Genomic DNA, 72,089 nt, shown 5'->3' on the forward strand with positions numbered 1-72,089 from the left:
CAACGAGGTGCGGCAAATCATAAAAGATTAAAATATGTTAAGCTACTTCTTATAAACTTTCCCATGGTAAAAGCATAGCAAATTGTAATAAAGCACAGTGAAAGCATGGTAAAGAATATGCAAAGGTAAACCAATTAAAATTAAGGTAAATTATTTATTTGTTTTACCTTTGATGAGGGAAATTAATGTGACTAACAAAGCAAATAAAATTCGCTGTACAAATAGCGTACCAGATTTTATGAGGACCAAAGACAAGTGCCTGATGTTCAAGTCAAACAAAGCCACAGAGCCACATAAGCATTTGTTCTTTATTACATCGCTTCATATGTTAACCATTGTACAGCTCTGGAATTGTACAGATGTTTTGTTTGTTTTTTTGGCCAGAAAATGTGTTATTGTGGTTAACATTTTTTATTCTGCTTAGTTAGTTGTGAAGTACAGAAATAATATTAAGAAAATGAAAGTTATTTTTTTTTTTTATCAAAAGGGTTAGGAAATACCCCTCTTTCAGCAATGCTTTGACCTTTCCGTTATATGCATCTCACTTGGATTAGCCTACCCATCAACAACAGGAGGGTGCCTTTGTGTGAAGGTGCTTTACACACACACGCACACACACACTGACACACACACACACACACACACACACACACACACACACACACACCCACACACACACACACACACACCACACACACACACACACACACACACACACACACACCACACACACACACACACACACACACACACACACACACACACACCCACACACACACACACACACACACACACACACACACACACACCACACACACACACACAACACGACTGGCGCACAGCAACAGAGAGTGAACCACACACCAGAAGGCCGGACACCCCAGAACACATACACACCCCGACACCCACACCACACACACACGTGGTGTCCCCAACACACACAACACACACACACCCACACACACACACACACACACCCCCACACACACACACACACACACACACACCCCTCCACACACACACACACACACACACACACACACACACACACACACACACACACACACACACACACACACACACACCCACACACACACACACACTCACACACACACACACACACACACACACACACACACACACACACACACACACACACACACACACACACACACACACACACACACACACACCCACACACACACACACACACACACACACCTCCACACACACACACACACACACACCCACACACACACACACACACACACACACCCTCCACACACACACACCCACACACACACACACACACACACACACACACACACACACACACACACACACACACACACACACACACACACACACACACACACTCAGGAGAAATGTTTCTGGATAAAATACAAACAAAGGATGAATTCATGTGACCGCACCCAAGCCTTTGTGTCTGAATTTCAATAATACCTGCGATTATTCACACAAACGCCCTTCAATATAGCATTATTACAGTTTTATAAAAACTGGTGTTTTGAAGATTGAAGTAATAGTCACTTTTTTGCAAGGTTACAATTTAGGACAGTTGTCTAAAGGTTTGGTGCCAGTGTATGGTGTGATCTATTGCAACTTTCTGACCGGTTATTTACTTGTGGGTGATATTTCCAAAAGGAGTCTTAATTCGCACCTATTTGTTTTTTTTTTAATGAGTAAAAATCATGTTAAACGAACACATTTAGACTGCTTAAAAGAATGCGAATTATATTACTTTATTATTAATAATAATAATAATAATAATAATAATAATAATAATAATAATAATAATAATAATAAGCCGCTTTACCTCTTAGAAAAAAATAGCTTAAAGACTGGAGTAAACACTTTTAAAATATGACCCCGTTGTCTTTTCTGTAGATGAAAGCCGTGATTGTTAAATTAATTTTAAGTCATTTCTTTTTTAAACTAACGAATCCATAAATGCAACTAATATTATCAAAGTATGCATCACTGTTATCACAGTCTTACAGGTCATTTACAAGATGGTATTTAATAAAAAGTACCATTGCCCAATTCGAATGAGTCGTTATAAATAATCGAAAAGCTATACCAAAAAAAATAAATAAATAAATAAAATTAAAAAAAAAACTGAAATAGTTTTGGCTTTCGTTTTGTAATTCGATCGTATTATATTCCAGCAGGAAAGAGGGCTGGCCAAAAACAAACAACACTGCCATTTATATTTCCCGTGCGGGAAATAGCAACCTGTTTTTAAAAGCTTATTGCTGCCTAGTTATATCTGTACAATAAATTAGGTCAGATTAGATCAATCAACGCTGCCCTAAACCAAATGATCTTCAGTGGGTGCATGCTACCATTGTGGGAAAGTTTTGATATTTTGACAGTGTAGTCTCACAGACAGCCAGTGTGCTGCAACCTGCTCAAATGTCAGTTTCAAATCCATTGTGTGGTCATTGCTTGTAACACTGTTGTCTGCTAAAAGTTTTGCGTCACCCTACAGAATTAACTAATGTATTTGCAGGCTTCTGCGTACTTTGGACGAATTGAATGTTATGGCGAAATATCAAAACGATAGATGAATAACAAAATAATTGACTGAGTTTACATACATATATACATATATATATATATATATATATATATATAGATAGATAGATAGATAGATAGTGTGTGTGTGTGTGTGTGTGTGTGTGTGTGTGTGTGTGTTTCAAACCTAATCTTCTAGGTGATGCTAAACTTTTGGCCACAGCAGTTGTTGACCGAGGGCGGAGATGTGTGGAGAGCCGACTTCACGCCAGAGGGTTCCTGTCAAAATGTAAACTAAAAGTTAAGTTAATAGGGTGATCTTGCTTTTGAAAAGTTGCCAAGTGTGTTCGTGTTATGCGCGTTTTCTATGCACGGGGTGACACCTGTACACCGGATACCACGGGCGGGACTTGTTGCAAATGCTTCGCTGTGATTGGTTGATTTCTGATACATTATTTTTAGAAAATGAAAACAAACAGGTCAAAAAGTACTAAAGAGCTTGAAATATATACCACGGATGCTGGGTTCTAGTTTTGAAAATAAAATAACATTAATCATTTAAAAAAAAAGATACACTAATAAGCATTTTACCGCTTTCATAAAATAGGAGTTAATTAAAAACTGGAGAAAAATGCTTTACATTATACATTTTAATTATATTATACCATATAAACAACTCAGGTTTATTTAAAACGTCCATTATATAATTCTGAGAAGAGACCAAGCATAAAAAAGCAGAATTAAAAAACCTTTGAGTTATTTAATCTCTCTTTATTTTTTTTATTTTATTTTTATAATCGATTCACTATAGATTTGTTCAGTCAACGGATGCGTCCTGTATTGCTGATCAAAATCAGCAGAGCATGTACTGCCTAAATTGACCACAAGATGGCAGTAAAAACAGCATCTTCAATTCATATTCTACCAAGTCCTCTTTAAATCTCAGTTTTGCACAATGAATCTTAAATGACTTGATGTGGTAAACTGTTTAGAAATGCATACTCACCACGCTGGTCGGGTCGACGTGAAGGGAATGTAGGAGGAGTTTTTGGACACCAGATCCCTCCCACTTGTATTTTAAACCAATTGCCTCTTTCACATCCTGGAGTCCCTCCCACAGACTGGAGGCTGGCCTGTTAAAATGAATCGGGTTCCAATTAGTTCAAAACACAATCTTTTAAAATCCAATTTTCTCAGCACTGATTGCAGTCGCTCCTTATATCTCTACAAGCATGCTGTCCGATTGCAGTTAGCGGGTGACTTTTGAACTAAAACCAATCCTGCTCCCCTAATAAGAGGCACAGCAATGGATTGTAAAACCTGCACCCTAATAGCATACCAAAAAAAAAAAAAAAAGGTTGCAGTTCGTTTGGTTTTCACACAGTCGTGGACTCTGGAACTAGGGGTGCACCCCCCTGGCTTTGCAGTTTTGTTCAATGACTTTCAGCACCCCCCACTTTAAAAATTGTTCCTGCGCCACTGCACACGGTTCTGTATTGACTTACCTTTGCATCTGTTCTCTCAGAGGTGGGACCTTGTCTGTCTCCCAGCGTGATGATGTCACAGAAGGAAAGCAGCCTTGAAAGACCTTGGACTGTGCAGGACAAAGTAGACAGCCATCAGGTTTCACTACACACTGTCGCAATGAATCATCCACGACTCCAGAGAACCCCACATCTTCTGCCTACATCTAGTGCCACTTTCAGTCTGCCTGTACTAAACTTGTAATCTGTGTTTAAACGTTACTGTTTACCAATCTGTTTTGACTCTACTTGCTTCTAGTTGGATGATAGCCTTTGCATCCCTTTCATACCCACTAAACAGCTAGAGCAGAACCGGTCTTATCCGATTGGCTTGGTTCCTGGGCTCCGCTGGATATGCAAACATGTCATATTAACACGAGACGGAAGCGTCAACAAGAAAGCGTGCGCACAAAACACAAACTGGCTTCGGAGGTCTGCGTGAAAAATCTCGTTTCGACTTTGTAACGGTACAGCAATTCAATGAATCCCTTTCTTTCATTTAGGAGGCTGTGTGGTCCAGTGGTTAAAGAAACATGCATAGGTCCCCGGTTCAAATCCCAGCTCAGCCTCTCTCAGGTGAGGTGTTGTTGTATGTTACTCTGCAGCTGATGCATAGTTCACACACTTTGTGATGGTGGTCCACTATGAAAGGCGCTATATAAAAACAAAGATTATTATTTAACATGGTTAAACTGGTTTCCATCAGTGCCGTTCAGTAAAAGACACACGGCAGAAGCCCCATCGGTGAATAGAGGGGATCGGATATGACAAGTTCTACTGTATTTTTTAAAAGCCTTTTGGAGTGCATACACCTGGTCAAAGATGCTTTGTGTATCAGCTGTGGAACTAATGATGTCATCGCGATCAATACTATAGGCGGAGGGTTTATGGAAACTGTAAAATGACAGCCGTTAAACTTCTATAAAAGATAGTTGTGCACCTACTAGGTCCAGAGGGGTTGGCTGTGCAGTTCTGGTCTCCTCCACGGCACTGTCCAGCCACCACAGTTCACCACTGTTTCTGTCCTGCTCTCCCAGTCCAAATCCACTGGTGTCCTCCTCCGAGAAGGCAGTCCAGCCATCCAAGGAGGTAGAGTTGGGACTGACAGCAACATCTGAGGACACACAGACAGACTTTGAGGTGCTGTTGAAGCATACAGTGTAAGAAATAACATGCAATGTGGCTGGTTTTAGAATGGCACATTTGTTATAACTGGATGAGATGTAAATATAAAATTATAAGCGTACCATACAGACAGATGGACAGCCAGCTGTTGATATTCAAGATATTTAAGACCCCACCCCCCACCCCCGTTATTATATGTGCTATAAATTTTACTTTTTTTTATAAAAAATATTAACTACGTAAGATGTATTTCTTAGAGTGCCAGTTATATAATCCATCATTGCCCTTGCTTTAGAAAAAATAGAAATAAAAAGGCTTTTATTCCCAATCTTGTTAGCTTTGTTTTTCTTGGTGGCTTGGCTAGTGTTTGGGTTACCCTTGCCGTCAAATTGGGAATGAAAAACGAAGCACCACTTGCCAGCACTGCCCTTGTTCCAGCAGTCCCAGTGGACGCGATCCCCTGCCTTCTCAAAAAGGCCAAATTCCTCATCGTCTCCTGCCTGTTCAGAACCGCGGCTCTCCCTGTCATTAGCCACTGCACTGTCATGATTACCAATCTCCCTGGTCGTGCTGCAAGAGAGAGAATGACCTCTGACCTCTGCTGAGCTCTCCTGCACCGCGAGCGTTGCCTTGGTTACAGAGACTGACAGATCAGGCCTAGATTCTGCAGCAGGATTACCAAACCACAGCTGCAGTGGGTTATCTGAAATGGGGGCTATGTTTGAATCGCTGACTGTCTGTCCTGCCTGGCTGCTGTGAAACCCCGATAATAAAGTTCCCTGCTCCGTGCAGCCTGCTTTTTTATTCAGGCCCTGCCTCTGTGCCTCACTGTCGATTTCGGCTTTGCTTTGTGCAGGGTTGCCAGCTGCATTACGAGTACAGATACAGTCTATTGGCATGGGTGTGCATTCAGTCTTTCCTGTCAAAGAGTCCAGAGCCTTTTCACAGGCATTGACACATTCTGAAAAGTGTTTGCCACATGAACCAGCTCCCAGTTTTTCTTCTTGGGTCAACTGCTGCACTGAAGCTTCAAACTGACTTTTACCCAAAACAGAAACAAAGTCTGTGGCCAAACTGTCATAGGAGTCTGCCCTGTAGGACGCACAGACATTATCCGCTTCTCCATGGCATACTCCATGAAGCTTTCTTTGCCTTAGAGAAGCAATATCACAACATTCACAGCCCTGTGGGTTGCAGCAATAGTTTTCCACAAGATTCTCACTTTTCTGATGCCCTGATGGGTTCTCCAGAGTCATTTCCGCAGAGCAGCAGCAATGGTTGTGAAGCTGAGATGCCGCAGACACAACCTGGTTCCTCATGGTCTCCTTCATCAGATCTCCAGCTAGTTGTTTGTTGCCTGCCTTGTTTGTCTCCGAATGGACCTTTTGACCCTCGCACCCAGGATCTGCCGATTCCCTCTGAACATCACCACTCTGCGTACAGCTATTGAACCCACTCCTCATGCGGTCTTCAGCGCTGCACACGTTTTTGGCATCACGTCTTCCCAGCACACAAGAATCAGTGCTTGATTCTTTCACATCGTCTTCTTCTGCCCCTTGCTTGTCCACATCAACCGGTGTAAAAACCCAGCTCTCCTTCCGCTCCACTGCACTGCTGCAGGTCTCATGCGCTGAATCAGTCCAAAGCCCTTCCCCAGCTATTATGACATCTCTTCCCAAAGCCTGTGCGTTTGTCTCCATTGCTTTCCATTCTCCGTTACAGGACTGGACAACAGCCTTATCCTCCTTCCCAGGAAAAGCTGCTCCCCCAGTCATATTCCTGTCTTCCCTTCCCTGGAGGTTTAGAAAAAAGTCATGTCTGCCAACAGCCTGTGGTTGAGAAGCAAGACTCCTGGTAGCCCTTATGTAAATTCTCCCAGTTCTGCAGTATCGGTCTCTTGCTTTGATACTCAGGAATGAGCCCTCTTTTGTTGTTGGGTTCACTTCAGAAGCTTTTAATGTTGCCACGGCTACCGGTGATCCCAGGTTGCTGATTCTGCTTAGGCTTAAGGTGCTTACATCTGCAAGAACAGCACGATAGCTTCTCTCCGCACGACTGGAATAGCACTTGCTTGCATTCAAGCAGGACAGGGTACTGTTAACCAGTGGTTCTGACACCAGCCTCACCTGACAGGCTGTAATTCCACCCGGACCTTGGGAATGAGCTTGACGTCCTGGCTGTTTAAGACCCGCTTTCTTCCTGTTTTTGGCGCAGGCGCCCGGGTGAGCCGTCAAGTTCCTAAGGATTCCGGATTTAAAACCCCCTGCGTTGGGTGTGTCCAGTCCCCCCATCCCCCCCCCCCCCCCCCCCCCCCCACCACACTCGCCGCTGTTTTTCTACACAAATCTACAATTATTTTTGTACTGTGACACCCCCGTTCCAAGCACAAATAATTGTTGTTATTGTTTTGCTGGAGCATCTCCAAGGGGCAAAACGAATCACACATAAGGGAAACCAGGGAGGGGGGGGGGGGTGTTCTGTGTTAAGATGCAAATTGCCCTTGCCGGTTTAAAAATAGTAGACAAAAAAAATAAGTGTTGTCCTTGGCTTTTGTGAAGATGACCTTATCTTAAGCACGGTGTTTCCTTGCAGATCTAGCTGTGCTGCGGTGAAATGTTTTGCTTTGTATTTTTCTCATTGAGAGTTGAGATCTACTGTGGCGCATTCATAGCCTACAAATTAAAAGAAAGAAAGGGGTTACCAACACACACCCACACAAAGAACAAAGCGTTCCTTTTTAACAAAACTGTAAGAAACGGCAGGCATGTTTTTAAAGCAGTTACTCAATTCTATAATTTTTTTTTTTTTTTTTTAACAGGGAACGAACAAGTAGGGAGCGCTTAAGAGATCTCTTCATCTTGTTTAACAGTGGAAGTTAATTTCCTTTTTATTTACAAAATAGAAATCAAGAAGTCATGTTTTCAGCCAATTCATCTATAAATGAAGACACTGGCAAAATGCCTTACTTGACTTTAATTAACAGTTAACAGTTTCTAAAAGGAAAAAAAAAACACAATTTGAAAGGATCTGTGTGAGAATGTATAAAACGCCTTTTCAGACTTTTAAGTAGACCCAAATTAACATTGTGCTTCACTGGTAAGCATTTTAAAAAATATATGCTTTGGCATTCAGAGATTTTGAGGATTTGAAACGTGACTCAGATAGAAAAGGTCTGGGTTTAGGTTTTGTTTTGTATATCTTCCAAAGCAAACCTTGTTACAGTGTTACAAACTAGCACTGAAAATGTTATACATAAGAGACTCTTTGAAATATTTTATATTTCACATATTATCAAGCATTTCTGACTTACATATATATATATATATATATATATATATATAATATATATATATATATATATATATATATATGTGTGTGTGTGTGTGTGTGTGTGTGTGTACTCTCTCTCTCTCTCTCTCTCTCTCTCTCTCTCTCTCTCTCTCTCTCTCTATATATATATATATATATATATATATATATATATATATATATATATATATATATATATATATATATATATATATATATATAGATATATATATATATAGATAGATATAGATATATACAAGAATTCAAGTATTTTATTAAACACAACTATACATTTATATCATTTATAAAAACTGCTGAAATTGCGATATTAAACAAAATGTAAGAAAACATAATACAAACTAAATGGTCAGGACGCGTACTATCAGAATATGCCTCCCTGTCAGAAAAGGTTCGCAATTTCTAACAATATTAGATGTTCGCCACCTTGCCAGAAAAGGCCACCCTTGTACGATAAAGCAGGGAGTAAATTCTGACCCGTCGTACTAGGGTGTCAGAAAATGCAACCCTTGCATATTCTATAAGAATTCTTGTAAGGGCGTTCTAAATAGAATCTTGGTTTTGTTCCGGGATTGCTCCAATCACTGGCTGACTAACATTGCTGCAATACACATGCCTAAATTTCATTAGCCTGAAATTTAGAAGAAAAATCATGTCAAGTGTAGGGTTTGTGTATTGATCCCACATAGCTATTAATCATGCAGTACTGTAATAACCTCAGCAGGGTGATGCTTTAATAGGGTACCCGATCACCGTGTCGTCGTGCATTAAACACTGTGCAGCTCTAGCGGGCAGTTCATGGGAGCCTTGATCGATATTCTTACAATGTTCTGTAAGGGTAAACACGTGTAAACCGAAATAAGACGAGCACAGAAACATACAGGGGAGTGCCAACCGTATTGAAATATAATACAATAAAAATAAAAATCAGAGCGTCCCTATTTAAATAATTACAGCATTTAAAAGTGATCTAAACATTTTGGTATATATTTTGGTGGCATCCAATAATACAGATACGGTAGGGTGAGCGTGAGGGATATATACATATATATAAATATGGTATTTTGTCAGATAATAAACAAGCAAGGTAAGCAGGTATAATAAGCGTCTCACCTCAGATGCGATAGATACACACATAACAACAAATGTAAACATGCATTTATCATAAACCAAATCTGCACACTTTTATTCAGTTCCTTCTCACCTTGATAAGAAACCCCCCTCGAGTGCAGATGAACAGCAGTAGTAAAGTGTGCGTGCAAGACGTCGTGGGTCGCTTCATGCTGCGGGCTGCTGAGTTCATCCCTTCGATCCCTGGACCAAAATTGCACCACAGAGTCCCTTTTTGTATCAGAACGCGTTAAATTGTGTTTGCATCCGCTGTTCATTTCCCAGCACAGGACGGACGGCGGTACGGCGCAAGCCGCTTCAGAATGCTGCCTGTTGGGGGCGCTCGTTTAGGTAGCCCTCTGGAAAGCTTATATAATTACACATTCTTCAGAGTACCTTAATTCTAAATAATGCTAGACCCATAATTATAATGAAAGTCGGACTCGGCTTGGTGCTCTCTCCCTTGATGTATTGAATGGTAATTACAATTCAAAAACACCGAGAAGACTGCGTAATCTAATCGGACCATAAGGCGTGCTGGGAAGCTTTCCACTTCTTGTGCTCATGCAAAAATAAAAATTTCAGTGCGGGTTTCTGATTAAATACTGCCCAGTTTAAGACGCTTCGTGTTTTATTTTGGTCCAATCCAATTCTGAAGCTCAGTCTGTGTGTTTTATTTTAAATTGGCAGGGTGTGTTCAACGCTGCGTGCACTGGTTACTATAGGAACCGCTTTCAAAATCCCGAATACAGCGTTATCTGATGCTTAAACTGTCCTGCTGTTATTGATCTCTGCATTGGCCTGCCCACACACTGTACTCTTGCAAGCCTGTAATGAGTAGATGCATGCAATAGGCACATCTTATTCCAGGTTTGTGACTTGTGAAACGAGAATGCTTTCAACATTTGCAATTACCTTGGGTGTGCCACTCAAAAGTGTGTGCTACATAGTCCGGGTTTCAATTATTTATTTATTTATTTATTTCTTTGGCTAGCCCCTGCAATTATCTTGCATCGGCTACTAGCCCCGCCCACATGCCCAATTTATTTACGACAGCTAGCTTCTCCGTCTTTTCGTGTCCAGGCAAACGGGAACGGTTCGGTTTGCGGTTGTGCCAGTAGTAACGATGGCGGTAGGTGTGCATGTCATGTCGGTGGCTCATTCACTATAATTGCCTTTTGCATTGTTTTGCTGCATTGAGATATATGTAGAGGGTACGTTTGGTTAAGTATGTGTTTTTTTTTTGTTTGTTGCATTGGCGTTTCAGTACACCTTGAAGTATTATATGTTTGTGGGGTTGTTGGAAATTGCCTAAAAATGGGCACGGCGTTTTGTGGATGCAGTGATTGACTTTATTGCTTTGCAATTAAGCCCACACGTTATGGACTTTACTATAGAGACATTAACATACATTTCCTACTGCGCAAGAACATTATGAAATAAATATTAATACGATATTTTAAATCATTTGTTTGTAATCTGTGATCTTCGTTGAAGTGATTTATTTTTTATTTTCTTTCCGGCTGGGAAAAAAAAGTGTATTTTTATTTGTCTGCTTTTTGTTTTTCAGTCTGTTTACAAAATATCACTCCGTATTTGAAACTGAGTTTCCATTTCTTGGTGAAACGTTGCAAGTTATTTTGAAGTGCGCGCAATGTTGCAAAGGTGGATCGGTCTGACCTATTTTTGGAATAAGGCTAGGTTAGTAGTCGTGTGTGTGTGTGTGTCGACCAGGGCTGCAATGTAACCTTGAACTGTCGTCTTCTCAAACTGCAGCTACACATGTTACTCGATATTCTGGACTACTGTTTTGAGACTCTAGTAGGCGAGATTAAATGAAATATAAATAAACCGCTCACCACAGTAAACAACTTTCGTTTGCCACAAACGATGCCCTCTGTAGCACTGTTAATATTTTGAAGACTTGTATGGATTTGCCTCTCTTGGTTAAAGATACAGAACCATAAAGGGAAGCCTTTCTCGCGAGGAGAGCGAGTTCGGTTCTGCAATTAACAAGCTCAATTAACTTGCTGGTTTGTTGGGTGGTATTTGGGAATTGCTTTGTATTTGTACACGGGTTTTGTTGCATACTATTGTGGAGGGCGGTTAAAGTGTTAGACAAGTGTAGGCTACAATGTGGCTTTTTTTGTTTTTTTGTATTGGCGTTTCAGGTTGAATTCGAGAAATCTTAAATCGCGATAACTTACCAACGTTTCGGTGTGTTTTAACATGCCTTTGTCAAGGGAAAGTGTGCTTGAAAACAAAGTGGAGGTATTTGCTGCCATGGTAACTACGTTAACTTATTTCTATGTATGTGTTTGTGCTTTCATTTACAATATAGTAAATTATTTAACGATCTACTTATTCATTTTGTACTTAAACCTGTGGGCATCGTGGTATTAAGTATGTTTTCATGCATATTTATTATATTGTGTATTTTATCTAATTTTATTTTTCTAAACTGCAGATTGTAGGTCATTCGTGTTATATTGTTTTGTGAAGTGGTGAACAGTTGCTTCATTCACTTTGATTCAGAGGTTATATTATATGGAAACCGTTTTATGAATGCCTGGATGAGACCCGAGTAATGCATACCATGTTTGCATGAAGAGTATAGGATTGCGCAAACGCGGCACGTGACCGACAGCTGTTTGGAGAGACGGTGCTTTCAGTCCGCTTCGACTCATGCAACGCAGTCTTGCCTTGGTATCTTCAAACCAAAGATGGCATTTTGAAACCGATACGTTGTTGAATTTGATACCCCGACGCTGGGGAATAAGGCTGTTCAGAAATACGAGTCGCCCCACCCGTTTCACAGCCAGCCCCACTCACTCGCCCCTCGGTGCCAATAAAAAGGCAGCTGATGTTCTCCTCAGTGGTTTAAGACGTCGAACAGTTTGGTGTGGGACTACAAACCCTCGGTTAGTCTGGAGGCTTTTTTAGACAATGCAATCTGCGTTACAGCTACTGTAGTTAATGTTTTAAAAAAAAAAAAAAAAAAAAACAGGAATTCGTAGGACGTTACCGATATTGGCCAAGCCAAACCATTTTTAGTTATCCATCTCTAGAGATCAATTTTGCATCTAAATCATGACATTTAATCAAAATTGGCATATGAAACAACTGTCTACTGTCATTTTTTGCAGACTCTGTACACCTACCCAGACTTCTGGAGGTCCTACCCAGTGTTGATAGCTGCCCAGTATAGTGGACTGCAGCTGAAGGTAATCTCTGGACCTCCTGAATTTGAACCCCAGTCCGGCTGCAGGACCGATCATTTCTTAGCCAAATTCCCTTTTGGAAAGGTATGTATTTTTTTTCTGTTTGTTTTTACTGTGTTTATATTGAGCTTTGTTTCAGGAATGGAGATGTTTTGATCTGAGGTTTTACTGTGGTTTAATAAGACGTACATGAACGTTTTGTAAATCCAGAATTGGTTAAACTGTTCTATAAAATGAGCCTTTTTTTTTTTTAAATGCAGGGATGAAAAAAACTGTTAGTTTATAAAAACCAAAAATCCCTTGACGCTAACAAGTGTGGATTGATGCATTATGCTCTTTGGGTTCCTAATGTCATTTCCTTTTTCCCCTGCCCTCACTTTTCAGGTCCCAGCTTTTGAAGGAGAGAACGGTTTTCATATTTGTGAGAGTAATGCCATTGCCCACTATGGTAGGTTTGACACGATTAACATCCCTGTGTTTGAAGACCTTGAAATATCTTCATGTACCAGACTGCAAACAACCAGACTTTTCAGTATTGCCAGAAGTTTGTACAGTGCAACAAAACCATTGCGCCGTATTTGATTAAAGCAGTTATACGGAGATAGAAAACGACTCCTGTTGCATAGCAGTTTCATCCATTGCAAGATTTAATACAAGCTTGGTTAGCCGTAGTTATTGGTAACACGGTCGGGTGTAAAACCAGGATGGCCCGAACTACGATGCAATGAGAGCCCGTTTTCTCTTGAACATAGACTGAGCGAACTGATACAACAACTTGCAATGTGCAAGACTGACCACAAGGGGGTGACATTGGTTCACTAATTCAAAGTAGTTCAACCAAGTGTAGCTGCTATTGCTTTGAGCCTTACAAGGTTTGGCTGGGGAATGAATGCTGCAGAGGGTAATCTTTCCCTTTGGTGCTGTACGCTGTTACTGGTGTGGGCTGGATCAGTGATGATTTCAATTTCAAGCTGAGCCTGATGCTGAATGCAGTTGAAGCAGGATTACTCTGAGATTCAGCCTGCCACACCAGAGGTGTGAGCAAAGGACAACTTGAGGTTTTAGCATCAACAAAAAAAAATTACATTTGATTAAAAGGCTAACGTCTATTGAAAGAATAATTTAAATGTGAAAGTTAACATTATTTGACAGCATGTGTTGACATGCATCATTTAAGGTAAGAAAGGAGACAGCTGCACTGTGATCTGTGCTGCTTTCATGTCTGCATGAGGTCTCAACGTGTCCGCTACAGCCATTTTAGTCAAAACCAGAAAGAAACTGTCAATTTAGCTTGTATTAGTCACTGCGTCAGTGTTGGAAATTCGCCTCTGGAGTACGTGCTGGTCCTGTCCCCTTACAGGAAGCCTTTCTGTGATCAGGATATCCTGTGTTTACAATGGAGCCACGCTACCCCTTTACCAGTGGAGAGCCTTCTCCCAGCCCTGGTCTCCAAGAAATATTTAAACCAAACCCTACGCTTTACCACAGCTAGCAACTAAGTTGAAAAGGAAGAAGACAGACTATTAGATTTTCAGTTTAAATTTTTGCAAAAAAAAAAAAAAACTGCTTGAATATGTAGCTGGACTCTTGAGGAGTCTGATTGACCCACCAACCTGAAAGTAACCTAGACTGGTCTAGTAGTTGCACCTTGCAGTCTACCCCAGATTGAAGAGGGGAGTGGCGGTATTAAATCTGTCCTCTCAGTATAACTCTTCCTAGTTGTGATCCTCTTGTAGAGCAGAATATTTAAGATCTTTTTAAAGAACTGAATGAACCAGCCTTGCGAATGTGTGCCCCAGTACCGGTTTACAAGTTATGGGGAGGTTCCCACAAAGGTATCAACAGAAGTATATTGTATCGGATGACCTGACCATAGGTGACTGGTGCTGGAGAACATCAAGGAAGAAATCAAACCGAATCAACCAGTCTGTCATCACCATCAACCCATTGAAGGGATTATTATTTAGTTTAGAACAATGTGATCATCTCAAATATTTGGTTGGCTTAGTTGCTTATGGTACGTTAACCAGAGTTTGTTAATGAGATTTGTGTTCTATGAAACCTGACTGTCCCTTGTTTCTCTACAGTGGGTACTGATGCACTGCGAGGCATTGGCCCTAAAGACTCTGCCCTGGTCCAGCAATGGGTGAGCTACGCAGATGGGGCGATCATTCCCGCCGTTGCCAATTGGGTCTACCCAACCCTTGGAGCCAGCGCCTATAACAAGCAGGTACAGTCTGGTGACACTGAAATGAGGTGCTTTCCATAGAATTCGCTGAGCGGAGCCTGAGTGTCTCTGTCACTTGTGCTTCACCTGCTGGGAAGTTTCTTGGAGGTTGAGACTGAAATTGGTCTTAATCTACCCTTCACAAGGTAAAATAAGCTAGTCCAAGTTGATCGGAGTCTGTAAAACCAGTCATTTATCTATACTGAGCATCAAAAGAAACTTCTCACTTATATTTGGATAAAATTCACTAGATTTGATCGAAAAATGACAAACTGTAGGAGCAGTGACTTTATTGTGCTGTTTAACAATTGACGACATCATGAAGATGCTGCAGAATGATCTGTCGATCTCAGGCAGGTGTTGTGACTCTTGGTCTCCAAGTTCGTGGCCTGTCACTGACAGTGTGTGGTTATGCAGTCTCGCCAGGTTTGAAATTGCTGGCTGTTGGCACCCAAGATGGGAAGCCACAGTACGCAGTAATAGCCTCCAACATGCCAACTGCGTGAAGGCGCTGCTCTCTTGACAGACGTGGCATTGTTTTTTTTTCTGTGATTTTCTTTATTGCCTTTATTCGAGCTTGTAATTCAGCAGCTGAAATCCCTCCATATCCAGTGGCCAATGATTAAATGCATGTGCTTCAGTCAGTCGCTCAAGCGTGTGATGGTCAATGATCAAGTGATTAAAAAGAAACCAAAAACATTTTGTCTGTATTTAGATACCTTATTTTGTTCTGATTGTTTCTTTCACCCACAGGCCAGTGAGAAAGCCCAGGCAGACCTGCAGGGGGCGCTGTCCTTCCTGAATGAGCACCTCCAGACCCGCACGTTCCTGGTAGGGGAGAGGGTGTCGTTGGCTGACATCACCTTGGTGTGCGCTCTGCTGCTGCTTTACAAACAGGCGAGTCTCCCGTGACCTGTCCAGCCATTCTCTGCAATGCAGAGCCTTGTTTTCTTAAGATGCCCTGTTTCGGCATCACGTCTTTGACAATTGATTCCTGACTCCTTTTTTTTTTTCTTGCATTTTTGTGTAACTTTTTCTGTGCGTTTTCTCAGCTGGTTTCAGAATCTGCAAAAGCCATCTGAATGCATTCAACTTGGTCTGAAAATACAAATTAAACAATAGCTATGGTGTAGGATTACTGAATTTTGAAACCATTGCAGTTGCAAGATAAGTGTGTGCAAGTTTTTTTTTTTTTTTTTTTTTTTTTTGCAGTGTTTTTGAACTGCTCCAATTAATGCTGAATTGTGATTCCTCAGCATTACATCAACAGCAGGCTGCAGTTTAGCATTGAAATTGAAGTGGGCCAATACTTCTGTGCCTCTCTGTCTGTAACCCAGCACCTTGCACGCTCTCTCTTCCTCATCAGGTGCTAGACCCCTCCCTGCGTGAGCCCTTCTCGAATGTAACCCGCTGGTTCTGCTCGTGTGTGCATCAGCCCCAGTTCAGTGCTGTACTGGGTAAGGTGAAGCTGTGCGAGAAAGCTGCCCAATACAAAGGTAACTCTGTCCACGAATTGCTGCAAATTACACCAGCGTGCATGCACAACTGATTATTTATTTTTCTAGAATGACTAACGATAATTGGTGGTGTTTCTGGGGTAATGTTAATGTGTGTGTTCATGAATATTTTAGTATGAGGACATGCTCTAGAGCAAACGTTTCCAAACCTGGTCCTGGAGAGATGCAGGGTTTTCTGATTTTTGTTTCAACAGAGCTCAGTTACTTTAATTGCATCAGTTATTGGCTTAGTCAAGATTAACAGGTGTTCTAGATCTGTAGCCATTGAGACACTTGTAAAACCTGAGGATCTGGGGCTCTCCAGGACCAGGGTTGGTGGCCCCTGCTCTAGAGTGTATTGTAGTTATGGATTAACCTGATTTTAGCAGAGTGCTTTTAATTTTTGAAGTTAAAGACGTAGAAGCACCAAAGAAAAAGGAGCAGAAGACCGAAGAAGAGGAGGAAGCAGATACCACTGAAGAGGCGATGGCAGCAGAACCAAAAACTGAAGACCCCTTCGCTGCTCTGCCTAACAGGTCTGCAAATGCCTTGATCTTAAATCCTAAAATGTAACTTCTTTTTACAGGGATGCAAATAAGACTCCTGTTGCACAGCAGCTTGATCCATTCCTAGTTGAACTGGGTATTTAAGACACCTGAGCTTCTTGCCTACACACTGGGGCTAATCAGGCTTGTAGTAAAACCTGGAATGGGTGAAACTGCTATGCAACAGGAGTCTGTTTTTTTTTTTTTTTTTTCCCCAATCCCTGCTTTTAAATCTGTTTCAAAGTAAATGATTCCTATTCCATTTTTGGGGATGAACAGTGAAATTTCATGAGGCAGTTCTGGCTTTTACTGTTCCTGCCCCTGTGTTTTGTGTAGCGTCCTCCTCGAACACTAATTCACTCAATGAAACGAAATGAAACCTGCTGAATAACATGTTGAATTGCATACCGCTTTTCCATGTACGTAATGAAAAATGTGACCTTTCGAAATCGGATGAGATACTGTACTGTTATAGCTTCCAGTAGAGTCTTGCGATTTTATCATTTGTGTTCTTTTTATTTCTCAATCCTAAAGTGATGCAAAACTTTTGGCCTTAGCTGTACAACCCATCTGGGTTCAATGTTTTCCAACCTCGGTGACTATCCTGTTTGCCTGCCAGCCTCCCTCCTCCTCCTCCTCGTCCTTGTTCCCAGTCCATGCCTCTCTGTTGCAGCCCCTTCGTTCTGGATGAGTTCAAGCGGCAGTACTCCAACGAGGACCCCCAGACCGTAGCCCTGCCCCACTTCTGGGAACACTTTGACAGGGACGGCTGGTCTCTGTGGTACGCAGAGTATAAATACCCCGGTGAGCTGGGAGAGGTCTTACTCAGCAGCAACCTCATCGCAGGTGTGTACAGAGCAACACTGCAGCCCGGCACCTGCCTGATGGTGAATGTGCTTTTTGTTAGCAGATTTTTAGTTGACTCGATCATACTTAATATTATTAAACGGCATTAAAGTTTGTAAAATACTGCAAGTTACTTCAATATTGTGTTCGTATGTTGCAGGGATGGAAGTAAGACTCTCTATGATCCATTCCTGGTTTACTATGAGTTTAAGATGTGCTTGTTACCTGTACACTGTAGCTAATCAAGCTTGTAGTAAAACCTGGAATGTGTAAAACTGCTATGCAGTAGGAGTCTTCTTTCCATTCCTCAGTCAGGAGGGTAATGCCAAGCCATTGCTTCAGGTGCTAGTGATCTGTGTCTGATTTTTGCATGCACTTTAATTACCAGCCTGGAGTGGAAGTCTTCAGGCTTGGTGACGAGGGTGCATACACTAAAGAGGTCCTTCTCAGCCAGCCAGTTACCCCATACTGGAAAAGGCAAGATCAAGGGCCACAACAGTGTCCAAGTTGGGATTGCATTACATGCAGGATCTAATACTGTGGAACTCTTCACATGCATTATTTCTGTGTTTTTTCCAAGTGCATAGAGGCAGGATGTCTTCTGAAGAACTAGTAATTAAGAAAAAAGGTTATGTGTAATAAGGAAGGGGTGGGGCAGATCAGACCAGTCAATTCTGCTGAATTGTTTTCTGAACAGTTTTGTAGGAACATAGCTTGGAGGAGTGGCCAAGCCTGGTCCTGGAGAGCTGCAATCCTGCAAGGTTTTCTGTGTATCTTTAAATCATCAATGACCACCCCTGGTTCAGATAGTAGGTCATTGTAGAACTAACCTAGTCGGGTTGAAAAATATCTTCAATTCTAATCCGATCAACATTTTTCCCTGTAGTCTGTAGATCTTTCAGGTTTGACTGGAAAAGATCCAGCTAACCCTGCAGAGGGTAAAAAAAAAAAGAAAAAAAAAAAAAAAAAACACAAAGCTTAAACATAGACCTGGTTGCTCATATTGCGGTGGTGTGCGTCAAACCTGGTCTCGTAACCCTAGCTCCTCCAGTTACAAGTGATCGTTCCTTTTCAAATTGGCCAATTTCAGCTGACGAGAGCCAGTCTAGAATTAAGCAGAGCAACATGACAGAATGTGTGTGTCATTGTGGGACATGGCCAAGCCTCTTGGTGTGGTGAATCCAGGATCTCCCCTAACCTTTTCTCTCAGGCATGTTCCAACGTCTGGAGGGGCTTCGCAAGAATAGTTTTGCCAGCATGGCTGTCTTTGGGAAGGACGGCGACGGCTCCATATCTGGGGTCTGGCTCTTCAGAGGACAGCAGCTGGCATTCGAGGTGGGCAACACTTTGTCACTGTGGCTTGGAACTTGGTTTCAAGCCACTGCACGGCACGGCAGAGCAAGACTTTGGGGGGGGGGGGGGGGGTTTGATACAGTAGAGTTGCCTCAAACTAGGTCTACTGGAACCAGGTTTCAAGCCACTGCTCCTGGAAAAGTGGCTGCATTCCTTCAGCTTTACAGCGCTGGACAAATGACCTGGTTTGGGCAGCATGAGTTATCGTCTTGAGTGAACTAACCACAGCCTAATTCTCCTTTTTATAACAAGTACGATATATAAGTGTGTTTTTAAAGCTAAATTTTAAACATCAATATGCACAGAATATGACCATTACTAGGAATGGAAATAACTCTCATTGCGTAGCAGTCTGGTCCATTCCTGGTTTCACAGAGTTTGTTCCCTGTACATTATGGCTGATCAAGCTCATAGTAAAACCCAGAGTGGGTGAAACTGCTACGCAATAGGAGTCTTGTTTCTATCCCAGGATTGATGTTTCCTTGTGTGTTTCTCAGCTCTGCGATGACTGGAAGGTGGATTATGGCTCCTATTCCTGGAGGAAGCTGGACCCTGACAGCGAGGAGTCAAAGACCCTGATAAAGGAATACCTGTGCTGGGAGGGAGAGTTTAAACACGTGGGCAAGCCCTTCAACCAGGGCAAGATCTTCAAATAAACTCCCATGGCTCGGCCCACAGCACAATGATGGTTTACAGTAAAACTAAACTTGATACACTGAAAAGGTCTTGGCGTGGAGAAAAGGGTGATCGTAGGCAAGCAGTTTCTACAGCGCACTGTTCTTGTTTTGTATGCCTAAAATTCCATCTGTTGTTGGTGAAACAGAACTGTGAAAATATGCCACTGTGCAGGGTTTGAACATGTATCTAGGTGAGACATTGTACTGTTAAATGTTAACTTTGAAAGGGTCATAATCGGGAACTAGCAGTGCCAGCAAGGATCCATGTAGATTGTGAGCCCTTTGTTTAAAAACCAAATGCATTGATGTGATATTCTGATCTTCATTCCCTGCACTGGGAATGCTTGCAAGATTGTTTTCAGACTTGCTCAATGCAGAACGAGACCAAAAGGCCTGTACTACTTGCTAATCAAACATTCCTCCAACATTTAAAGAGAACAATGTATTTGCACTAATGTAGAATAGCTTATTTGCCTATTGGAGCACTGCATGGCTGTCTACCTTAAAACATAAGCACTTTCCCTATGTTTCTTGCACCTTATTATAATGAAGATGTAATATGTACAGCAGATGAATAAATAGATCTATAAGATGTCTATCTGTGTCTATTCCTCTGAATGCAACTGTGTGAGTGACAATGGGATTTGCTCATTGCATTTATTCTTGAATACACTGATTGGTATGGTGTCTTCAGGTCAGTCTGGTAGTCCCAACATCCTCGTAATTCCTGCACTGTATATTGCTATGGGCTGCTTTCAAATAACCCCTTGCGTTTTCTGTACAGCATGCCATAGCACTGCTAGTTAGCTTAATGTATGTATATACTTGCTTTCTTGTGGCTTTTTTCAATCGCTTGCAGTGCTTCCTGGATTGAGTTATCAGGATTGTCACATGATTTTAATACGTAAATGAAACAAGCAAATCTTTTCAGTCCAGACACTTCAAAATTCTCAAGACCAGGTAAAAGCAGATTTAAAGCAAGATGATGATTCAGTATTGGAGCCAATCAAAATAAATCTGATGAAATACTGAGGGGGCGGGCGGGCGGATGTGAAAAATAAAATGACGCTGAGGCTACTTGAAACTTAAATTCAGTAAGAGTAACTGGGAATGTAATCGCACACACCTCCAAACACTGAACCCAATCAATTGACAGCAGTAGAATTAGCAGAGAGGGTTCGAAAGTGTTTGAAATGTTTCCATCAGAACCAGCGAAGCAGCAGGAACGGTGATGACGCTGAAGCAACCGAAAGGTAAGCAACTTCTCAAGACAAGGAAAGGGGGTGGGGGGTGGAATGAGTGTCGTTCATGGGTCAGAAGTTTCACCTGTTGGACGTGCAGCCACACATACTGTGTAGCGACTTCTTTGTCCTACCTGCATTAAGAATCGGGAATATGTTCTAAATGATCCAGTCTCTTGCTGAGGAAAGTGTGTCAACTTTTTTATTTTTTTATTTTCATTGATAAAAGATCATAGTTTTCTTTAGATTTGGGCTGGAGGGAGCACCCTTTCTCTAAGGGGGTGAGGTAAGGAGCGGTGCGGTCTCCATGCCTCCTGCCCTTGACTGGAGGGATCACTTTCTCCTTGGGGCTGAAAGAGCATTTCAGCTTCCGTGCCTCGAGCGTCGACTGGAGTACTACCAGTTTTCTTGGAATCGATAGTAGTTCTGCCTTTAGGCCCAATCAATCCTTGTTCATTAAAGACTAATGCCTTCCTGCCTTCTGCCACATTGGTGGTGACATATGAATATGAAATAAAAGGCCATGCATTTGATTTTTTTTCGCGTTTCAAATCGCATCTTTTCTGCACAACACACTAAGCCTCAAACAAGCCACGCTCGCCCCTTTTAAATCCATCCTGTGTGAGACAATAGGGAATGGGTTTAGCTAGGGGGGCTGAACTGCTGACTGCGAGGTTTGCTGATTCAGTCCATTCTCTTCACCCTCTCTGTCTTTTCTCTCATGACCCGGTTCAAACAGGCTCAGCGACAGCAGCAGGCGATTTCTTTCTTCATGGTCTCGCTCGTTGGTTACCAGAATAATTTTTTACCAGCTTCTTAATTAATCTGGTTTGGGTGTCTTGTGTTTGTCTGAAAGATGTGTGACTGTCTCAAAGGGTTCTTCAGAGTGACCTGGTCACCCGCGTCCGAAGCTGGTGAGTGGAGTACATGTTGTAGTCTCTATCGATTGAGTCTCGATTGATTGATCGTTGAGTCTGCTTGGATTACCATTAGCCATGCTTACCATTTATTCCAACAAAAATTTGCTTTGGAGGAGAGGAAACATATTTGGGTTGCGCAGGTTTCAGCACACAGCTTCAGTGCAACACTAATATGCTTCCCCACCTCATCTATATTAGAGGGGAAATAGGGGAATAACCACAGATAGGTAGCTGATGTAGGGTTGTCATATGACTCCATGTACATTAGGACAGTTTTGCAATGTGTTCTGGTACGTTTGACCTGTCTCAAGTACCTTTCACAGCAGGACTACACTTACCAGAATGCATTGTGATATGAGTTGAAGAGCCTGAACTGTTATCTGCTACAGAGCACTTCCTGTGCTTTTTACAGAAGTTTCTATTCTTGTCAAGGAGCTACTAATAAGCCCTCAAGACAAGCGTCGCGTTATGTTAATATTTTTTTAAGCTATTTTTCTTTGATACTAAAAAAGTTAGTCTGGAAATACTGGAAACATTTCCAGCTTTCACAGAATGGAAACATCTAACGCTGTGTATATTACAGCTAGAGAGGCTCTCCCAGACAGATACAGGAACATTAAACATCCTTATAATGTGGGGTCTCTTACAAAAACGATGTAGAAAAATAGATCTATGATACATATTACTGTCGGCTTACTACAGCGACTTTAAAAAATGCTGTGCCATTTTTATCACGCTATTCCTACTGTGCAATAGTTATCACCAAAGGTGTGGGTTTAGATTTTATACTATAATCTGAAACTATTTTCCTGTCCCAAGCCATGCCGAATTGGACAAGTTTTTACTTGGAAATACTTTTATCTGGTGCCTTTTTTTTTATGTGTCAGCTCCAGCTGAAAGATGCTATTTCAGTCTAAATTGGTGTTTGTTGTTTTTTTTTTTTTTTTATGTATTTTAAACAACACCATGGCAGTAACTCCTGATCTCCTTGTCTCATTCTGATCCCCCCCCTCTCTCTCTGCCAAACCTACTACACAGTGCCTAAGCTCCCCCTACCCGAGCTAAATCTAAGCTTTTGTATTCTGATAAAACAGCAGCATGAGCTAATTAAAAAGTCCACTGTGAACCTGTTGATAGGTGCGAAAGTTTATTGTTAATTCATGTTGATTTAATTACCTGTATTCATCCCATATTGGTTAGTGACAAGTGATGTTGATCCCATGTATGTGGCATGTGTTCATACTCGCTTACTGGCCCACCAGGGGATTGTGAAAAGTTTAATTAGAAACAAATATGTCTCTTAAAGACATGTGTAACACCTCAAAGGGAGTTAAGAAAAAAATGCTGCCTAAGGCTACATCAGTAGCAGGTAGAGTGCAGTTAAATCACACACAAACTCTCAGACTCCCCTGCTGTCAGAGTGGGCAGTGACCAATAGGATGCAGATCCCTCCCCTTGCCCTGCTCTGAAGTCTCTAGGCTTCTCCTAGTGTCCTTTCCAGCACTCGTTAGATTTGGGAGTCTGAAGAAGAGAGAGCAGCAGGTTTCACTGGGCTAGGGACATAAGGAGGCTGAGCTTTTATAAAACAGACAGGACTCTGCACGGGCAAAACACAACACTGGAATTTGGGTAAGAGCTCCACTGATCTTGTGTAGAAACTTCTTAGGAGTTCTCAGAACTTGGGATTTGGTTTGTCAAAGTTGACCACACAGTGGTGCATTGATTCCATCATTTTACATGGGTCTCTTTAAAGGCTGCTATTGCCAGTACTGCTGTGATAAGTGTGTGTGCATAAAATAATATTTGTGACTCGTCAGCTGATTAATTTTTCTACACAGTGCACATTCCTCAGTTCTATTATCTCATATCACTATATATATATATATATATATATATATATAGAATTAAAATGTCTTGCAGTTTAATATTTGGAGTGTTATTCTAAACGTAGTTGTTCCTTTTCAAAGCTTAATAATATTAGGATCTAATAAGGTTTGAACCATGGTCTCAGTATATTGATACTCTTATGAATAATTTCAATGGGAAATAGCATGTTATATATAACATGACATACAGGAAACTATAATGTATTTGTAATGTCTTCAATTTGTGTTCTATAATGGCACAACAAGCAAAAGGCACTTTTGATTATCATTATTATTATTATTATTAATATTATTATTATTATTATTAAAAGTCATATCAGCTTATTGATAAGTGTTAGTTCATGTAAGTTGAAATAATGCATGTGAAATTCATAATGAGTTATTAGTTATCAAATAAGAAATATTTCCATTTACTTCAGCTTGAATCCTGCATTAGCAAAGCACCCCCTAATTAGCAAATGCAATGGGGCTGTGGGTTCTTATATAGTCTTGCTTGTCTTCGTAGTCTTTGGACCCTTTTAAAACTATGTGAACAGCTGCTGTGTAAGTCATGTGACCCTCAATTGCTTTTAATGTAACTTGCTGCAGTGGTTGAAATGCCAAGCCAGGGCTATGTTTACAAGGCTATGCTGTCCACAGTGTACATGGGCAACAATAGGGCTTGTGTGTTTCTCTGCCTGCTGCTGGCTCTCTGTGCAAGTGAATGGGGATCTATGGAGGCAGGCTGGAATAGTTCAGCATGTTTCCATCAGATAAATAACATCTCTTTTCACAACGTTTCAAGTGCAAATGATCACACTGAACTTCTACAACCCTCACAGCTGATCTTCATGAAGCGGAAGCTAAGTTAACATACAGCGTAATGCTGTATATTATATTTGACTGCATTCGCTTTGGCACTGGTTTTATATAAGCAGATATGCTGTGGTGTGGAGTTTGTAAGTTTCTTGTGTGCTGTGAAGCCTCAGCCTATAGACACATAAGAAATCCTTTTGCTTTCATAATGCATTATTTCTGCATTCCTTCTGAATCATTTGGGTTTTTTTTTAGTTTTTTTTTTTAGAATCAAAATGACATTACCAAAATACGTAGATTCTTTTTCCATTCTTTGCCAGAAACTCTGTCCTTTGTACTGTACTATAAATGCATTAACTTGCGACTTTTATCAAAAGAATCCCTTTGGCATTCAGTTGGAATCCTGTTTGAATAGTAAAATGCTTTGTGAATGCTTTTTGAATGTTGGTGTAATGGTAGCTCAAGAGCAGCTACGATGGGACGAGGCTGCGGGTGATTGAATGGTCCACAGTAGGTGCCGTTGCTTTCAATGCTGTTATCTGATAATATTCATTTTTGTTTGGGGAATCACGCAGGAATCATGGAGGCATTCCAATGGTGTTTTTAAAAACCTAGCGCTTTAAAGGGGTTTGATATAATGTTTGCGATTTCAATGAGCCTTGCCTTTGTTAATGAACTATTTTATCCGTTATGCTGGGAAATTGATTCTGACAGATGTAGCATTCTGAAAATGTTATTGGGTCCCGTCTACTTTTTGCAAACTCAAATTAGATTATTTACTTTTTTTTGCTGTTTGTTTATTACAGTTCATGAAAATGCAACTAGAAAAAAGTGGGATCATTTGTCTGATTCCTAGTTTTATGCATTTCCCAAACTTTGCAAAGTGCAGTCTGTCTGTCTGGCTAAAATGTTGTTTACTCTATTGAGAATACAGGAATGTACCTTAGAGAGTGCCAGATTGGGGAATGCAGAGTCTTGAGGCATGCAGACCTCTCTGTGCTTTACAATGCTTCTCTATGCTTTACCAGACCTCTCTGTGCTTTACAATGCTTCCCTATGCTTTACCAGACCTCTCTGTGCTTTACAAAACTTCCCTATGCTTTACCAGACCTCTCTGTGCTTTACAATGCTTCCCTATGCTTTACCAGACCTCTCTGTGCTTTACAATGCGTACCTATGCTTTACCAGACCTCTCTGTGCTTTACAATGCTTCCCTATGCTTTACCAGACCTCTCTGTGCTTTACAATGCGTACCTATGCTTTACTGCACCTCTCTGTGCTCTGCAGTTCTTGCCTCTGCTTTACCAGACTTCTGTGGGCTTTGCAATGCGTACCTATGCTTTACCATGATTTCACTGTGCTTTATCAGACTTTGCTGTGCTTTTCCTATAGGAAACTTTTATAAGGGTTAGTTTGTCATAGTTTTTTTTTTGTTGTTGTTTTTTTTTTTGTTTTGCTTTCACTGTGTTTTATTATGCTTTTACGATGGTATGATAGCAAGTGTGTGTGTGTGTGTGTCTGTGTGCGTTCTTGTGTTGTCAGGGAAATATTTTAATAAGTTGGCAAGAGAGTGGATAGAGGAGGGTCCTAATCTCTAAAATAGGAACTTGCTGAACACGATAAACAAAGAATGCAAAAGCCTGTTGACAAGCTATAGATAGAAGTGATCACACTGTATAACACCCACCTCAGGCCTCTCCTGTCATGAATGCTCGCTTTCTAGCCTGCAGATAGGTGATGGAGAGCCAAATACCCACTATTTTAACAGTCCGCTCAGCCAATCAGATGTCTGAAGCTCATGGTGGTGACCAATCAGAATGCAGTGATTCCAGTGTCTTTTGAGCTGCAATCCCATCCAAACTGTAGTATTACAGTGTGCTGTCACTGCCTGCCATTAAGTATAAGATAACTCTTGACGGTTTGCAAATCAAAAGAGTAGAATTCTGTATTAATGCTGTACAAATTAGTGGATATGGTATGGCTATAAGTTCAACCGCAACTTCAAAAAACTCAACAAAAAGGTAAACTTTTAGGAAACTAAGTCAAGTAGACATGTCAATATCCAACCCTTTAGAATATTTTTAAGTTATAGATGTAACCATCCTCGCGAGAGTTATCTTTTCATTGTTACAGCATTGTCTTGAATTTGAATACGTTTTTCCTGCTTCCTCACAAAATCTATATTATTTGAAATCTGGTGTGTTCTGGGGTGAAGCTATAATAATAATAATAATAATAATAATAATAATAATAATAATAATAATAATAAGACAGTGTTTAGGCAGGAATTTGAAAGGAATTGGAACTTATATTTTAGAGGCATTAATAATTGCTGTGCTTGTTCAACTGCTTTCATTTGAAGCCAATTTGATTGACTACACAAGCAGTGACTTCAATTGAAGTACTTTGTTGCTGCTGTGAGCAGCTCATTTTGACAGAATATTGCTTGATCGAAGACGTGTTGGAATCGATTAAAAGGCACTGGAAACCAAATTGGAATTGAAAACCGGGAGCTGACCCAAGCCCTGCTTGCAACTGTTTGAACGGCAAGCGTTCAGTAGTGAGTTGTAGGGGTGCAGCTGTTCTTTAAACCACAGAATCGTGGGCTGAGGGGATTCTCTTAGTCTGCCTGCCTGCAGCTGCTGCACATTTTGGACGATGCCTCTCCCGTTCAACAGAAGGGGAAAGAGTCTCTGTTTATTATTATTATTACTCAACTGAACCCTGTCTGTAATGCAGCTTCACAGTCTCCAATACAACTCTTAACTGCTGGATCGAGAAACCCTCAAACGAAAGACAGTTCTCCTTGAGATGGTGTACACTCTGATTCTGCCATCTGCCTGCGATTTTTAGTGCAGTGGTAGCTTTACAATGGTTCAAGGCTATGGGGCAACAACAGGCACAGTGACAGGAGGCTGGTAGAGTGCTACAGCATGGTAACATTTTCTTTTCTTGACACAGCAATGGTACCATTGAAGCACCATGCATTGGCACCCTATCAATGTCGTGCTGCAGCATCAGGACCATTGATAAACCATTGCTGGTGCTGCTGGGGCTGTATTCTGTGGTTGGCTAATGATTGTGCTAGGGTAATACTCTAGGGCAGTGTTCTTTACCTGTGGCTCTTTCAATCCATTCCAATTCATTCCAATCCAGGATTTTGGTCCAGCCACCTACTGCAAAAATGGAGGGTCAATTAAACAGTTAGAACTGGTTGGAAAAAAAGGCTCTGGGCTGCCCTGTTAAGGACATGGTTTTAAATTAATCATGGACTGGAACGGATCGAATGAGCCCTAAGTGAGATAGGCTACTCTAGGGCGTTTGTAGAAGCTGGATTTGGAATGGGATTTTTGAACACTTTTCTGCGGGGGGGGGTATGGAGGCATTAGCCAACTGTAAGGCATTAGTTGAAACTCGTGTCTACTACAGAATTTGCAGGCTCTACTTAAAATCTCTGCAGTTTTTTGCATATTGTCCTGCATATTTGGACTGCCTCTACTTATAACTGAGTGTCTGGCGTTACATATGCATCGACTTGCTGTTGGCAGAGTGACCTCATGCCATCACACACTCTCTGTAGCTGTTTGAGACCTGTGGGAATGGCAGGAAGGAAGACAGTCGTGCGTGACTGAGAGAGGGGACCCTCCCTTGACTGGGGGCCATTCTGTATGGGGGGGGGGGGGGGGGGGGGGGGGGGGGGGGGGGGGGGGGGGGGATCTATTTGAGTCTGTGAATCTAGAGTGGGACCAGTATTAACTGGGTGTGGTGCACTGTATACTTATCTTTTTAATTTACTAGGACCGTACAACTACGTAATAAACAGCAAGTCTCTCAAGCTGGATAGTGGTTCTTGTAATGAATATGGCACTCAGTTCAAGACTATTTGTTTTTTGCATGCCTGTTTGGAGTACTGGTAACATTTCGTTTATAGAGTATATTTAGAATCCATATATAGAGTTGTGCTGTGCTAAGAAATAAACCCATAGTTCATGCTGGTACTGTAAAAATCTGGATGCATGTTTTAGGTGTGGCTTTTTATTTTTTGTTCAGGGCGATTAAAAGACGTAAGACACGAAGCTGTTCAGCCCATCAAGTCTTGTCTCTTAGTAGCAAAGAATCAAATTGCTTTTAATGTTCAGACACCTGCTGGGGCTATTCCATACGTTTCTAACTCCCTGTGTAAAAAAAGTGCTTCCCACCTTCTGCTCTAAACTTTTACTCAGCTTATGCTTTCTTGTTCTGGTAAATTTGAAGCAGTGCCTTGGGTAGACCATTTATGATTTTAAAGACTTCAGTGATGTCCACTCTTCCCCCTTTTTTTTATAGGCTGAAGAGATTTAATTATTTAACCTGTCCTCAGAGGTCATGTCCTCACAATCTTTGCTCCTCAACCCTGCCCCCTACTTGCATATTTTCTGTGGCCAATATGCCATGCTCCACAGCTGTATTTGCCACAGGTCTACCTGGTTACTGAGACTCCCTGGTTAACAGATAAAACTCAAACAGATAAGATCTGGAAGGGAGAGGGTTAACAGGAGGTGTCCCAGAGTTCTGAAGAAATCGTAAGGAAACAGACTCCACACAGACACAAACAGATGCTTCTGACTGTGACTTCAAAACACTCAGACAAACAAGGAGAAGTACAGAGGCACTGTTTCCTTTTATTTTATTTTAAAATATTTTTTATTATGTTTTTTAAACTTTTTCCACGTGCGTAATTCCCAGAATTAGAACGCTCAAATCAGCAGTTTCTCCCACAGTCAGACATTTCTAAGTAGTGTCTACTCTGCAAAGCACAAGTGAATTAAATAAATACAGAAGATGTATTTATTTATTTTATAAATCTCAGTTTCTACATACTTATAGTTGCTTCTGCCAAACAATAACCCACTGCCCTGCTCACCAAAAACTGCAAAAATGTTCCAACCATAATTTACCCCATTGTAACATTCTCAAACATTGGCAAAAATAAGAAATAACACTAAAAACAGAAGTACAATCCGAGACCGCGTTCCCACGCCGCGGCGTTACAAAGAAGCCCACATTTGCGGCTTGCTAAATGTCAGCGGCCGGTGTTCTCAATTCCCTCCTTGATAGAAAGACAATGACCCACGAGGTCCTCTCCCGCATTGCAATCATTCCTAGAAAGGTCTTCGTTACCCTATTCCGTAGGCTGCGCTGAACTGTAATGTATCTAGGGGCTGAAGGAAGATTAACCCGTCTGCCCTGCTTGTTTTTACTATGGGACAATATACTTTATAAGTTAACTTCCTGTACAGCAGGTATAAGAACCCTACCTGACCCCAGCGAGAGCAAAAGGTGAGTATGAGGGAAAGCGCCTGGGGTCCAAATTCCTGTTACACAGGAAACAGAACTAACATTGTTGTGGATTTTATAGGGGAAAGTTAAAATTGGTAAAAAAAAAAAAAACCTAAATATTCTACAGCAAAATTATAGTTTTTTTTTGTGCTCATAATATTTTATTATTTTTTTTTTGAGCTCATAAGCATGCAGATGTGTGTAGGGCCCGTGGCAGGACTTTGGTTCAGCTATATTAAGAAACAGTCTCAACAATTCAGACAATCCTATCCCATCCCTGGGCTGGATTGCAGGGGTGCGACAGGCAGCTGCTCCCCTCACTCCTTCAGAACCAGGACTGTGAACCAGAACAGAGAGGGATCGGGGCAGAGGGAGAGAGACAAAAGAAAAATACCTTTTTATACACTTTCTGCATTCTCTGGTTATAGCGATTATGTGATCACTTCCATAATCAATTCCAGCACATTATTGATCAAAATTGATTTGAAGTGTTCTGTTAAAATGAGTTTCTCACAGTGGCAACACGTTACTTAAATTGAAGACTCTGTTTGTTAGTCAATTAAATTGGCTTCAAATGGAAGCAGCTGAACAATCATCAAAATTATTATGTCTCTAAAATGTCAGTTCCAATTCCAGTTGCTTCGAAGGGATTGGAATTTGAAATTGGACTGTAGAATGGATTTTAAAAGGAATTGGAATTTGGAATTGGAATGGGGAATGGATTTTACAAAGCAGTGCGTTTCTTTAGGGTAATAAAATAGTGATGCCCTAATAAGGTTTATCAGTGTGACATTGTTCAGGCAGATGTTGTGTTATCAGATCTCACAGCTGTTGAAGATGATCTTCTGGTAACTTTAATGATGATGATGTCACAGATATCAGATAACTGCTTCTATGGCATCTCATAAGCGACATCTTTTGGCAGGCTCTCTTTGTATAAAAGGACATGCTTTCCTAATGTGGGCAGATCTTAAAGGGTTGGTAGTTCTGGCACAAGCTGTTGAGCTGATTAACTCCCCACCCCTGCACTGACACACACACACACACACACACACACACGTATACTATGTCTTTTTTATTACATTTACAGTTAAGCAATACACAGGGTCAAATTAGTATCTGGATACAACTAAACATACTTAGCATTTATTAATAATTCCTACATAATTAGCTGATATCTCTGTTACTGTCAGCGTGGAAATCATATGCATAACAACATGCATTTCCACAAGCTACATAACTGCCTGCTGGAGGTCTCAAATGTACACATGTTACAGCAAACATGTGTTTTAATTTTAGGAAAGTATTTTAAGGTTTGGAAGATTTCCAAGCCTCCAATCTGTTCCGTTTGCTCTGCCCAGTGTCTTCTGGGTCAAAGTGTTCTACTGGCTGAAAGCATGTCAGTCAAGAGGGTAAGCAGCTGGTTGGCTGATGACAGGGAGGAAGCCATTGAAGTATTGTGACTGCGAATGCATTTACAGATCAATTTGTAGTGGAGGACTGCTCAGTTAACCCCCCCCCCCCCTTAAAAAACTCCACCTGTACAAGAACGCTTTTATTTTTGTGCCAACCCCGTTTGCATAGTATTAACCCTTTCAGTCCTGAATTATTTTTGTTGAGCTGAAAAATAAACTCCTTTACTGAGTATATATGAGAACAGAATAAAACAATATAAGTATATTTATACACGACCTCAGATTGGGACCCAGGAGTCGTGTGAGGTTAAGATAAGGCAGGTCCCTCCAGGACAGAGGTCACATGACCCCCCCCCCCCCCCCCCCCCCCCCCCTTCGCCTCACTCGCTGTTTATTTTTCTGAGAAGAAGAATTATTATTCCTATTGTTATTTACATGAATCCTCCTTGTTCTTCCTGCAGGCTGTGACAGAGAATTAGAGGAAAGTCATCTTTTTATCAAGGACCGGGAATCCCTGGTGAGTTGCTGCCAGAGATTTTCTTATTTCCTCTTCGTATTTTTACAGAATGACGTCCTGAGAAACTCAAGTGGGGACCAAGAACCTTTTGAGCGTGCTGATGAAGGCACTGATCAGAGGAACAGGGTTTGCACAGGGTTTGCTCCACGTTTACAGACCAGTCAGGATGCTGCTGTTTGTCCTGAATTCTGCTCTTCTAAATGCTCTTTTGGTCTCACATTTACAATGAATTCTGGCTGAATCCCACAGGAATAACACCTGAATATCCTATGCATTTCCCCTGAGTTAATTCATTTTTAATTCAGCTCCTGTTAATTCATAAGGATTTCTTTGTAAGAAATGATGTTGCTCACATATATAAAGCATGCATTCAGAGGTAAGTAATTTTCTGTAACAGACAGGAAAAAAATTAAATTATTGGAATGTTTGTCAACTAGACTTCAAAGGTTTTTTTCCTAGAAAGCAGGTGGATTTTTCAACAACGAAAACTTCTTTTTCCGACCTTTTCCTGTTTTCCCTGTTTTTTTCCCCTGTTGTTTCTTGTTTTCCCTTTCCTTGTTGCTGAGGTGTCTGTTTCCGCAGGTTGGCGAGGTAAAGGATACAGAGCGAAGTGATCGCTCAGAGAGACCTGCATCCACCATCCATCCCCTTCACCACCCCATCACTCGCGAAGAACCAGAGAGCCCGGAGAGAGTGGTGAGGACAGCCATGTTTTTATATATCACACAAAGTGTGTCAGGAATTTAGTGCTAGATTTAGAAATATTAAAAGAACCTAAAGAAAATTAATGACAAACGTTTCAACGAGAAGTCTTTTTCAAAGTTTTCTTCAAACTTTTGCATTGAATATGTTCAGTTTTATATATATATATATATATATATATATATATATATATATATATATATATATATATGCTTTAACAGAATGAATTATATGCCAATGTGCAAATACGTGTCAATAATACCTTGCCAATATCCTGCCTTCAATAACCTCCAGGTCCAGAAGGAGAAACTCCATGCAGAGTTGAAGCAGGTCTTGAATCTAAAAAGAAGCCTTCAGAAGCAAACTTCCCATTCATCACTAAGGAGCATGGACATGCCAGAGGAGGTCAACGTAACACATGTGAGAAAATAACAATACCAATACGGGCTTACTGGTTGAAACCTGAGTGGGTAAAAATCAGCCAGTATCTCACACAGTAACTCATACTAAATGTTATATAATCTACAGTCAAATCAGAATAATGCCACAGTATAGTTCATTGCAATGTTATTTTTATACATGCTATGGACCCTCTGAAACTGTCTCGTGGCCCCCTAGGGGTCCCTAGCCCCCCAGTTCGAGAACCCCAGTCTTGCAGTATATATGTGAACGTGTGCCTGCTTGTGTGTCCGGCAGGAGGAGGAGGGGAAGCTGTCCGAGCTGGTGGAAGTAGTGGTGGAGACGGAGCCCGAGGCAGGGGCCACTGGTTTCAGTGTATTCGGAGGAGGAAACAAGGGTATCTTCGTGAAGGACGTGCTCAGAGACTCCCCAGCCGCCAAAGCCCTTAGCCTCAGAGAAGGTAGCTCCACACACAATGTCACATTTTTCAAGTCTTGTCAGTTTTTATGGAAAACTACAAAGCGGGATGCAATTGAATATGTTTTACATAACGTTATGAAACAAAATTAGACAGAATTTTCTAGGGTGATGAAAAACCTTTGGCCAGAGCTGGCGACAACACTACTACACAATATACATTTTTACACTACATTCTTTGGCCTTTGGCTTCTTTCAAACTACCCATGCCCATAAATTAGCTTGCAGATAAGTGAAGAGGCTGACATGCTTGATGTTTAAGTGAGGTGTGTTCCCTGCAAGAACTAGCGTTTTGCTTGGTGTATTTGTTCCAATCCCACATCTAGTGGCCAGCCCTGTGATTAGACAGCACTTCCCTTTTATTGTCACACAAATTAGGCAGGAGCTGAACACGATTGTTCAGTCACGTTTTGCAGCAGGAAAGGGCAAATTACCCTCGCAAATGTTTTGCTTAAAGGTTCCCATAGGATTGATCATGCAGTGCTTGAATTTCTTTTTCATGAACGAGCAAGATGGGCCGAATGGCCTCCTCTCGTTTGTAAACTTTCTTATGTTCTTATGTTCTAATATACCAGGGTGGAAACTTTAGACTCACCAGAAACCATGTGATCGATCATATCTGAATTTTGCATAGGTCTCGTGTAGCAACTATTCAAGCTTATCGAGGCTGATGATTAAATTTTTTAGCAGACAGTGCTAAAACCCCCCCCCCCCCCCCCCCTTATCTCCAGTCCATATTTGGTGACTATATAGAAACACTATTCGTATTGCAAATTACATAGTGTAGGTTTGCTATGTAATTTCCTATGACAGTATTTGTGCTATAGTATTGATAGCTAAAGCAAAAAGCTTTTTTTTTTTTTAAGGATCATATCTGAACATTTTTAGCGTACACTGAACAAAAACTACCAACAAAAAAATAAGGACTTGCATTGAGTGTGGCTGTAACAAACTGAATTCAGCCTTTGTTGTGTTGCATTCCATTTGAAGTTTGCCTACTAATCTCTGTTAGTCATGGCAGCATGAAAAAAAGATCAAAAAACAGCTTCTAATAGGACAGCAGTAGAGGAGAGCTCATAGAAAGCCATTGGAAAGCACAGCGGGGAATTCCGTGCTATCTGGGAGGGATCTACTGCTCCGATGGTTTACACAAGCTCACAGGAGATTAAGCATTGATCTAAATGTCTTTCTCAGCATCGTTTTTATTTATATACATGAAACGTTATAGCTAGGACCACTAGTGCACATGTAATAATAACAATAACCTGCAGTATTATTAAAACCTAATACGACATTTAAAGGGGAGATCCATTATTTTCTTTTTTTTAGCTGTTAGGAGTGCAAATCGTTTCAATTGAATAAGTCAATTTCCGTGCGTCAGGACAATTTTGACTGCTTTCCATATGGTTGGGTGGTACAGTGTTCCCGTTGGTCCACCTCTATTAAGACCATGTGCCTTTGCAGGACGAACCCAATTTAACACATGCTGTGCCACCCTGCTTCATTACTAAAACTTTTGAAAAAGTTAAAAGACGCTGAGTTTGGTATTTCCTCTGAAAGGGACACTGGTCGTCACAGAAAGCCCTCAGCACTGATATTATTAATCCCCCCCCCCCTTTGCTAAGGTCTAATGCAAGAAACTGTTAAGATTTAGATCATTCAGCTATGCAACAGCATGGTCAGCCATTACTGTAAAATATATATATATATATATATATATATATATATATATATATATATATATATATATATATATATATATATATATATATATATATATAGATAGATAGATAGATAGATTTTTTAACATTGTGTAATCAAAGAAACTACAAAATGATATCACAAAAGCCATAATAGTAGTACAGTATATATAATATATAATGTTTTTTAACGGTATCAAGAGAAGCTACAGAAATGAGATCGACAAAAGCCATAATAGTAGTACAGTATTTCAATGCCCAAGATTTCGTTAAGTATGCGGTAAACCACAAAGCACTGTGTAATTTTCCTTTTCATTCCTGGGTTCTTGCAGGAGATCAGCTGCTCAGCGCCAGAGTCTACTTTGAGAATGTGAAGTACGAGGATGCTCTGAAGATCCTGCAGTGTGCTGAGAACTACAAGGTGTCCTACTTACTGAAACGCACTGTCCCCGGAGCAAACATCAGCGTGTCCCCAAGCAAAGACATTAAAGGACCCAAAGCTAAGATGCCCAAACTGGTAATTGCACTTTCCATTCTAAGTATTGAGTACTGTAAACCTTGCATGACAAAATCGACCATTAAGAGTTTGTCAAAAGTCCTGTCTTCTGCTGTGTACACAGAACACGCACCATAGTACATTCTTGTGCATGGTGTCTCTTATTCATGCAGAAATTATTTTGTACAGTTTGAGCAAACTGCATGAGATAACAATATCTACACATTCGGAGAAGTGATTAAGATGATCAAATTATTAGTTGAGTCTGAAGGTTTTAATCAAAGTTGTCCCATTTACTTTCAGAGTGTCAAAAGCATCACACCCATGAAGAAAAAGAAAAAGAAGGGCAAGGCCAGCGTTAAGCTCAGTGGTGGCACCTCTCTCCCAGCAGGGGCCGAATTTAACGTAGAGGGAACGCCGGCCAAGCTGGAACTGAGTCCAGTCGACGTTGAGTTTGCCTTTCCTAAATTCTCCAAGCTCAAAAAGTCAGGGAAGGCAGCCACAGGGGGCGAGATAGCCTTTACGGATTCAGAAGCACAAGCTAGTGCTGCGATCCCATGGCGGAAGAAACGAAGGATCAAATTCCCGAGGATGAGAGTCAAAGACGCTGCTCAAGTTGACGTAAGCGGGGAGACACCAAGGGGATCATTAACTGTTACATCGTCAAAGGGGAAAGTAGAACTGGATGTCCCAGAAGCTAAACTCAAGACCAAAGAAAAGTCACCAAAGTTTGGGATCTTCTTGCCGAAAACCAAAAAAGCCAAAGTCGATGTGAGCCTGCCGAAAGTTGATGTCGATATAAAAACCCCTGAGGCCAAGTTTAAACCCCCAAAAGTAGAGCTTGATCTCAATATGCCAACGGTGAAAGCAGACTTCACAGTACCCAAACCAGAATTGGAAGGCAAAGAAGACGTCAAATTTAAGCCACCCAAACTTGAACTTGACTTTGGGTTTCCATCAGGGAAAGCAGAAGTTCCAGAAGTGGAAATCAAAGGGCTGGACAAAGACGAAATTAAATTACCCAAAGTGGAACTAGATATCAGCTTGCCTATTGGGAAGGCTGACATCCCAAAACCAGAAGTGAGTGTGAAAGGTCCCAAGGTGGATATCAAAGGAGGCATTGAAGCCCCAGAGGGCAAAGTGAAAGGAGAAGGTTTTAAAATCAAGATGCCCAAGTTTGGGATCTCCTCAAAAACATCTGACCACGAGGGTCCTGAAGTAGAAGGGGACCTTGATGTGGAAGGTCCAGAAGGCAAGCTGAAGATGCCTAAAGTGAAACTCCCCAAAATAGGGCTTTCTCTCCCCTCAGGTGAATTTGAAGGTGGCACTGAGGTTTCGGCACCTAGAGGTGAGGTGGACATAGAGGGTCCAGAGGGGAAACATAAAGGCGGACTAAAGATGCCATCAATAAACATTGCGGCCCCCAAAGTAGATCTGGATTTCAGTCTGTCAAAGGGGAAGGACGAGACAGATTTGAAGATGCCAGCAGCTGAGGGAACCGCAGAAGCTGGCATGAAGGGCCCCGGGGTTGAGATAAAAATGCCCAAAGTGACACTTCCAAAATTCGGGGACTCAGGAGCCACAGATTATACTGAAGCTAAAGTGTCTGTTCCAAAAGTGGATGTCAAAGGTCCGAAAGCTGAAGTCAAGGGAGGAATAATGGAAGTGGAATCTCCTGATGTTAAATTTAAAGGACTCAAGATGAAGATGCCTTCATTTGAAATTTCTGCACCGAAAATGAAAGGGGAGGGTTCTGTACCCGAAACCGAGATCCTTGATACAAGTGCAGAAGGAAAGATGAAGCTGCCTAAAATGCCTTCCATAGACATTTCATTGCCAGTCCCTGATTTAGATTTAAACTTTCCACTGAGTAAAGGAACTGGTCCTGGAGCAGAAATGAAAGGTGATGCAGATACCAGAAGCCGTGGCAGTAGAGAACAATTGGACATGAAGCTGAAAATGCCTAAAATATCTTTTCCGAAATTTGGCCTGTCTGGGAAAGGAAAAGAGTCAGGAGCAGATATGCACATCTCCACTCCCAAAGTAGAAGTCAAAGAACCAAAGATTGATATGCAAGGTATTGAAATAGAGGGACCCTCAGCTAAGGGGGCAAAGATAAGCAAGCCTAAAATTGACCTTTCCCTACCAAAAATAAAATCACCAGAAGCCAAAATGGATATTCAAGGAATGGACATAGAAGGCTCTGGATCTAAGGGAGGAAAAATAACTATGCCAAAAATTGACCTTTCCGTACCAAAAATGAAATCACCTGAAACAGAATTAGATGTGCAAGGAATGGACATTGAAGGCTCTGGAATTAAGGGAGGAAAAATAACTGTGCCAAAAATTGACCTTTCCCTTCCAAAAATTAAATTCCCTGAGGGGGATGTTTCAGTGCCAGAAGGTAAAATAAAGGTGAAAGGGCCCAAAGTAGAAGGTGACGAGACAGATGCAAGACTTAGTATGCCATTTGTCAAAATGCCAGCAATTGATATTGACATGCCAAAGATAGACCTCGATTTAAGCCTCTCAAAGACCAAGACTGACGTGGAGGGAGGTGAAAAAGTTTCTGAGCATCCCGGAGCTGGAGGAAGCTTTGAAGGACCTGACATCCACCTGAAAATGCCCAAAATTTCTCTACCGAAATTTGGTATCAAGGGCAGTGAAGGCGATGCTGATGCTGATCTTGACCTGAAAGGACAAGTCAAACCTCCAAAAGTTAAAGCTGAAATCAAAGGAACAGACATCGGAGATGCCAAAGTGAAAGGACCAGGAATAACAATGCCCTCATTGGAGATTACTTTTGGCAAAGGCAAAGAAGCTGAGATTGATGTTAAAGCACCCAAAGGAAAGAGAGACATCAGTATCCCAGAACTGGAGACTGGCATAAAACCCACAAATGCCAAAACTGCTTTGGAAGGGCCTGGCTTTGAAGCTGAAGGTACAGATGCTAAGCTAAAGCTCCCGACTGTCAAGATGCCATCATTTGATATCTCAGTCCCCAAACTGCCTGATGTTCATTTTGACATTAAAATGCCAAAGGGTAAGACTGAAGCATCTGTTGAAGGAGACATCAGTGGTCAGCCACCAAGTGCCAAAGCTCCTGACATTGAGATTAAAATGCCAAAGCTTCCCACGTTTGAGAAAGGAACGGGCGAGGTTGAGATTGAAGCCCCTGAGATTGATGTTGAAGGACCAGATGGAAAACTAACAGGACCCAAGCTGAAGATGCCTACATTTGGTATTTCTTTTCCCAAAGGCAAATCTGGAGAAGCTGGCCTTGAAGGTGAGCTAGATGTTTCTAGTCCAACCTTGAAAGCTCCTGAAGTCCAGGTGAAGGCTCCCAAAGGGAAGCTTGAAGTTACAGGACCTGATGTGGATATAGACATGAAAGGCGGAAAAGTCAAGTTGCCCACTGTGAAACTTCCCTCTGTTGACATCTCTTCCCCAAAAGTTGACATCGGCTTTGGCTTGCCCAAAGCAAAGGGGGATGACAAGGAGCAGATTGGACTGCTCAAGGCTGAAAGAGATATGCCATCCTCAGGAGTGAGTTTCGATGTCCCGGATGTGTCCCTAAAAATGCCAAAGTTCTCCCTTCCCAAATTCGGGGACAAGGCAAAGGCAGGTGCTGCTGATCTAGAGGTTCCCAAAGCAGAGGTTAAAGTTACCCCTCCAAAAATAGATGTTGAAATCAGAGCTCCATCCATAGAGTCTGATGCTGATGGGAAGGCAAAAAGGAAAGAAGGGAAGATGAAGATGCCGAGAATCAAAATGCCTTCTTTCGGCATATCCAAAAGGGAAGGAGAAATTACAGTCAGCGGCCCAGAGGTTGATACTAAGGTCAAAAAAGGAAAAGTGGAAATCAAGGCACCTGAGTTCGAGCTGGAAGATCCTGAGGGTAAAGTTAAAACACAAAATAAATTCCCTAAATTTAAAATGTCTTCACCGAAAGGCAAAGGGCTGGAAGCTGAAGCCAAATTAGATACTGGGTTTAGTGGGAAAGGTGGCTTTGAAGCACCGGATGTGACACTCAAAATGCCTAAGATTTCAATGCCTAAGTTTGGAACCAAAGGTGCCGATATTGACCTTGGTGTACCACATGCAGACTTGGAAGGCAAAGAAAAGATCAAAATGCCAGCTCTTGAAATTTCCCTGCCAGCTGTAAAGCAACCAGATAGGGGGTTGTTAACGAAAGCAGAGGTAGATGTCTCTGAAGCAGACATCAAAGGATATGAAGGTGATTTGAAGATCCCCAAAATGCCAACCATTGACATCTCAGCCCCCAAAATTGAACTTGATATTGGCTTGTCTAAAGCCAAAGCTGGTGCCCCCCTTGATTCTGATGCAAGCATCAAGGCTGAGGGTGACAAAGGCTTTGAGGGACCTGATTTCAAGCTGAAAATGCCCAAGATAAGCTTACCTACATTTGGCATATCTGGTTCCACGGAAAAGGACATTGAACTAGAGACGAGAGGAACCAAACCAGACATCTCAAAAAAGGCAGAGATCAAAACACCAGAGCTTCATATTTCCACACCAAAAGCTACTATAGATACACCAGACTATGACATTGAGGATGGAGAGGGCAAGATGAAGATGCCCAAAATCAAAATGCCAAAAGTGGACATATCCTTGCCTAAGGGCAAAACAGGAGAAGCAGACATATCTCTTACCGAAGGCAAGGTCAGAATTGAGGAACCTGATTTTGATGGAGCTAGGGAAAGCAAATTTAATTTGCCATCTTTTGGACTGCCAAAGTTTTCTAGTCCCACGGTGAAGGCCCCAGAACTTGACCTTGAATTTAATCTGGGGAAACCCAGATATGAGACTGAGATCACTGGCCCACACATAAAGGGGCTAAAGATTGAAGGTATGGGTCCCCCTGGTGATACGGAAGGAGAGTTCAAAATTAAAGGGCCAAATATTAAGATGCCCAAAGTACAAATATCAGATCCAGTGCTCAAAGGTGCGGATGTTGAGATTGATGTAGGTTTTCCAAAGGCTGAGAAGGAGAAAGGGAATATTGAGATTAAGCCTCCAAAAATAGAAGGAAGCATTGATATCTCTGGCAAGGAAATAAAGGGGCCAAAGGTTAAAGGTACAAAGTTTAAAATTGGGATGCCGAAAAGAAAAGTGGAAGTAGATGCTGGATTAGAGGCAGACATGAAAAAACTTGACGTTGACGAAGAAGGAGCAGGAGGGAGATTTCAAATCAAAATGCCAAAGTTTGGAATGTCCAAGGGCAAGGTTGAAGTTCCTGAATTGGAAACCAGTGTTGCCATTGAGGGAGGGGACAGCAGGTTCAAAATGCCCCAGATTGCTTTACCAGATGTAGGCTTTTCTTCTTCCAAAGAGGGAGACGCTGATGCAAGGGTAGGCATAACTCTTCCCAAGGCAGAATTAGATTTGAAAAAAGACATCAAAGTTAAGGGTCCCAAAGCAGAAAAGAAAATTAAAGCTGATGCTCCAGAGTTAGAAGGCCCAGAAGGTCACCTTAAAATGCCCAAGTTTAAGATTCCTTCAATTGAAATTTCAGTATCCAAAGACCAAGGAGAAGGAGAGGCTGAGTTCACTGCCAAAGGTAACTTGGAAGGGAAAACAAAGAAGCATCATTTTAAAATGCCTGGTGTGGAAATTTCAGCCCCCAAAGTCAAAGCAGATGAACAAGATGGTGAGTTTGGGCTTGTCCTTCCAGAGGACAAGGAGGAAATAAAGCTGAAAATGCCAAAGATCTCAATGCCCTCTGTTGGTTTCTCAGACTCTAAGGACAAAGAGGCATCTGTAGAGTTGATCACCCCAGAAGATGATGGCAAAGGAGAAGATTTTAAAATCAAGATGCCCAAATTTGGGATCTCCTCAAAAACATCTGACCTAGAGGGTCCTGCAGTGGAAATCAAAGGGCTGGATAAAGACGAAATTAAATTACCCAAAGTGGAACTAGATATCAGCTTGCCTATTGAGAAGGCTGACGTCCCAAAACCAAAAGTGAGTGTGAAAGGTCCCAAGGTGGATATCAAAGGAGGCATTGAAGCACCAGAGGGCAAAGTGAAAGGAGAAGGTTTTAAAATCAAGATGCCCAAGTTTGGGATCTCCTCAAAAACATCTGACCACGAGGGTCCTGAAGTAGAAGGGGACCTTGATGTGGAAGGTCCAGAAGGCAAGCTGAAGATGCCTAAAGTGAAACTCCCCAAAATAGGGCTTTCTCTCCCCTCAGGTGAATTTGAAGGTGGCACTGAGGTTTCGGCACCTAGAGGTGAGGTGGACATAGAGGGTCCAGAGGGGAAACATAAAGGCGGACTAAAGATGCCATCAATAAACATTGCGGCCCCCAAAGTAGATCTGGATTTCAGTCTGTCAAAGGGGAAAGACGAGACAGATTTGAAGATGCCAGCAGCTGAGGGAACCGCAGAAGCTGGCATGAAGGGCCCCGGGGTTGAGATAAAAATGCCTAAAGTGACACTTCCAAAATTCGGGGGTTCAGGAGCCACGGGGGATGCTGACTCTCTCCCAAAAGGGGTTGGTGTAGGTGGCAAAGTAAAAGTTGATATTAAAGACCCAAAAGTTGACATGAAGGCACCAAAAGTCGAGATCAAAGCACCAGAGGTGGAAGTAGGTGGTCCAGAGTGGGACACAGATAAGAAGTCAAAAGTTAAAATACCAAAGTTTGGAATTGAATTGCCCAAAGTCACTGAACCTCAAGCAGATATTGAAGTTTCAGCACCAGATGCCAAAGTTAAAGTGAAAGGACTTGAAATCAAAGGCAAGGGTAGTGAAGTGCCTTCTAAATCAGGAGAGACTGGTGGTGAATATGAAGGTCCCAAGATGCCCAAGGTCAAAAAGGCTGTGTTTGTTTTTGATAAACCCAAAACCAACAGCTCTTCTACCAGTCTGTCGGAGAGTGAGGGGAGTCTGGGTTCTGCTGAAGCCAAAATCAGAATGCCCAAGATTAAAATGAAGCCAACATTCGGAAAGTCTCACCCCACTACAAAAGGGGTGAAAGTAAAGGGAGAAGCCAATGGAGATGAGGGAGAAGAAGTTGAGGGGAAATCAAAGTCAGGCAAAACCAAGCTCCCCAAGGTAACCTTCTCTCCAGGGAAAACTGGTTCCTTTGACGTCACTCTGAATGGATCGGGCAGAAGGAAAGGCGAGGGATCTGGACCTCATGTCAATGGGGAGAGTGAGCCCACATTCCAGAATGGATCCCAAGAAGACAAAGCCACATTTGGGAAGCTCAAGCTGCCGAAAATTGAGTTATCTTCTCCGTATACCAAAGGGACCAAGGGGGATGCTGAAATGAGCATGAAGCCGGTCAAAACCGAAGAAACATCTGGACCTGATGGCGAAGGCAAAGGGATGAAGTTCAAGTCTCCCAAGATAACTTTTTCCGGCTTTAAAAAGAAGGGAAAGGGTGAAGAGGAGAAGTCTGGCGCTCTGGTTTCTTCTACTGCCAGGACTGAAATGGCTTTGCTGGAATCAGGAGACAAGAAAACCACAGAGTCCTCCTCCAAACCCAGAGTGTCTATAGGCTTTGTCTCGGGCAGATCCAAAGGGGAATACACAGTGGAGAGCAGCGCGTCAGCAACTTGCGGTGAATCAAGTGGGGTGCACACTCTCAGGGCGGTCCAAAAAGTCGAAGAACAAAAAACGGAAGGCAAAGAGAAATCCCCCAAGTTTAGGCTCCCCAAGTCCTCCCTCAGCTCCAGGTCCAAGGGGATCCTTGAAATCTCATCGGAGGGGTCTCCCCAGGGAAGCAGGGATTCATTGCAGCAAATGGGAGGGGCCGAATCCTCAGGTGGTTTCAAGATCCAGATGCCCAGGCTTGGGTTCAAAACGAGCCAGGAAGTACACACTTCGGAAGAGCAGATCGTGACAGTGCAGGAGGGCGGCATGGCGGTGGGGTCGAAAACACTGAAGCACACAATGACCGAGAGATCCACGACCATTTAACAACATGGGACAATAGACAACATAAACCCCACCCAGTTCTTTAAAAAAAAAATCACCACTTTATTATTCATCTTTGCTTGCTCAGTTCTGAATGTTGATTTCACTTCAGCACTTCAACTCCAAAAAAAAAAAACTGCTACCAGAACTTGTATAACATATATCACAGAACCTGTTCCATACAGCCATCAGATACAGTCATCTTGATTCTAAGGTCATTACGGTGGTCATGCTTGTAAATTGTTTCCCACATTAACATGCAGTTGAATAACCATTGAAGTGCTTTTAAATCTTTGCATGGACAATCAGCAAAGGCTGGAAACCACAAGTGCTTTTCTGTTCAGTGAGTTTCATCAAGCCACCACACCCAATCAACTGAAAGGGGCTTGCTGCTTTTACCTGTGTTGTCCTTGTAGTGATCCTTGTTGAATAGGCTTTTATAGACACCTGCTAATATGTATCTAATATCTCTGTGCTGCTATTACATTTGCTGTATTACGCTTCGGTGCTTTATAATAGAATCCCTTATAATGTGACTCTGCCATGGGGAGAACACTAAAATATATTTGGATACAAACTGGCCACTGGTTGAAGGTTTAGGAGCTCAAAAAGGTCATTCTCAAGACTCTTCTCTACATTCACTTCTGGAGGCCTGGGGTCCAATCCATTTCAAGTTGTCTCACAAACAACACAACACACAGTTCACCAGAACGTTCTGCAAGGTTTGTTGGGGGCTCACACAACTTTCTTCCACCCAGCTTGGGAAATTAAAAAATATATGATTAGTCTATGATTAGAAAGTGTACATTTAGCTGGCAGTATGTTTGTAATTTGACTGAATAGATCAGAGAATTGAGGCAGTTTGTAAAATGTGGCTGTATTTTTTGATTGAATCTGCTGTTTTTGCCAAATACTTGCTTCATAACTGCCTGTGTTATGACTGCTCATACAACTTTTATGCAGCAATTTTACATATGGCATCTTACATGCTAACATCTTGAGTTCCCCTGTTCTGTTAGTGTACCTTTCCCCAGTGTTTGGCTGCTTGATATCGTTGTCTTATTCAAAATGAATGACTTCAGAACTCTGAGGAAGTGCAGAAGATATCCGAGTGTTATTCCTTTGGTACTCAGACAGAATTCATTAGGAATATGCAGCCATTATTTTAAAATATTACTTGGGGATCTTTAAACATCTGAATGATCTGTATAAGAGTGCATTTCTATTGTATTGTACCCCAAACCAACACCAACTACTTACTTCCATTGGTCAAACTTGCTGCAAAAAAAGCCACGTTTATGTCAGATTAATATGATACCAGTGGTACTAAAAAGGTGTCTTACCTTAGGCTTCCACTAGGTGGCAGTATGGACAAGGTGAGTTTGTCAGGAAATATGCTAGTTCTAGCCATTCAAAATGGTTTTTGCTTGTTCATCTAATCCAATTCTTGCGTAACCCAGCTCTGGGTTAAAAACTGCAAGCAACTTGAGTCCTTAAGACAAGTTTTCTCCTTAGTCTCCTGAAACATTGATTGCTTATGTGATCCTATGCAAGTTATCTTTCTTTTTGGATTTGACAAACTATCGTGTCAATCACGTTAACTGTAAATACATTTTATTGCAAAACGTAATATCAGATTTTGCTAATAATATATGAGGTGAATTAATTATGTGTGTTTGTTGAGATTTTCTTTTTTTTAAAGAAGAAAATGCTTTGGGCTGTTCCTTAAGCAAATGTGCTAACCATTTCAGAACTTTATTGTATTGATAATGTGGATTGCTGTTTTTCCTGCATTCATTTTTGATCTAGGATTTGTCTGAAAATGTGCTTTACTTCCATGTGATCCAGAATAATTTTATGTTGGGCTTTTATATCATTATAAAAAAAAAAACAATGTACAGGCAAAATATAGATATCATGCTCTTTAAAGAAATTCCACAAGCTATCCAGACCAGATCTATCCTGAAATGAATTTGATCCCTAACTTTCTTAATTTTTGGACCTCGATTTAAAAATCCTGCCAGCGTTTATTAACTGTAGATGGCATGGTTTCTTTAAATTCAGTCTGGTTGATACTTAACTGGATAAGAGCATTTTATTCTCCAGAAGAGGAATTAATTCTAACCAAGGATTGGACTCTGTGGGCTCAGTCAATGCTAGTGGCTTACATTCTGGGCAGATCTCAGAAATCAAATTTGGAGAAAAATATATACCCAACAGGAAAAAACTTCAATCCAGATATATATATATATATATATATATATATATATATATATATATATATATATATATATATATATATATATATATATATATATATATATATATATATATATATATATCATCCAGTCTGCAGCCCAATATGAGTTAAACAGAAAAGCAGTTATATGCTATATAATAGTGCTACCTGTTTCAAGCAGGACAGATATGAATTTGGGAATGGCTTGTGGAAACCAGGTATGATCCTTCAACCATTTGCCTGCTTTAAAAGATTTGTTTCTCTCTCTCTTTTTACAGAGTGTATGCAAGTATTGTAAGTATGTTAATATGGGTTAGAATTCATTAAATAAACAAGAAAGGCATGTGCCTTTACACTGACTGTTTGTACTAAAAAAAAACTAGATAAAAAAATAATGCTGACTATTTTTGTTGTTTTATTAAAGAACTCCCCCCCTCCCCCAAAAAATGAATGCAAAATAGTTGTTTGATCTTTCCTTTTGAGATCATATAAACGGTACATGCATGTTTTAATCTATATACAACAGACATCTAATGAGTTAAACATTTGGTATATTCCAGCATGCAAAACTTATATACACAGTGTAAAGTAAATAAGACACTACAGAACTGTATCTGGATACGAATGCCACCTGCAAGTGACGGTGTAAAATAAAATATTTACTATGGAAGTATTTGCAGAACTTTTCTATTGCAACATTCTTATTGTTCTCATTTGCATTTGTAGCTGGGTGATACTCTGCCGTTACGGGTTCTGTCCAGTCCTCTGCCGGTGCAAAGGAGCCTGAAATGTAGTGAAATGTACCGCTCTGGCAGTGGAAGCAATGCCACAATATGCCAGAACTGCTTCAGATTTATTGTGTCTTTCCAAGCTCTCTTATAAAAGTGTCCCATTGCTGAAGCACAGCAAAGCGTAATAAAGCACAACGAAAGCATGGTAAAGCATAGGTAGACTTTTAAGGGTCTTATTGTCCTATGCATTCAAATGATCAATACATGTTCTTCTTTCCCATGTTAATGCCCTTCTTTTTGGCTGGGACTACCCCTACCTCATCCCTGCAATTTCTTCACAGAAATGGCCCCAATTTTACAGGTGAGACATTGCATAACGGTAGAAAACAGTTACGCAATGCCGATTAAAGCATGCATGATACAATAGTGCATTTGTTCAGGGTAAAATGAGAAAACAGACAAACATATAAATGTAGCAACTTTTAAATAGTAGCCAATGGATAGCATTTGTTCAAGGGGAGTCTCGTCGTCTATACTTGCGATTGACAGTTAAGAAGTTGCGGTTTGGTGTTCTCTGGAACTTTTGGCTTCCTGAGTTTGGAATTAATTTCCCTAACGCTTCTTCTGTCTGATGATCACATCAAACGACTGCTGTTGGCACGAGTTCCTTCCCTGTTCTTGGCTCTGATATCACCAGACTTTCCCTAACGCTATGTCAAGGATTTAAAACAGCGAGGTAGGCTACTGTTGCTTCCTTCGATAATCATCTAGAACAGTTTTATGAATATCTATTAGATTTTGCTAATCGATAGTACCTTATCAATTATGCGATTATTGTGAATAAAAGTGGAATGTTTAATCAATATAAGGTCTGTTCTCTTTATTGGAGATCCAGATAGGTCATTTCTGTACACCGTGGCTCCAATGATGAATGCCGATATTCTCAGCCTGAAGGCGGTGACCACGCACCCCTGACTCGGGCCCCGCCCCCTCAGGTGTACTCCTGACTCTGGCCCCGCCCCCTCACCTGAATCGCAGGTGCTGCGGGCAAGATGGCGGCGAGGCGAGTTTGTGCACACCCTGTTGCTAGATTTTTTACATTTGTTTTTTAATTTAATTTTTTTTCTTTCCTTGAAAGATAGCGTAGGGAGAATGCATAGGGTTTAATTTACAAATCCGGGACTTCTGAATTGCCTTTTCTCTATTTGGCAGGATAGGGGAATTTTACAGGTAAGACATTGCGTTGCATTTCAGATAATGCTAACTGTCTGTTTAAGTTTAATAGCGGTAGCTGATAACAATACCCGTGCGTTGCACTGTTTAAAATGCAAATCCAGGTGCATTTAACTGCAGAAATTTACAACACAGACTTGAGGAATTAAAACGTGAACATTCAACATTTTGTATGTAGCGCAACTCTGCTTCCTTTCTGTGTGTTATGTGTTACAAAAACGTATTTGATTTGGTGCGTGGTGTGGGAGCTTTTCTTTGCATTTAGGTATTGATGTATTTGTTTAATTAATGTTTTCATTTAAATCAATATATAAATGAAAACACTTGGAATTATTATTTTTTGTTTGTTTGTTTGTATTGTTGAAGAAAAAACAGTGAATTCGCCGTCCTTTAAATAAGACATTATTTGGTGATGGGTGTTTTTGAGAATGAAGAATGTGATTGTGTGTACTAGCTTGTAATGTGTTTGTGTGTTTTCTTAGGATGGGTGTCTCAACATGTAAAGGAGACCGGGGACAATCACTAATCTGTGTACTTACAATTGACCCCACACAACACTAGCTCATTTTTTATTCATTATTTTGCTTTCAGTATGCTAAGAGTTAGGCTAGTAAGAGTGTACTATTACACACATCTTGGAGACAGTGAAGTGCAGGATGAGGGAAAGTTAGTGCGGTCTGGCAAATTTATTTCATATTTGCCAGATAACATTGTCAAGATTTGGTGAGGCCAGAAATAAGTTAGCTGAGGAAGGATGTAGTAAACATCATAGGCTTCTGCAGTGCAACTCGAGTCTTCAGTGAGGCGCGGTGGGGGGGGGGGGGGGGGGGGGAAGCAAAATATCTACTGAAGGCTGCAGATTTGTGTTGAGGACTGAGTCCCCATAAGCAGGATCATAAATTGCGCATTGTGTAAGACAATGCTGGACTTGAACCTGAAGTCTGGCAGATTGACTGTTATTTATGTCAGAATTCACTTTGAGAATATATAGGCTACTGACATTGCATTTTCGGGAGATCGTATCGGCGTATCGTTTAAAATGTTTCGAGCTCCCCTCATGTTTAAACACACGATCTTTTGTCGGTAATTGTGGGTGTTGGTAATTATATTCCATACATTCAACTTCAATGTGTAATGGTTGAGTCTTATTAAGGATGACATTTTATTAGTTTATTATATGGACTGTTTTCTTACCTTTTTTTTTTTTGTGTTTGTTTGTTTTGTTTTTTTCTATTCTATTGCAAAATAAGATGCATCGTGGTGTTGCCAGCTCCGGGTCCAGCGTTTGCTTTTACCTGGTGCCGAGGCTTGCTGACTTTCAAGTTTAAATGGTAAGTAATCGTGAGTTTTCCTCCCGTTTTGCGCACACACACTGTACTTTTTATTTACACCTGTCGTGTACAATAACTGCCAGTATATGTATTCATGTGAGATAACTCACTGAATATAGATGCTCAAATTATACAAGCTGGCTACAGAAAATGTGATTTTAAGCGTAGGCCCTACTGTAAAATAATAATAATAAGTTTGTTTATTTGCTTTTAACTTTTCCTGTGGAACTCAAAGCAGCACAAACAATGCAGCGGCACAGCAATGATAGAACACGTTTAAACCAAAAGCTCATCGCGTTTTGGGTAATGCGCAGTGCAAAAGCTTCAAGTGCATTGTGTGTGTGTCTTATTGTTTGTTTATTTCAGGAAAACGATGTTGCTCTGGGTTCATTCGCCATGCTGTTTCTGCTTCTCGTTGACGGTATCCGTTGCCGTGGTGATGAGGAGGAGTAATGTAATGTCTTGTTGATTTAAACAATATTTGCATATTTTATAATCCTGTTGACGTTGTTTTATATTCTAGTAAATACAGCCTAATTGCTACAGCAGTATTTGTGCAATTGTAATAACACGCTGTCGTTGCTAATGTTTGCAAGTGTTACATTTACAGTATGCCTCATTTGTTTCCCTATATGTTTCTGTCAATTGATTCAATAAATGTGTGTTTTTTTCTTCTTTTAGTATGCCTTGTTTCTTGACGCTGAGGATGACGTACTGGTGTTTGGTGACGTTTTTTGGCAAAGAAAAGAAAATCTTCCTCTGTGCACGTGCAGCCAGTATCTAACAAACCATGCAATGCCGTTTGTTTTTAAGTCCTGCTCTTAGCGGCAAAGGGGGAACGCTATTTCATGGTTTGCTGGATACTGCAGATGCTACCCTTGGTTGCGCTGGTGAAAATTTTCCCGCCAAAAAACTTAGTATATGGGGGCTCGAGAGCACAGCAGGGGAGGTATTTGGAGCACTCCAAACAAGGTGGTAGCCACCCCACCCCACCCCACTGGGGGAAGGAGGTGAGCTGGTTACCACCTTGCTTGGAGAGCTCCAGCTGTGCTCTTGGTGCCCTATATAGTTGTATGCATGTATGGTACCAATATCGCTGTATTGTAACTTTGAACACTCCAAACAAAAAGTTAGCCAGCCTTATCTCCCATTGAAGGAGGGAGATGCGCTGGCTTCAGTCTGGTGTGCTCAAAGTAACAATGCCCTGATATTACTACCATCTGCATACGGGTATGCACATGTACACTGCCCTCCTCCAGATATTGGGTCAACCTTGAACACCCCAATATCTGATAGAGGGCAGTGTAAATACGCATACACACTGATCAAGGGCATAGCCAGCCCACCTCCCTTCCCCAGTGGGGAAGGGAGGTGGGCTGGCTACATCCTGGTTACATTTGATTGACATGTGAAAGGACAACCCCCTCCCCTATATACTAAGTTTTTTGGCGGGAAAATTTGCACCGGCACAAAAAGGGAGTGGCCTCCACAGTACCCAACAAAAAATGAAACGGAGTTCCCCCTTGCCAATTGCGCAAGTTGAAAAAACAAATCTCCATTGCATCGTTTGCTAGATACTGTATTCACCACTGGTCTCAGCAAGGTTTCCACACCAAACAACTTACCCAAAGGCTGACAACACGGATCTAGAAGAAAACGATGGACAGAAACAACAATAAGCAATACAACTTTTATTACACAATGAATCCAAGGCGTTAAGCGAACACACGTTCAAGCAGGCAAATAGCGATCACAATTCAACAACACGGTACACAGAAATAATCTACTGTAGCCTACATTACTGGGTTAACGCAGACACGTGACATTACTGTACATACATTGGCAAAATACAAAACATGTAAATGTATTACTCTGAAAAAACAGCAACTTGCCAACAAGTCACGGACTCCCATCTCCTCGCTTCAACCTCCAGGAATTCTCAAGGAAGGCAGGAACGGCAAAGTTGCCGAGGAAAAGTGTATCAGAAGTCGGGCGGCTTCCCTGAAAAAAGCAGCAATAGTAATAATTAACAAACAAGACCTGAAACAGAATAAGCAACATACAAAACAGCAACGCTTCTTTCTGAAAGATGTAAATGCATATACAGTGCTGACTGCAAAGTCTCAAACAGAATTCAGTTCGTGTATGTCTCTAGCCAAAAGGGTTGCTACATTACTTTGTGGGAACAAACTTAATATTGTTTTTGTTTTATTAAAATGAATATATCGATGACATATTTAGGCAATGTTTTTATATTTCGAATGCTATGCATATACACATTTACGCAAATGTATTGAATACTTATTCCCCAAGGCTGGTCAATATTCCAGTATGACTGTCGTAGCTTGCTGAAAATGTACCGTTTGAATGCTGGTGACGGTATCATGCAGATGATGATATGCGTGTTATATTATATATTAAATCGTTAAGAACAAACAAAACGCAAATATGAAGGAGGCAATGCAATCTAACGATGCATAGTAATCGAAGAGAAAGCTCCCCGCTTACCGTGAAACAATGAATCGGTCACCGATTTCGCATCCTGCGCTGCACGGTGCATCAGTTTCTAAAAATTAATAAGTGTACGGATTAGATATAACCATCTGCACCGTTCACAATTGTAAACAGTTTGGATATGAATATATATATATATATATATATATATATATATATATATATATATATATTATATATATATACACACACACACACACACACACACACACACACATCTTACTGCAAAATCCTACACAGAAATCATATAAATGCAGCTTTTCTGCTAAGGTTATTTTTGCCTGCAATTGTTTTTTCAAGCTAAATGTTACATTGTATATATGAATGATTGCATGTGGAATGTCAAAGTGCATGTGAAAAACAAACACGAGTTTCTATTCCAGATCCAGTTAGGACGTATTTATTGGTCATGCAGTGCGGGTAACGTTCTGGAATGAGCATGTCTGTTTTCAGAGCGCATTCCGTCACCAGTATATTTTAATAAAGTGTACATTATTATGCACGAATCACGTGGGTGTGTAAATGTATCCCTGAGTAATTACACAGGTTCTATGTGTGAAGGAAAGTATGCGTGCACCTCTTTTCAGAATATTTAAACACTACTCTATATACATATATGCATGTTATCATGCGGAAAATAGTATTTGTATTGAGTGGTATCTTAATTACCAAATATTAAACGAGACTTAATATAAAGAAAGCAGTGCAATCTAATAATGCACAATAATCTACAAGAAGAAAATAAACTCTCCACTATACAGGAAACAAGACTGAATCAGTCGGGCACTCCGATAGCTTTATAAACTGTGATGAAACAGTATAATCAAACTGCAAAATAATGTGCCGATCACAAAAGTAAAGCGGTAGGATGATTCACTTCGTATTGTATTAAATATAATAGTTTTGACAGGTTATTACAATTAGGATCTGATTTTGCTGCATATTTATCTATATAATATATAACTGTCCATTCCCTTTCAATGAAAGGAATATTACATAAAAACAACGCACCTTTCTTTATCCTTGATGTTAACCTATTGCAGTGTTTTGGGAGATTCTTACTGGCATAGAATTTGTAATAAGTAACGAAGGCTGCTACTTTAATTTTTCTACTGGCAAGCCGCATTCCCTCCTCTTTTGTTCAGTGGCATTTGATACTTTCAATTAAAAAGAAATATCATATGAATCAGATCCAAACAACTATTTACATAAAACGTATTTCAACAGAATTGGGTAGTGTGCACCCGGCTGTATTAAATTAACTACATTGCACAAGCCATTTTTTTAAAACTAATGCATTTAATTTATAAAATAATTACGTTGTGCGTTTACAATACTGTTTATCGCAACACAGCAGAACATATGAATAAACATACATATGTCGTGTACAAAAATGATATTTACATTGCGCTGAATTGCCTGATGCTGCAACATGGTTGTATTCATCCAATAAAATTATATATATATATATATATATTATATATATATATATCGATACGAATATATATATATGCTATTATATTGATTATAATACCATAAGGTCAGGTGTATAATAACAAAATAACACATAGACCTAAATAATTATAAGCATAGTTAATTCGATTCTAAATAAAAAAGAGAAAAAAAAAAGGTTTGCAAACCAAAAATGGCCATAATGTAGCCAAACTGATATTGCAAATTAAGTTCATGCTTAAAACAATGTAACATTGTCATGTTTACGTGTTAAATAATTAATTCATTTCTCAGTTCAACTTTAAGCAAAGCATATTGAATTTAAAGCAAAAAAAAACAAAAACAAAGCAAGCAGACAGACCTTAATTAGGACGAAGTGTTTTTGTTCAAACTTTCGCACTTACTCCAAAACAGCAAAATCAACGCAGCACCTTAAAATAAGCAAACGTTGTGTTATAAAACAATACAAAACAAAATAAAAAATAATAATAATTCAAACAGAGACCGGCAGCACAAACTCGCCTTGCCGCCATCTTCCGCGCCGCACCTGCGATTCAGGTGAGGGGGCGGGACAAGGGTCAGGACTACACCTAGGAGGCGTGGTCAGAGTCAGGACTACACCTGGAGAGGGCGTGTCCGAAACAGAACAGCAGAACGGCTCAGCTCCGCCAGGTGGAGAATATCGACATTTCATCATTGGTGTCCCACTGTACAACTGCGTTTGCAATGCAAGCAAAGGTGGATCTTCTTTAGAGTGAAGAAGACTGTGTACCGATCAAGCTATTAAATGAATCTTCTGCCAGCAAGATACAGCGACTTACAAAGCAATACAATGTTTTAAACCCCTAATACATGCAGATAACACGTGTCCCGTTGCAGACCAGCTGCATGCATACTGTTAATCAAAACCAGACAAGTTTGTTCCAAGTTTGCAGTAATTCAGGCGTTAGTACCATTGGCTAAATACATTTCTACCAAGCAACGACGTCACTACTTTGGGTATGATGTCATCCGACCCCTAGCAACATGGTGCATTGATTTTTAGTTTAGCTGTATCCATGGAGTTAGAATGGTGTGACATCACAATTGGAGGACATACTAAAATTATAACATCTGTATGACATGGCCTTCACTAGATTCCCCACTTTAGATATATGTGATATGCAAATATTGTTTCATTTGGACTGTATTACATCAAAAACAGGTGCTAGAGTCAAATATAAATTAGGTTTCTGTAGGAAATCTAAATAGAGAGACCACCAAAGTTCTGCTAGAAAAATTCAAAGAAATATTTGAATCTGCAGAATGGTACCACCCTTTTCTTTTCAGTGTCATGTCATGTACGAAGCAGGTATTACAGCTTTTTACATGTTGCTTTAACTTTATTCCAGTCTCTGAAAGATCTCCTTGAAATAAATGAAGCAAAAATAGAACTTTTGTGCATGGCAACAGCAGAATTCCACTTCATTGTTACAAGGAACCATTCTAAAAGATGATCACAACACAGGGCTGTAGTTCTTGATTAGTCTGTCAGCAAGTCTGCATATTTAGTATCTGTCCATCTATATAGATAGAAAAAAGAATAGAAAAGAGAGAAAAGAAGGAAAAGGGGATACGAATGATCAGGCATTGAGAAGGAAAACAGAGCAAGATGTCGGTTATCTATTCCCAAACAGAGACGTATGATATCATCTTGACTTTAGGGAAAGGCACTTTTGGGGAAGTGGCTAAATGTTGGAAGCGAGGTAACGGGGAGATGGTTGCTATAAAGATCCTTAAAAGCGATGCCTATAGGAGCCGGATTATTAAAAATGAGCTGAAACTGCTGGCCGCCATTTCCAAAGTCAGCCTGGACGACTGCCACATTGTGACATTTTATGAAGCTTTCCACGACGAGAGCCAACACTACCTGGTCTTCGAGCTCATGGAGAAGAATCTCTTTGACCTGCAGAAGGAGAACAGCTTCAGGCCTCTGCCTGTGAGGCACATCCGGACCATCGTCTTCCAGGTCCTCAAAGCCCTGGCCAAGCTCAAGGAGCTCACCATCATCCATGCCGACCTCAAGCCTGAGAACATCATGATTGTGGACCACCACAGGTTCCCCTTCAGAGTGAAGGTCATTGATTTCGGCTCAGCAAGTATCTTCAACGAAGTACGTTATGTCAAGGAGCCCTACATCCAGTCCAGGTTCGGTTCTTATTTTTTATTTTTTTGTATACCAGGGAGCCGTTTGGTCCCTGTTGCAGCTGAACAATGGTACCAATGTTTGAAGTTTGGAGAAAAAAAACTTGCAGATGTCGCATTCCTGAAATATATCGTTAGAGAATACTTTTGTTGATCAATTCATGGAACAGGAAAGTGATTTTGTTGCTTGTTCTATTATTGTACACATTCTGTATATAGAATTTAGTTTTTTTTGCAACATTATTATTATTTTTTAATATGGTTCATCCTTTGATAACAAAAATTCTCACCTGTCAGAAAATAAGATACCTCTGGATCTGGGATCTGGTGCAATCCGACACAAATTAACCCTGAAAGGTACACGGGACATCATGTATCTCAATAATAAAAATTATGCTAAATTTCCTATTTTTGCATTTGAGGTGCATGAAATAGGTTTAAAACATACTGATACATTGGATCTGCTCATCTAAATGGTCAGTTTCCTTTTCTTGATACTTGAGTCACTCCCAAATGTATTTTAGGAAGAAATCATTTGAACAGTAAACGCTCAAATCCTTGTGTACCTCAATAGCCCCTGCTAAGCACACAATCTCCCATTCAGGTTCTACAGGTCTCCAGAAATCCTGTTGGGTCTGCCTTTCTGTGAGAAGGTGGACATGTGGTCTCTGGGCTGCGTGATGGCTGAACTCTACCTGGGCTGGCCTCTGTACCCTGGTGACAATGAGTTAGAACAGGTCAGCTACATCTGTAAGACCCAGGGCATGCCCAAAACACACCTGCTCAACGCAGCCAGCAAGACCCACCAGTTCTTCAAGTGGACCAGGACCTCCAGAGGCACACACCAGTGGCAGCTGAAGTCCTCCATCGAGGATCTTCCACAGGGCAAAGGTGGACAGGGCAAGGTCCACCAGGAGAGGAGGAAATATGTTCTGAGCTCGCTGGACGAACTGGAGACCGTGAACACCCCGAAAGTGTCCGCCTTCCAAGACGACGAAGCCTTGGCCGCCATCAGCGACCGTAAGAGTATGGTGGAGCTCCTGAAGAGAATGCTGACCCTGGACTCCCACGAACGCATCAACCCCAGCTCGGCTCTTCAGCACCCCTTCGTGACCATGCAGCACCTCAAGATCACCTTGCTTCATTCCAAGTACTGCGAGATGTCCATGCAGGGATTCCAGGAAGCTTTGAGCTACCAGATCAGCCAGGAAGACGTGGAGAAACACAGCTACGGCATGACCGACAATCAGAACGAGTGTTGCCAGAATGATTCGGCCCAACAGGTTCCTGTGGTCGTTAATGTGCAGAGGACCATTGACAAGATGGATGGTCTAAGGATTGACGAGTCAGAGCTGGAAGCTGCAATGAACCTCTGGGGTGAAGGTGGACTAGGAAGGGATTACCAGCCTTCTACCTCCATGGAGTACATCTCAAGCCACAAGGAGCTGCCCAGGCACCTCCACCAGCGCAGCAGCAATGGCACAAGGAGGCAGCCGGTCTTGGCCTACCAGAACAGCCGTTATGGAGCTAAGAAGCAGCCTTCGCGGCACTCGAAGTCAGACCCCACTTTTAGGAAGCTGATTCTGCTTGGGCAGGAGACCGCTGAGGGAGGCTGTCCCTGTACAAGTCAAGAGGATTCTGACAGTCCCACCTCAAAGAATCCGTCCTCCATACCAGAATTTGTGGATAAACAGGAGGAAAACCCGGTCAAGAATCCACCGCAGGAGTACTCCGCCACACAGGTATTAGTATACCAAGAATAATTTTTAAATGATGTCTCAATCCTAAAATTCTAGGAGTTGCAAAACCTTTGGCTATGACTGTCTGCAGCATGCATTATAAAAGAGTTATATAGATAGGAAACTTAACGTGGTGCGCTTATAAGCACAAGTGACTGAAGGGGGTGTATTACTGTATATTTTACTGCCTGTCTGTTCTGTTTTCTCAAGCATGGAGCCCAGTACAGTTTCTTTGATCCAGAGGAGTCAGACAGTAGTTATCACAATTGGTGGTCCACCACTGGAGAATGGAGTTCAGGAACAGTGGCAGGAACAAATTACATGAAGTGTGAGGAGCCACCCAGAAACAGCAGCCACCACCATTACCTGCACCTGGGGAGTCAAAAAAAATCCCAGGAGAATAGTTCTTGAGAAACCCGCTTCCAACGTTCTTGTCCCCTGTGTAATAAGCTACCACACGTTTTGAGTATTTTAAGTTTGATCGATAGCTAATGTATCCTGCAAAGCACTCCTGTATTGTACTGTAAGTGGTTGAGTGAACCGGAGAAACGTTGCCAGTTTTATTATTAAATACCTACCTACTTTTGTTTTTTTTAAAGCACTGTTCTATAACGATTTTCCATTAAAAAAAAAAAAAAGATCAGAAAAAAAAGCAGCGTGGGGTGTCTTGTTTTCTTGTTTCAGTTTTAATGTAGCTATGCAGTAAAAAGCATACTTCTTATTTTATGCCAAGGGTGTACAAGTGTAATTTAGTTCTCCTATGCTTGTGTGCTGTAAAATACAATATTTATAGAGCAGTTTGACTCAACATTTATTACAGATAGTACTATATGTGCCTGCTACTCTTGCAGTTCTCATACAGTTAACCAGAAAAAAAAGGATATTTATATGGAATAATAAAATGATACAATATAATTAAGACTTTATACAAGGTTGGATTATTTAATATGCTGATGATTGCACAGTGCAGGGAAAGGTTTTATTCTTGATGGATCAGTTGCCCAACACCAGTAATCAGAATAGTGTGCTGTGTCATTAACAGCCACTTGGTTCGAGACACATTTAGATTAAGTAATTTCACAGCATTGTTGCTCAGCTGCTTCCACCACCAACACCACCCCTAATTTAAAAAGTCATGCATGCATTACTGGACTGAAACAGCTATGCTTTACGGTCCTGTCGGCCAAACTGCACAAGATCTCTTACACAATAAGACACACCCTGCACACGACGCCTTCACTTATAAGGCATTCAACTTTCCAAAAGACAGAGAATACTGAAGTAACACATTCGACCACAAGAGGATGCTCTGGTGCCACCTGTTAAATGGCACTGCTGTGGTTTGCAACTAGGGTTGCCACCTGGGCCCATAATTCCGGAACACTTTGGGACGGGACGTGGTTTTAAGTTGCCCTTAAACTGAAAGCAGTAAACACGTGAATTGAGCTCTAAGCACTTGCTTAATTTATACCGCTTCTTAACTATCCGAATCATTGCGATAATACAAATCTTACAAAATAAAAAAGCATCATGAATAAACATGTGTGTAGGTTTATTCAAGATATTTACTTTTCAAAGCGCAAGATACTAGGGTGTGTGAACTGTGCATCAGCTGCAGAGTCATTTACAACAGCGTCTCATCCGAAAGCAGCAGCACAAGGAGGTTGAGTGACTTGTTCAGGGTCACACAGCGAGTCAGTGGTTGAGCTGGGATTTGAAGCGAGGACCTTCTGGTTATAAGGCAGTTTCTTTAAGCACTGGACCACACACCTCCACCGGGCTGTTTTTTGCGATTTTAAAAAAAGCCATTGTCAGCGTTATTTGATTGACTGCCACACTAGACAAGCTGTTGGAAATCAGCCCTGAATCAGCCCTAATAATAATAATAATAATAATAATAATAATAATAATAATAATAATAACAACAACAGCTTCTGCTAGAAAGTCCTGTAACCTGTAGCTGACGGTCCTCCATGTTAAAAGCTGCGTACGACCACTTTTCCACTGTCAGACCAAACCCTTTCTCCTCTCACTGCACTGAGCAAAGCCGCTCTTGACCGGAGAGTGGATCATGGTGGGAAATCTTTGTATAGCAGATCGATCCGTTCCTGGTTTTAAGAGGAGTTTAATAAGACACGCCTAAGCTTGCTACCTGTACACTGTGGCTAATCCAGCTGGTTGTAAAACCTGGCACAGGCGAAACTGCTATGCAATAGGGGTCTTATTTCCATCACTGCATTTGGAACAGGGATATGTTAACAAGCTATTCTCCACACTAAAATAACTGCAAGGTTGGATTTGCAGTTTGCTGAAGTGATAACAAGGAGCTAATATTGCAATTCAGTCAGACATGGTGAAGGTAAGAGTTCTTAGTCATGCAGATGTTCAATATAATAAGGTGTTGTGCCCTAATCTGTTTGACCCTGTCTGTACCCTGTTTTATCACATTGCAGGCTAGATTGTCACAGACTCGAGACCGATTACAAAGAAATGAGGCACCTGACTTCCAACACAGCTATTTCACTGTTGGTTTATGAAAAACGTGATTGCAAGAAAACTACTTTTGCAAAATGTTCACACCAGCCATTTCACGATACGTTTTTTTTTTTTTTTTCTGAAAAGAACGTGTACTTTATTTTTATTCCGCCAGACGTTAAAGTTTATGCAGCTACACTGAATGTTTTGAAAACGTATATCAGATTAATATATTTCCAAACATCACGTTCTTATTAGACACAGAGTTCCCTAATTATATTAGCACAAAACGTTTGACCCTAAGAGTTGCTATGTAAACCAAGTCCGAAACTGAAAAGCGGAATGCTTCGAAATTATCAGCATACAGCTGAAGCAATTCACCAAACACACAGTACATAGATACAAAATTTAAATATTCACAGTAAGCATCCCACTGGCACCGTAAATAATTGGTCTTCTTAATTCCCTCCCGTCTTTTCCGCATTAAGAGTACACTGCAATTATAAAGTCTGTTTCTGTATGTGCAAAGAAAAAAATACACGCAATTGTGGTATATTATAATATAAGTTAGCGTTCTGCATTCTAGAGCAAATACAGATTTCGTCAAGAATTGCTGTTTTGCGAAGCTGTTGTAATTTAACGCAGATAGGAATTAATATAAACACACATGTAGTTTGCTATAAAGGTTACAGTACGCAAAGAATCACGTAAATGTACTACTCGTGTAAATATTATGGGATCGACGGTCAACAAACGTCAACTCACTTTAGCAGCTTCAAAATTACTGGACTAAGCTGTTGTAGTTTAAACTTTTTGCCTACCGGCGACCGAATAGTTAATTGAAGTGCGCCATGTAATCAAAACTTAACCCGATTTCTTAAATAAAAAAATCATTGTGGCAGGCTGGCGAGTGGATAGAGGCCCGGAGACAGAGTGCAGTTCAAAAGATACTTTTATTATAAATAGATACAAAAATAAAAAGGCACAAGGGCCAAAACAAAAGGATTGAAACACAAAAGAAAGACAAAAAAACAAAATGTACAAAATAAAGGTTTCCAGGCTGGGCAATGCCTTCACTGGATTTAGAAAATTGAAAAAAAAATCACAGCCAACAAAACACCAACCACCTTCCTAACCAGCTTCCTCCTCCCCAAATGAAAAGCAGAGGCCTCCTTTTATGTCAGGTGGCTGGGCGCTGATTGATCGTTAATTAACCTAATCAACTAATCAACCCCAGCCACCTGAACATAATAAACCCAGGCAGGTAGGGGAAATTAACCCCATCCCTGCCAATTTACAAAGGGCAGAGCTTTGCTCTGCCACAATCATATTGCACAGGACTTTGCTAATTGCCACACACAAATGTAGGCTTGGTCTGTTGCGATAGTGAGTGACGTCAGTGGCTTGGTAACGTGATCATCCACTCAACTCGGGAACAGGATAGTAAAAGGACGGTAAAAACATTAAAGGTATAGTGTCTTGTATGGAAATGTAGATCCTTGTAGTACACCATGCCTTTAAAAACAGACCTCACGACTGCCTAATTATACTAAAAAAAAAAAAAAAAATTATCTGCTTGCCAGAGACGAGAAATGCAGGCATAGTTGTTGCTTGGTCAATACGTTCCATTGCTTGATTTAGCAATGCCCCCACATAATGTGCAATTCTAAACTAAAACATAACCCCTTGGTGTATTTTTAATATACAATCTCAACCATGATGCAGGACTTGTTGATTGTCCCCCTTGTTTACATACCCCAGCAGTCGTTCAAGCTGTTGGGACACAAGCGCTGTGCCTTAATTGAAACGGAAATTAATATATATAATATATATATATATATATATATATATATATATATATATATATATATATATATATATATAGTATATTGTTCAAGTGTCTCTGGACATTCAGAACAGTAACACACACGTATTTTGTATTTTGAAGGGTTCCTATTGGGCATTTTATGGTACAGATATTTATGACTTGTACATTTTCTGCATGTTGATATCCCTCCTCAATACAGATGCATTTGCATGATTCTGAATGCAATACATTTATAAAGTAATAAGGATGACAGGTGATGGATAGCACGCACAGGTGTTCAGCGAGGTTGATCTCATAATGCCTCTTCAATCAGATCCCGGTCTGGGTTCCATATGGAGCCATTGAACAAACACTGATAAGAAAGCTGTAGCGCACAGCAAAAACAGGAGCATAAAATTAGGTTCAAATACAAATTGTCTAGAATTAAATAACAAGATGTCATGCAAATAGCATCATAAAAAAAAAACACGTTTATAAACGAAGAACTGTATGGATCTGTAACTGAGACGAATAAGTTGTAATCAATAGTTATTTTAAATGTGACCCAGGTTGACCACATTCGTCCAGTTTGCTTCATTGCAAACAACAAGTTTCTGTTGGTAGCTTTGAGTTTTAAATTCACTAGATGTGATCGAAAAGTGGCAAACCCTGTTTCAGAGCAGGCGCAGTGACTTTTTTATAGTGCTGAATAACAAATGAAACCACGAAGATGCTGCAGAACGATCTGTCCATCTCGGGCAGGTGTTGTGACTCTTGGTCTCCCAGTTCGTGCTCTGTCATTGGCAGAGTGTATCTGGTTTGAAATTGCTGGCTGTGAGAGCCCAAGACGGCGAGCCACAGCCCGCTGCCCTAGTCTAGCCTCCAACATGCCGATCGCACGAAGGCGCTGCTCTCTTGACATACGTGGCATATTGTTTTTTCGGTGGTTTTCTTTATTGCTTTTATTCAAGCTTGCAATTCAGCAGCTGAAATCACTCCATATCCAGTGTCCAATCAACTGTCTCACTAATTAGGTGATTAAGTGCATATGCTTCAGTCACAGTCACTCAAGCATGTCATGGTCAAGGATGAATGATAGAGTGATTAAAAAGAAACCAAAAACATTCTGTCAATGTCCATCATTTATATTCCTTATTTTTTCTCGAAAATAAATGTGTTATTATAGTGATTTTTATTTTCAAACTTCAGTATACCAGGAGGCGGCGCTGTGGATTCACAGGCTTCACTCCTGCGAGCAGATGTGCAATATATTTATTTTCTTTTTTCAGTGTCTTCCTCCCAGTTTATACCATCCCCACTTTAAATACGATCTCCTACAAATATGTGTGCTTTACCATACTTCGTCTATGATTCACGGAGAGTTTTACAATGCATCACTAAGCTTCACCTCGCTTTGCTATGCCTTTTCACACAGTGTAGCAGGCCAAACCCTACTGGACGTTAAAAAAGCAAGATAAAGGAAGCCAAGCTAATAAATAATCATTCACACTGAAACTAGCTGTAAGTTTTGGAGCATTTCCCTGAAGTGCTCATGTAAACCAACTAGGCTACCAACAAGGCCTGTGTGCCAGCTCATTTGCATTGCACTGCCTTGTGATGGGATTATGTTGTTTTCTATCTGTTCTTAATACAGCGGCCACCCCGGCATTAAGTATCTTAATGTGAATGACAACCCTTAAGTCGCTACCTTCTAACATGGTTTGCATGCAATACTAGACTCTTTGCAACCTGTAGCATTTCATATATACAATTTGCACTTTGAATAAGTGAGTGAACACCTTTGGAATATCACATACTATGCAAAACCCGTGATCTGTTGCACTGCAATGGAAATGTTTGGGCGGCACAAGGGCAGCTGCTATTGATAGAAAGCTACATTCTCCACTGCCCTCTGGTCTGCAATAAATACACACTGTGGGATATTCTGTATTGCAACATTACCAGACTGGCTGCGCTATGCCATATCAGAAGCCCCACTCCCCTGTTCCAGATTCATTGCTGTTGGTCTGCTATTGTCTCTGGCAATGGTAAAATATTCTGGAAAGGAGTGCAAGCCTTTAACATGCCTTCGAGGGTGTACGGTTGCTATTACAATATCTTTGGCACATACGTGCGGTTAAACCGGACAAGGATATTCCTTATATCCTTAGAGCTGTCAAACAGCTTTCTGTCGATCACATCTGAAAAGCCGGTTCAAGTTACAACTCCAATATACAAGTCCAGTGACTGTGTGCGTTTGGCAGTGCGTGTGTGTGTGTGTGTGTGTGTGTGTGTGTGTGTATCAGTGTCTGTGTATGTCAGTTTTATTCCAGGCGTTTCAAAGAGTTTTGTACATTTGAAAGACTGACAACTAAAGTTTTTATGGATAAATCTCATTATAGCACAGTGCAGTACCACTATTATTATTATTATTATTATTATTATTATTATTATTATTATTATTATTATTATTATTATTATTATTAATAATAATAATATTTATATAGCGCCTTTCATAGAGGACCACCATCGCAAAGCGCTTTACAAGATACGAGACTAGGACCACTGGACCACACAGCCTCCTGTTGTCACACAGCACAATATTTGTTTATACCAGATGTGTTGAAAATAGGTGTTCAGTTTAACTAAGTACTAATGAAATAAAACCATTACCCTGAAATGACCCTGCTTGGAGTAAAACTATTTTAGAAACCACAAAGTTGCTTTTTATTGGTGGTGTGCCCTAATGTGCTTACTAGGAAAATAAAACCGGGTTGTCAAACAACACCTAAACTTTGACGTGCCAGCTCTGCGGTCAGAACAGACTCCGGTTAGCGAAGCGACTTGACTGCAGGCTAATCTGTATTGTTAAGGATTTACGAGCTAATCTGGAAAACTACATGAAATCTGTAAATTTTGGTTTTGCATATTGAATCTGTATTTTTTTTTTCTTTGTACACAGTAGTTTTTTTTTTTTTTTTTTTTTTTGGGGGGGGGGGGGGGTGGGGTTGGAAAATCTAAAAGAAAAAAAAAAGTTACGTAGGTACATAAAAATGTGATTAATTGATTAAAACCCCGTTTATATCGAGAAGTTTCAGCCCTTCTTGAGCTAGGTGGGAAAAGCCGTGCTGTAAACAAAGTTCAGTTATAAGCGAGCTGTCTTTCAAAAGAAAAGTTTAGGAGGAAGATGATGTCATGATGACTTCAGAATAGAGTATTCTTTCTCAGTGGTTCCGAAGTGTCTAATTTGAAAATAAGCGGTGATTTATCCCACATATATAAATGTCCAATACATGTTTTGGAAAATTTCAGCAATGCCCTAACAGGTTCCTTTAGGGACACATAAACAGACTGGACCTTCAACAAAGCTTCAGAGAGACAGACAAGGTTTCGTTTTTCTACCCCGTCGCTTGTCGAGGCTGCCTGATTTTGTTCAGTACATGGTAAAGCTGTTGACAGCCAGGGCTGTGCATTTGTTTTGTGAGCGGCTCCCAGGATCCCTGATCCTGATCAACTCCAGCGGGCTCTCCAGTGCCGCGCCCCGTGGCTGTGTTAGCACAGCGTGTCGGCTCCACCTGAGCGCAACACAAAGAGGGCCCTTGATTAATTAGATCCTTGTTGGCTTTGCATGCAGGATTTGGAACTACAAAGGAACGTCTGCTTGGCTGCTGGTTGCTGGCTGGAGTGCTTGTGATTTCCACCTGTTCATTTACACCCTAATAAAAGTTTGCTAATGCACTCCATACAGCAACCTCGCTGCTATGTTATAGATATAGATAGATAGATAGATAGATAGATAGATAGATAGATATTTACAGCAGTGTGCAACTTTATTCCAAAACCTCAAGATATGTCATTTCTATCCTCTATATAACTACCTGCATGCGAGAGGTTGTTTTTTTTTTCAGTCAGTAATCGGTGATATAGAAACATTAGGCACTCAAGTGCTGTGTCTGTGGGTAACTATATAAACAGCAAATTGTGTTTTGCAGATTCATTTCACTGTTCAAGTTGTTTTGCTATGTCATTAATAGATTAACTAAATGTGAAAGTTCTACTAAATTGTTCCAGAACTAACATTTGAGAACCGAATGCACAATCAGAATTAGTAAAACTGTTCCGCTTTGAGCAATCCAACTGTGACTCAATTAGAACTGCATGTATGCAAAGGTATTGTCAATGGAACGCACTACGGGAATAATTGGTTTTACAGAAACTCAAGTCAGATGCAATATGGTGTGTGAGCACTAGATGGCAGTAACTCCGTCAAAATACACCAAGCCCCACAGCCGACCGCAGTAACTGTGCGTTTGAATAGAGAGTTCCATTTAAAAGAGAATTGAAAAAAGTTACTACATTTTAATTATGGCTTTAACTTCATTATTAAATAATTCAATACCTCATTGGATTTCGCCGTTACAAGCTGAAATGACCACATCAACATCAATTTTGATTGTAACGTTGTGATGTACTTCTGTAACTACAGCAAGAGCAGTGGCATAATAAAACATACAAGCATTTGGGCAATACTGGTGCACCCTAAGAAAGAATTATTATCCAAAGATAAGAAAAATTGTAAGGTTGCTGATTATTTCAACAGCTCTTTTTTTCCATATCAACTGTTTTTTTTGTTGTTGTTTTGGCTTTTTGGGTTTTTTTTGTTCCTAATTATTATCTGTCTTGGCCTAGGCCCTGCTTTGTGTACCGAGGCCTGAGCACAAGTACAGTGATATTTAACCCTTACAGCCCTAACACTTCCATTAAAACACAGTCAAGTTTCACAAACTGGTTACCAAGAGATCTTCAGTAGCAATGGTTCGGGACTAAGGGTTACAATCAAATGAGAATGCCAGAGGTAGATTTGGACCACATTGGTGTAACAGTTAATCTGTTCCCCCGTGCAACAACCTGCCCCCAGTGAATGTAAGAAATAACACATTACATCCTTACATCCACTGGGGGAAGAGTGTTGCAGGGGGGACTGGTCAATGGTTACACTCTGGTGTAGCAGCTGTAGACAAAGTCCTCAGACTGTGACTGAAACAGAAAATCCAAAGAGATTTAAACAAGAGCATGTTAGTTAAGAAAACGATGGCATTTCAAACCTGTACCCTCTTTAAAGGGGAGTCGCAAAATCTTATACGGCAGCAATAAATGATATACCTTTAAGATGTTTACACAGATAACCAGCTAATAAGTTCAAATCCCTTTTTTGATACATCCACCTTTATAAAGTACAACTGCATGCAAGAAAAACTGTAAATACTAAAATACGTGGTGAGACTTCATTCCAAGAAACATTTTCATCCTTCCCTAAGCCTTTGACAAATACACCCATCCTGTGCTTGCTTTGAAACCAATTGCTGGAATTAGCTGGATGCTTCCTAAAAAAAACCTGCCAGTCAGACAAGCATGCGCCTGGCATGAGACATGTATGTTTTTATCAACAGTTACAATGGACTTAATGTGTAAATCTTTTTGCACGATATAACCTGAATCCTAACCATTTTCTGATGCATGATGTGATGCATATATCATGCAAAAAAGGTTTACACATTAAGTGCATTGGTAAAGACACTGCTCTGACCTCATATATATCTAAGCTAGGGCTACCATATGACTCTGTGTACACAGGGACAGTTTGGGATAGCTTTTCGGCTCACATCGCAATGCATTCTGGCTCATTTTACCTGTCTCAGGAATCTTTTCACAGCAGGATGCACTGGGGTGCGTAAACTCTCCCAAACTGTCCACTTGTCCACTGAGTCATACAGTAACCCCAACAGGCAGGCAACTAGAAATGGTAAAGAGTTCCTGAACTGGAGTGAAAGGACCTTAACCACCCCTACCCCCCAAAAAACAAACAAACAAAAAAAAAGCACCCTATTTGAGTTAGTGATAAAGGGTTACTCAGAATGATATGGTAAGCAGAGAGTCAACAACGGTGTACAACTTTTTTTTTTAAATCGCAGAACTTGGATCAGTTTAGGCAGGGGGGAACAAAAAATATTTTTACATCGCATTTCATGCAGTCCTTATGTCACTGGGGGGAAAGTGCAGCAGGAAGCAAAGGAAATGCGTCTAGTCACAATAAAATCATATAAAATAAACGCTTAGTCACAGGTCCGCTGGGTACTGTTGCTGACTCACTCATGCAAGGATTGTGCTAAGGTGCACCGTGCTGTATTGACAGACAAAATTGCTTTATCTGAAGATGTTAATTGCTTCCACCCCACTCTTCCCCTGCTTTGTTGACAGTACTAAGAATAGTTTGTTAGAGTTAGACCTGGTTTAGCGTGACACCCTTAAAAGTGTGTGTCTCCTTTAATCGCAAACAAATCCTGTTTTACATGTTCCACCAAATATATATATAGTCCAGGGCTTGTAACCGCAAGGTCCCTGGTTCAAATCCCACCTCTGCCACTGACTGACTCATTGTGTGAACCTGAGCAAGTCACTTCACCTCCTTGTGCTCCATCCTGCGGAGGAGATGTTAAATCAGTGTCCTATTGTAAGTGACTCTTACATATAATGCACAGTTCACAGCCCACCTCTGTAAAGCGCTGTGTGATGGTGGTCCACTGTGAAAGGCGCTATATAAAAATAAAAATTTTATTATTATTATTATTATTATTATTATTATTATTATTATTATTATTATTATTATTATTATTCTGTTTGTTCCCATGCAGGGTATCAACAGTTTTTCTGTTTGGTCACTCATTTCAGTTTGCAGAAGCCAGAGACTGGAATGAGTTTCAATGAAAGTTCCATATAGAATGGCTCATATCTGAGAATGCTTTCAGTCGTAGGTTTGATTCATTGCTGACTGGCATCTGTACCTGCCAAGTTTTCTGTTTTATGATTGATTGTGTGTTTACTCCTTATTTCTTGATGTTTTGCGCTGTGAGCCTCTGGCCAGGTCGTCATTGCAAATAAGAATTTGTTCTCAATTGACTCCTCTGGATAAATATAGGGTGTGACTGATTGACGTTTTAAAAATAACCTATGCATTAGTAATATGATTTTTATTAGCTGTTGGTTCGGTTTCTGCCAAGTGTGAACATGACAATTCCCTTCTAACTTACCTCTAACCTGCAATAATACTGTTATCAATAAATAAAAGTTCAGCCAGTAATCAGGGACTGTGGAATCTGGGAAACTCAATCATCTTATTCCCATATCAAACTGGGGCTGCAGCCAGTTCTATTTGTAGTCTACAATCCAGTCTGCAAAGCTCACTCTATGCATCGCATTTCTGTATTTTAAAATGAATTCCCCAACCTCCAATATATATTTTCCAATATATAACTCTTCCATATGTGTTTTAACCCTTGGAACAGAACAAATGAACAGAATTGTGAGAGCTTAAACAAGAATCAACGGCAGTCCTTTCTACCAAAGCACTCAAATCAGGAGACACCAAACCTTCAAAAACCTTACAAACAAACCCACTGAAAAAAGCCTCCAGTTCATAAGCGAGAGCCAGCCTAATTTGATGTACAAGAGACAATGATGTGTCAACGGGGAACAGTCCAAAAAATCAGCAACATGAAATACGGCTAACAAGCTACATCTGACATATAGTAGCTCATAATGTAAAAAAAGAGAAATTTGGAAAAATAACCTCTCCCTCCCTCCCTGTGTCGTTGCTTGCTGATAAACTTCTTTGCCGTTTAAATCAGTTTCATAAAACTATTAAAACAATGATCATAAATCTATTAAAACAGCTGGGACTGACGTTACCATAGGGACACATAAGGTATGGCACACTTTGGCTCAAACATGCACTCACACACTTTCACTCATGCTAACCACAAATTATAACGTACTACACAGTGCATAAACTCATATAAGGATCGCATTGTCCTTTCCCATTCAATCTGTTCCTCCGATCAACAAGGAAAAGCCATTTAAAAAAAAAAAAAAAACAAGTTACAAGATAAGTAATCACTTATAAATTAAAGAAAGTTGAATTAGCCACCTATAACTGTCAACTGTTAATGCCAAAGACTGGGTAAGAGATCACAGAGGGAGGAGGTTCCACATATAAGCCCCTGTGGCAATTAAACTAGCTTTGCAATGCAGGATGATCACTCAAATCTGGAGAGTGCAGTCCTAGGATGGACTAACAAAAGACTATAGATGATCCACAGTAATGCACCTGATTCTGTCTGGTTAATGTGATGAGGTGGAGTGGTGCCAGCACCTGAGTTGTGGGTGGTGGTGTTGGGTGGGTGGACTGCCTAACTGCAATTACAATGGACTAATTGACTGCTAAGACTGCTTGGGTTTACAGGTTTTGTGTTTTCTTTGAGACAAAATCCCACAGCATTACTTCTCAATTGATCTTCAATGTCAGTGTTGCAGACAGCTGTACAGCTGTGGCCAAAAGTTTAGCATCACCTAGAATTTTTGGATTCTATAATTCTAGGTGATGCTAATCTTTTGGCCAGAGCTGTAGATTTAATTTGGGCTGGGTCTATTTTGGAGCGCATTCTGGTTGACCAGGGTTAGCACACAGTAGTTCATTCACCCAGGTGAAGGTTGCTAGATAATGCACTGCAATGGCTGTTAATTTGTTACTGACATCTCAGTGAATTAACAGGAAGGGCTAGTGGGAGGGGGGGGGGGAGCGGCATTTTTGTCTTCGGCAGTGGCCAAACTTTTGTTAACCCTTTCACCTCCAACCATCTTTGAAACTGGACTCAAATTTCAATCATTATTTAAGAGCTAGCTGCGTGAGACTTCAATAGAGTGCCTTGGTTTTTAAATCAATGAAAGAATGAATTTTTGCAGCTCCATAAATATACTAAATACAAGTTCTAGCAGTGATGCAGGCAGCAATTCCTGAAAGGTGTAAATTGAGACTGATCACGAAAGAAACCACGTCAACTGTTAACGAAAACTTGAAGAGGAGCCTGTTTCTACATATGGAATAGTTGACACAAGTCTGAAGCAACTCATTTTGCACTTACCTGTTTAAAAAATGTGGTTTAGCTTTCTATCTACAATAATACTTTTATTTCCCCCATCAATTTACAGCCCTTATAATGATTTTAAAACAGTGTTAGGGTTTTTTTTTGTGTTTTGTTTTTTTGTTTGTATTACTATCACTGTTCTGCTTTACTATGACCATGATTTTGTTTGTGACTTATAACCACCCACTGCTGCAAGCAGCAGCAGGGTCATGCATATTTGATGTGACGTGGTGGCAGGGAGGTTTTTCACATGGGGGCTGTTTCCCCTACAACTGAAACTACCTTCAGGAAAGGAGGATTGTAAACAAACCGGACAGTGAAAAAGGTCTGCTGTTCAACAAAGCAGATTCAGGGTAAGGATTTATATTATAGGGTAAAATTTTGCGTTACAACACTGATAAAGGCACTAGACAAAAAAGGCACTTGCCTTTCTTTATCTGGTCTTGCTGGCTAAGAGGCTATTTGACCCCAGAAAGGTCAGCTGATCCTGCAGGTGTGTAACCTCAATAAACCCATCCCAGCCCCCATCCTCTTGTCCCAAGCTGAAAAGTTAACCGTTGCTTGTTACTGCACTGTCAAGATATTCATAACGAAAGCAAAAAAACAAAAAAACAACCACGCAGAAATGCCCACATCACTGTGTTCTTTTAGAGAGTGGTGGGTGGATGAAATGGAAAGCCAATTCATCGAGATCTATCAAGTGCCACTGGAAGCAGTATTGCAGCCCCTAGAATTTTATGATTGAGACATCATTAAAAAAAAAAAACTAAATGAGCATAATTCAGATCTTTTATTCAACATCATGTAATCAAATAAACTACAAAATGATTTTGCAAGAGTGTACCAGAAGCCATAATAGTAGTACAGTAGTATTTCATGTTAGATTTTGCCAGTTTCTCGTGAAGTATACGGGAAAACTACAAAGCGGTGTGTACTTCAGCATGTCAACGAAACATTATCCAGCAGTTGTCATTCGACTTTATGAAGCAGCATTAGTTAATTCTACAGAGGGATGCAAAACCTTGGGCCGTAGCTGTTAGCTGTTCTCCTGGCACATTCGGTACTGGAAAGTAACAATCAACCAAATCAATGAGCTATGTCTCTGTTCCAGAAGCAGAATTTGGGGGAAAGGCACCATGCTGAGTATCAAAGCCCCCCGCTCTTTTGCTCTCTCTGTCTGTTCCTTATCTGGTTCCCGCCCTTGGCCCCACACCTGTTGCAGTATACGCAATGTCAGATGCCTCTAATCATTAACCAGGACTTCCTTTGTACGCAGGCACCCAGCCCACAGCCAGCAGCTAAAGACTCTGGGCTTACCTACCACGCCATTGAGATGAACTACCTGAACCATGTGCAGGAACTACCAGGAATGGTGACACAATGGACAGGGAATAAATACCGTGCCCTGACACAGTGGTGCACTAGTATGGCATTGCAATGGATTGCCAAGCAGTGTGTGCTGGTTCTGTCATGTGCCACCTCCTCCCCCCTTAAATGCAATCCCAGTTGATATCTGGAAATCTTCAGACTGATGACGTATTTGTTTGTGTGATTGTTCGTAGCTGAAATGGATCATAACTTAAGTGATCTTTTGAATTTAAATT

At 40.8% G+C, this 72,089-nt stretch overlaps 3 protein-coding genes and 2 long non-coding RNA genes across 7 annotated transcripts; 4 read left to right on the top strand and 1 right to left on the bottom strand.

Annotated features, from left to right (window-relative positions):
- Positions 1–2,704: 2,704 nt before the first annotated feature.
- Positions 2,705–4,130, bottom strand: LOC121303806. Its single transcript, XR_005947872.1, has 3 exons — positions 4,044–4,130; positions 3,545–3,671; positions 2,705–2,817 (listed from the first exon to the last, which is right to left on the bottom strand). It is a non-coding gene; the product is annotated as an uncharacterized LOC121303806 (long non-coding RNA).
- A 6,554-nt stretch (positions 4,131–10,684) lies between these two features.
- Positions 10,685–20,580, top strand: LOC121303804 (elongation factor 1-gamma-like). Of its 3 annotated transcripts, none has more exons than XM_041234602.1 (10): positions 10,685–10,755; positions 12,770–12,928; positions 13,229–13,292; positions 14,932–15,074; positions 15,825–15,968; positions 16,438–16,567; positions 16,977–17,103; positions 17,786–17,958; positions 19,169–19,293; positions 19,809–20,580. In XM_041234602.1, the coding sequence occupies exons 1-10, from the start codon at positions 10,750–10,752 to the stop codon at positions 19,965–19,967; spliced, it is 1,230 nt and encodes a 409-aa protein (XP_041090536.1). In that variant the 5' UTR covers positions 10,685–10,749; the 3' UTR covers positions 19,968–20,580. The 3 variants fall into 3 exon arrangements, with proteins under 3 accessions (XP_041090536.1, XP_041090537.1, XP_041090534.1); XM_041234603.1 differs by lacking the exon at positions 10,685–10,755 and adding an exon at positions 11,556–11,909 and having other exon boundaries at positions 15,825–15,902; XM_041234600.1 differs by lacking the exon at positions 10,685–10,755 and adding an exon at positions 11,558–11,909.
- A 639-nt stretch (positions 20,581–21,219) lies between these two features.
- Positions 21,220–46,068, top strand: LOC121303762 (neuroblast differentiation-associated protein AHNAK-like). Its single transcript, XM_041234538.1, has 9 exons — positions 21,220–21,241; positions 22,105–22,115; positions 23,739–23,778; positions 32,026–32,081; positions 32,664–32,777; positions 33,078–33,203; positions 33,480–33,642; positions 35,692–35,876; positions 36,159–46,068. The coding sequence occupies exons 1-9, from the start codon at positions 21,220–21,222 to the stop codon at positions 43,800–43,802; spliced, it is 8,361 nt and encodes a 2,786-aa protein (XP_041090472.1). The 3' UTR covers positions 43,803–46,068.
- Positions 46,069–46,111: 43 nt separating this feature from the next.
- Positions 46,112–49,991, top strand: LOC121303808. Its single transcript, XR_005947873.1, has 3 exons — positions 46,112–47,999; positions 49,253–49,333; positions 49,700–49,991. It is a non-coding gene; the product is annotated as an uncharacterized LOC121303808 (long non-coding RNA).
- Positions 49,992–54,950: 4,959 nt separating this feature from the next.
- LOC121303763 (homeodomain-interacting protein kinase 4-like) lies at positions 54,951–57,246 on the top strand. Its single transcript, XM_041234540.1, has 2 exons — positions 54,951–55,486; positions 56,088–57,246. Exons 1-2 carry the CDS (start codon positions 54,951–54,953, stop codon positions 57,244–57,246), a joined length of 1,695 nt encoding a protein of 564 aa, XP_041090474.1.
- The last annotated feature ends 14,843 nt before the right edge of the window (positions 57,247–72,089 follow it).

The sequence above is a fragment of the Polyodon spathula genome, chromosome 35, assembly GCF_017654505.1.
Source record: "Polyodon spathula isolate WHYD16114869_AA chromosome 35, ASM1765450v1, whole genome shotgun sequence".
Classification (NCBI taxonomy): Eukaryota; Metazoa; Chordata; class Actinopteri; order Acipenseriformes; family Polyodontidae; genus Polyodon; species Polyodon spathula.

Coding starts and splice junctions, on each gene's coding strand:
- LOC121303804 (XM_041234600.1), top strand. CDS start 11,853: ATGCCTTTGTCAAGGGAAAGTGTGCTTGAAAACAAAGTGGAGGTATTT. Junction 12,929..13,228: donor CCAAATTCCCTTTTGGAAAG/GTATGTATTTTT, acceptor CTCACTTTTCAG/GTCCCAGCTTTTGAAGGAGA. Junction 15,075..15,824: donor CCAGCGCCTATAACAAGCAG/GTACAGTCTGGT, acceptor TTTCACCCACAG/GCCAGTGAGAAAGCCCAGGC.
- LOC121303762 (XM_041234538.1), top strand. CDS start 21,220: ATGACGCTGAAGCAACCGAAAG. Junction 32,082..32,663: donor TCAAGGACCGGGAATCCCTG/GTGAGTTGCTGC, acceptor CTGTTTCCGCAG/GTTGGCGAGGTAAAGGATAC. Junction 32,778..33,077: donor CAGAGAGCCCGGAGAGAGTG/GTGAGGACAGCC, acceptor AATAACCTCCAG/GTCCAGAAGGAGAAACTCCA.
- LOC121303763 (XM_041234540.1), top strand. CDS start 54,951: ATGTCGGTTATCTATTCCCAAACAGAGACGTATGATATCATCTTGACT. Junction 55,487..56,087: donor GAGCCCTACATCCAGTCCAG/GTTCGGTTCTTA, acceptor TCTCCCATTCAG/GTTCTACAGGTCTCCAGAAA.